Raw genomic sequence first — 60,948 nt, 5'->3', positions numbered from 1 at the left:
CAGAAGGTATTTGATAAGGTCCCACATAGAAGATTGGTGGGTAAAATCAAAGCTCAGGGCATCGGGGTGAAGGCATTGACATGGATAGAAAACTGGTTGGCAGATAGAAAGCAAAGGGTAGCGGTGAATGGGTGTTTCTCGGAATGGCAGGTGGTGACTAGTGGGGTGCCACAGGGCTCGGTATTGGGACTACAGCTGTTTACCATTTACGTTAATGATTTGGATGAAGGCATTGAAAATAACATCAGCAAATTTGCTGATGATACTAAGCTGGGTGGCAGTGTGACATGTAATGAGGATGTTAGGAGAATTCAGGGTGACTTGGATAGGCTGGGTGAGTGGGCAGATACTTGGCAGATGGCGTTTAATGTGAATAAGTGTGAGGTTATCCACTTTGGGAGTAAGAACAGGAAGGCAGATTGTTATCTGAACGGAGTCCTTGTTCATCAGTCACTGAAGGTGAATGAGCAAGTGCAGCAGGCAGTGAAGAAGGCTAATGGAATGTTGGCCTTTATTACAAAGGGAATTGAGTACAAGAGCAAGGAAAACCTCTTGCATTTGTACAGAGCCCTGGTGAGACCACACCTGGAGTATTGTGTACAGTTTTGGTCTCCAGGTTTAAGGAAGGACATCCTGGCTGTAGAGGAAGTGCAGCGTAGATTCACGAGGTTAATTCCTGGGATGTCTGGACTGACTTACGCAGAGAGGTTAGAGAGACTGGGCTTGTACACGCTGGAATTAAGGAGATTGAGAGGGGATCTGATTGAAACATATAAGATTATTAAGGGATTGGACAAGATAGAGGCAGGAAGTATGTTCCAGATGCTGGGAGAGTCCAGTACCAGAGGGCATGGTTTGAGAATAAGGGGTAGGTCATTTAGGACAGAGTTAAGGAAAAACTACTTCTCCCAGAGAGTTGTGGGGGTCTGGAATGCACTGCCTTGTAAGGTAGTGGAGGCCAATTCTCTGGATGCTTTCAAGAAGGAGCTAGATAGGTATCTTATGGATAGGGGAGTCAAGGGATATGGGGACAAGGCAGGAACCGGGTATTGATAGTAATTGATCAGCCATGATCTCAAAATGGTGGTGCAGGCTCGAAGGGCCGAATGGTCTACTTCTGCACCTATTGTCTATTGTCTATAATTCCAAATATGCAGATGGTACAAAATTAGGTGGGACTATGGATTGGCAGGAGGATGTAAAAAAGCTTCAAACGACATGGACAAGCTGATTGAGTGAGCGAGAACAAATGGAAAAACATCAAAAATTAGATTAGTTTAGATTAGATTCAACTTTATTGTCATTGTGCCGAGTACAGATACAAAGCCAATGAAATGCAACTAGCATCTAACCAGAAGTGGAAAAGAACAGTGTTGTTTACAAAATAATTACGAATAAAATGTGCTACAGCATACAAATATAAAAGTTCTGAGACAGAACAATATGGGTGCAATACTGCTTAGCGCTGTGATGTGAGGTTCAGCAGGGTTATATCCTCAGGGAAGAAGCGCTTCCTGAGCTTGCTGGTGCAGGAGCGGATGCCCCTGAAGTGCCTACCAGATGTGAGGAGAGTAAAAATTTAGGGTGAAAAGCATCCTTGATAATGTTTTTTGTCCTGCCAGGCAGCGTTTTTGATAAATGTTCTCAATGGTGGGCAATTAGGTGCCAATTAGGTGAGAGACTGTGTAATATTGATGTTGTGAGAATTGAAGCAAAAGGCTCCAAACTAAAAGCAAACAATATGAAGAAATAAATCTACAACTGTCACTGATTTGCAATACATAATTGCATCTGTACAGAAAATGAGACCCAAACCCAGATCCAAACCCTTGTTGACTCCATCACTGACAGACAACCAGTAGTTCTTTTATCAGCCACACCTGTGACAGATCCACACTCAAGACAATTAAAGTTCACATTAAGACTGCAGGAAATATGCATCATTGTCAGACTTTTGGGAGCATTATCTCAACAATTGCAGGTATGACAAACTCAACACCTTTGTTGTAGCAGAAAAGATGAACTAATGCCAGCATTCTTGTTCACAGGCCCAGCAGCAGCTCTCTAATGATGACTAGCTAGCTCCAGTGGAGAGAATCCTGTTTGCCTCTCTGACTCCTAAACAAACTCTCTTCGCCACCTCCCTCCACTTGGCCCTCACCCACCTAGACAAAAAAGACTCATATGTTCGAATGCTGTTCATAGACTTCAGTTCAGCATTCAACACAATCATTCCTCAGCACCTGATTGGAAAGCTGAAACTACTGGGCCTGAACATCTCCCTCTGCAACTGGATGCTAGACTTCCTGACTGGAAGACCTCAGTCAGTACGGATCAGAAGCAGCATCTCCAACACCATCACACTGAGCACAGGGGCCCCCCCAGGGCTGTGTGCTCAGTCCACTGCTGCTCACTCTGCTGACCCACGACTGTATTGCAACATACAGCTTGAATCACATCATCAAGTACGCCGATGACACGACCGTGGTGGGTCTCATCAGCAAGAACGATGAGTCAGCATACAGAGAGGAGGTGCAGCGGCTAATAGACTGGTGCAGAGCCAACAACCTGTCTCTGAATGTGAACAAAAGAGATGGTTGTTGACTTCAGGACAGTACGGAGCGACCACTCTCTGCCGAACAGTGACGGCTCCTCTGTTGAGATCATTAAGAGCACCAAATTTCTTTGTGTTCACCCAGCGGAGAATCTCACCTGGTCCCTCAACACCAGCTCCATAGCCAAGAAAGCCCAGCAGCGTCTCTACTTTCTGTGAAGGCTGAGAAATGTCCATCTCCCACGTCCCATCTTCACCACATTCTACAGAGGTTGTATCAAGAGCATCCTGAGCAGCTGCATCACTGCCTGGCTCGGGGATTGCACCATCTTGGATTGCAAGACCCTGCAGCGGATAGTGAAGTCAGCTGAGAACATCGGGGTCTCCCTTCCTGCTATTACAGACATTTACACCATACACTGCACCCGCAAAGCTAACAGTATTGTGAAAGACCCCCCCCCCCCCGCACCCCTCACACAAACTCTTGTTCCTCCTGCCATCTGGCAAAAGGTACTGAAGCATTTGGGCTCTCATGACCAGACTGTGTAACAGATTTTTCTCCCAAAGCCATCAGACTTCTCAATACTCAGAGTCTAGACTGACATCTACATAATTTATTATTATATTGTAATTTGTCCTCTACTGTGCCTATCATCTTGTTTATTAATTATTGTACTGCCCTACACTGTTTTGTACACTTTATGTAGCCCTGTGCAGGTCTGTGGTCTAGTGCAGTTTTTATGTTGTTTTATGTAGTCTAGTGTAGCCTTGTGCTGTCTCACATAGTCTAGTGTAGTTTTGTGTTGTTTCATGTAGCACCAGGGTCCTGGAGGAACATCGTTTCATTTTTACTGTGTACCAGCAGTTTATGGTCGAAATGACAATAAACTTGACTTGATTTTTCCTGCGTTCTGAAAAGACTTGAGATTTCATGGTGGACAAAGAAATCTTTACAGAATATATACGTCTCCTTGGAAAAAGTATAACATTCCTACCATTAAACAGAAAGGCCTGGCCCCTGATCACTAAGTGTAGAGAAGGTATTTCCAGGATGGCTGTGAGCATCTTGCATCACTACAAAGGGAATGAAGAAGGCCAAGGGATTGTCTCGCAGTTCATCGAGGAAGAGAATTTGCTCAGAAACCTCTGGTTTATGTGAAGTGTGGTTGAACTATTCCAGTGCCGGTCCACCACATCAAGTATTGCAAGTGGGAGGAAACTTTTGCAGGGATACCAGAACAGAGCTCCACTGAAGTTCAAGGATGATAATTACCATCTTCATCTGCTTCAAGTAGTTTATCTTGAGTTCCCTTCTGGTAAAAAGAGAAACATTACCACTGCGAGTGGTTATGACAAAATAGTTGAAGTATATTTTCTCAAATATACTCTCTTCAAGCTCTCTCATTTCTATACAGCTATTTCTCCATACTGTAATTTTTTCTGTACTTTTCACTGTTAGTTTTAAGCCCAATCCCTTGACTGCCATGTTTGGTATTGTTGAGGATAGTATTGCAAACTGAAGCCATCTAATTTGCGGGTATTGGCCTTTATGTCTCTTATGGCCAGGAGGGCGATCTTGCTCAAATGGAAGGAGGCTGCCCCGCCCACTCATGTTCAATAGCTATCCGAAATACAATGCCTATAAAATGTATTCACCCCCTCCCATGGACGTTTATAGGTTTTATTGTTTTACACATTAAATCACAGTAGATTTAATTTAGCATTTTTAACACTGATCAATAGAAAAAGACACTTTTGTGTCAAAAGAAATGGATCCATCAGGCAGACACAGCATGGATTCAGCAAAGGCAGGTCTTGTTGGACAAACTACTGGAGTTCCTTGAGGATATAACAAGCGCAGTGGATAGAGGAGTACAGATAGACGCTATTTACTGGGATTTCCAGAAGGCGTTCGTTAAAGTGCCACATAAAAGACTTATTCATAAGATAAGGATGCATAGAGTTAGGGGTGATGTACTGTATTAGCACGGATAGAGGATTTGTTAACAAATAGAAACAGAATTGGGACACATGGGTATTACTTTGGTTGGGAATGAGTGGTGAGTGGTGTGCCATTCGGGGTGGTGCTCAGCCTGCAACTGTTCACGATATACATTAACAATGTGAAAGAAGGGACCGAGTATAGTGTATCCAAGTTTGCTGATGACATTAAATTGAGTAGAAAAGCAAATTGTACAGAAGATGCAGAGAGATATAGATAGGTTAAGTGAATGGGCAAGGGTCTGGCAGGTGGAGGTGGCAGTTGGTAAATTCGACGTCATCATCTTAGGAAGGAAAAACGTAAGATCAGAATATTATTTGAACGATACAAATTGCAGCACACAGCTGTGCACAGGGACTTGGAAGTGCTTGTGTAGGAATCACAAAAGGTTGGTTTACAGATGTAGCAGGCGATCAAGAAAGCAAATGGAATGTTTGCCTTCATTGTTCGAGGGATTGAATTTAACAGCGGGGAGGTTGTACAGGGTACTGGTGAGGCTGCATCTGGAGTACTGCCTGCAGTTCTGGTCTCTTTACTTGGAAAAGGATATACTGGCTTTGGAGGCAGTGCAGTGGAGATTCACCAAGTTGATTCCAGAGATGAGGGGGTTAGACTAAGAGGAGAGATTGAATGTACTCACAGGAATTCAGAAAAATGAGTGGAGTTCTTAGAGAAACATAAGATTATGAAAGTGATAGACAAGGTAGAGACAGGAAAGTTGTTTCCACTGGTAGGTGGGACTAGAATTAGGGGACATAGCCTCAAGATTCAGGGGAGTAGATTTAGGACAGAGGTGAGGAAGAACTGCTTTTCCCAGAGTGGTGAATCTGTGGAACTATCTGTCCAGTGAAGCAGCAGAGGCTACTCAGTAAACATATTGAAGACAAGGTTGGATAGATTTTTGCAGAGTAGGGGAATTAATGGTTATGTGGAAAAGGCAAGTAGGTAGAGATGAGTCCATGGCCAGATCAGCCATGATCTTATTGAATGGTGGAGCAGGCTCAACAGACCAGGTGGCCTACTTTATGTTTATCCTATTTATGATGTTAGGTTCTCTCTCAAGTAAGTATTTATAATGGCCAAATTTTCATAGTATTTTGGACTGATCCATGCTCTGAAGTCTTCACCCTCACCCCCAAACATTCCTTGTATTAAAATACATACATCACAATCCATCCACAGGAGCTTCTACAGGACTGCTTTGAATCGGTGGACTGGACTGTTTTCTGGGATTCATCTGCGAACCTGGATGAGTTTGCTGCAGTTGTTCATTAAAACCTGTGTGGATGAGTGTGTGCCTACAAAGGCTTATTGTACATTCCCAAGCCAAAAGCTGTGGATGAACCAGGAAGGACATCATCTGGTAAAGGCTAGATCTGTGGCATTCAAGTCTGGCAACCCAGGCCTGTACCAGAAAACCAGGTATGATTTTCAGAGGGTTATTTCAAGGGCAAAGAGACAATTTCAAGTGAGGTTGCAGGCAACCTTCGATGTACGACAACTGGCAGGGTTTGCAAGACATTACTTCCTACAAAATGAAACCCAATGTGAATGGTAGTGATGATTCACTACTTAACACCTTCTATGACAGCTTTGAAGGGGAAAATATAACTACAGCTGTGAAGATCTCTGCTGCACCTGTGATCTCCATCTCAGAGGCCAATGTTAGGCTGTCTTTAAAGAGGGTGAACCCTTGCAAGGCATCAGGTCCCAATGGAGTACATGGTAAGGCTCTGAATACCTGTGCCAACCAACTGGCAGGAGTGTTCAAGGTCATTTTCAACCTCTCACTGCTACGGGCGGAAGTTCCCACTTACTTCAAAAAGGCAACAATTATACTAGTGCCCAAGAAGAATAATGTGAGCTGCCTTAATGACTATTGCCCAGTAGCACTCACATCTACAGTGATGAAATGCTCTGAGAGGTTGATTATGACTAGACTGAACTCCTGCCTCGGCAAAGACCTGGATGTATTGCATTTTCCCTATTGCCACAATAAGTCAATGGCAGATGCAATTTCAATGGCTCTTGACATGGCTTTAGACCACCTGGACAATATAAACACCTATGTTCATTGACTGTAGCTCACCATTTATTATCTTCATTCCCTCAATCCTGACTGAGAAGTTAGAGAACCTGGGCCTCTGTACCTCTCTCTGTAATTGGATCCTCGACTTCCTAACCAGAAGACCACAATCTGTATGGATTGGCGATAACTGTGTGGCAAGGCAAAGCTCAAATACCACCTATAAATTTGCTGGCGATACAATCATTGTTGGTAGAATCTCAGATGGTGATGAAAGGGCATACAGGAGCGAGATATGCCAATTAGTGGAGTAGTGTTGCAGCAACAACCTGGCACAACATCAGTGGGACAAAAGAGCTAATTGTGGATTTCAATAAGGATAAGATGAAGGAACACATACCAATCCTCATAGAGGGACCAGAAGTGGAGAGAGTGCTGCTGATTAAAGTCAAGTTCTTGGGATGTCAAGATCTCCGAGGATCTAACCTGGTCTCAACATATCAATGCAGTTATAAAGAAGGCAAGACAGCAGCTATACTTCATTCAGAGCTTAAAGAGATTTGTATGTCAACAAATACTCTCAAAAACTTCTATAGATATAGCGTGGAGACCATTCTGACAGGCTGCATCACTGTCTGGTATGTGGTGGGAGCAACTGCACAGGACAGAAAGAAGCTGCAGAGGGTTGTAGATTTAGTCGGCTCCATCGTGGGTATGAGCCTACAAAATACCCAGGACATCTTCAAGGAGTGGTGTCTCAGAAAGGCAGTGTCCTTTATTAAGGACCTCCAGCACCCGGGGCATGCCCGTTTCTCACTATTACCATCAGGTAGGAGGTACAGAAGCCTGAAGGCACACACTCAGTGATTCAGGAACAACTTCTTCCCCCTGCCGTCCAATTGCTAAATGGACATTGACATTGAACCCTTGGACACTACTACATCACTTTTTAAATATATATTATTTCTGTTTTTTGCATGATTTTTAATCTAGTCATTATACGTATACTGTAGTTTATTTACTTATTTATTAATTTTTTTTACTTCTATATGTACTGCATTGAACTGCTGCTGCTGCTAAGTCAACACATTTCACAACACACGGCTGTTATAATAAACCTGATTCCGATTATGAATAGACTATTCATCAAAATAAAAAGTGTTCAAAGAAAGCAAGAGTTTTTGCCTGGCTGAGGGTAGCAAGGAGCTTCAGAGTAATTTTCAGTTTGTGATGGTATTGGAACCTAAACGTTCAAGAATACTTTGGCTTTTGAAATTTTGAAGTTTAGAGTTCACAAGTCGGTAGGTGAGGTTCAATGCAGCTCATCACTGCTGCTGATTAAATTGTTATTTTACCCATTCATACAAATAGTAAAAATAAGAGTTACGAAAATTATTCTTTTTGTAGAGAATGGAGTTAATTTGAAATATAAATATATTTTTATTGCATATTCCCACTGGCTTCAATAAATGTGGTGCTGTCCCTGTGACGACTGTGTGTAAAGCATTGTTTCACTGTATATAAAATATCACATTTCCCATTATTTCATCATAATGATACAACTGGTTTAGAAAATCTGCAAAAGCCCAGCCACTGTGTGCGCCATCCTTGGCCATGAAAAGAGGTCACAGAGTTTCTTGTCCCAATTTGCATGGGAATTCACACAATGGTCATGTGGTTCAATTCTCAGCCGTCATCAGCGAGCGCATGCGCTACTTCGTTGTCCTGGTGAGAGGGGAAAAGACAAGGAGGAAGGAAGACCAGAGAGAGGCACACTGTGGAGTTGATGGAGAAGGTGGCTGGGCCTACCTCGTAGTCTGAGCAGCACAGCACCGTACGGAAGGTGCAATAAGCTGCGACTTCCCATCAGCAGCCTGGATGAGGAGTTCAGTTTCCCACACAAGAGAGGAGCTGCAGTACAGGGATTCCAAAGACCCTAAAGTGGCAGCAGCTGGCATCCAGGACCTTCCTTGGGGAAGGTCGCTACTGGTGGCATCATGCCAGGTGCTGAAGGCAGTGGCAGAGAGAATTGCGATGGCCATGACCACCAGTAAACAGAGTGGTCAGAGGAAGAACATCTCCTTTGTCAGGGCTGAATCACAGCCCCTACGTCAGCACAGACCAGCATCATCATCGGGTCTGCTTAGCACCGCATCAGACTGGCTATTTCCAAGTTTACCTGGAGAGGCAGTTGAAATTTCCCGACTAAATAGCAACAACTTTACTTGAGGCCGGATGTGGTCCTTTATTCAGTGTCCTCAAAGCAGGTTGTCCTCATCGAGTTTTCCCCTGGGAGGACCGCATTGAGGAGGCAAATGAGCGGAAGCGGGCCAAGTACCAGGAGCTGATGGAGCAGTGCTGGAGGCAAGGCTAGAAGGCTCACTGTGAGTCCATCAAAGTAGAGTGCAGGGGTTTTGCCGGCTGCTCACTTTTCAGAGTCTACACCCTACTTGGCATCAGTCTACATCCTACTTGGCAAGAGGAAAGCCATCAGGAGCATCACAGAGGCCGCTGAGAGAGACTCCAGATGGCTATGGATCAGGAGGGGTGATCCGTAGGCCAATGCCGCTGGGAAACAAACTGGGGTCTGATCAACCCAAGCTGGGCTGCCTGGGCGAGGATGTATAATGTTGAAAGACCCGAAACACCCGCGACCCCAGGTTACATCACTGATGATGTGTCCCAGAGCATCCACAGGATGTATCTCAGAATCAGAGCCATAATATCCTCCAATAATTACTTACAAGAGCTACTGAATGCAAGTTCTACTGGCCAGAGGACAGACATGTCAAACCTTGGTTCTCATTGCACAGAAACATGGAGCAAACTGTCAGCTTCAGGAATCTCAGATCGATCCTCACCATTCCAATACGCTGTCATAATAATAGAGGTGTAGTGTAATGAAAGTGCATTTAGTACAGCAACTCATTTTAGTGTGTAACTTCATCAAAAATACCCAATTCTGAATAAATTAATCTTTGTTGGAAATTGTACATAAGCAAATCCTAAATGTCTTATTTTGTCAAAATATGCTGTGATAATGCTCAACCACCAGTAACTAAATACATTGTATTGATAAATAGGTAAGGTTACCATTGCAATCAGTTTGTCTCTCAACACACCTCCTCTTTCACTTGGACCTTTTCAGGGCAGTGGTGATGCAATTGCTTGGTATCATGAACACGACAAAGATCTGAACTGGTAGCTCTCAAAGTCATGTTTGAGTATGTGCTTGTGTGTTAATGTAAGAGACTAAACTTTTAGTGGTAATTTGGTAAGGTGGGACCACCAGTTATGAAGGGTGATCTTTGAAGTATAGAGAGGAGAGTGGGGGTGTGTATATGCAATCCAGTTATGAAGGGTGATCTTTGAAGTACTGAGAGGAGAGTGGGGGTGTGTTTGTGCCTTAGTGTAAAAGCTACAGGCAAAGGAATACAGCAGGCATCATGAGTTTAGATGTACATAAGTGTCAGATTGTGGAGTAAGCACTTTGTGGTTTTAAGCATGTACTGTTTAACTTGTATCCATCATCTATGTTTTACATTCTGCAGGAATTAGAAAGGAGATATTTCAGTGAGAGGTTTTACAGAGATGTATCTGTCCGGAGAGTACTTGTTGAGGTCAGGCAAGGTCAGTTCGAGAACCTTGGAGACCCAAGTCAGTGCTCAACCGTGATCACAACCATTCATAAACCCTTCACCCCCAGGGAGAAACAGCGCATTTTGTCAGAGTTGCCCTCACTGAAAGTTGCAAGTGGCAATTCAGAATGAAGAAGCAACAGAAATTGCAAGTGTACAGACAGAAACCACAACTGCCAATTTAGTAAGGTTGCATGGAGATGTTAAGGACCAAGTAAAACAACAGCAGCACGTTGCTGATCAGACAGAGTCGGAGGGAAGGGAGATAATCCTCACATACACAGCCGGTGACAAACTTATGGTGAGGGTGCTGCCTGAAAAGACAGGGTTTGCTCACAGATTGATAGAACCTAAATGGTACTTTTAACAAATGTCACTTATATCTATGTGCAGACTTGGCGAGGCAGCCAGTGGAAACACTGGACTCAGTTTAAACTGCACAAATCACCCTCTTATTGCCCCCACAGATAGAGTGGGAGATCAAGTGTACCCAGTAACCGTGTCATTACAAAGAGCCTATGAGAAGAACACCAGCTGACCAGACCAGACCACAGTTAGTGGAAACAGACCTGGCGCAAACACGAAGAATACAATCAAATATATGTATTTTTAAAAGAGCATTGCTCATCTCCACAATACCACATCAGTCCCCCAACGCTGAAGACAACCTTATTGTCTAGTATAGGTTCTAGACAACTGGTCTTCGGAAAAAGTAACTTTGTTAAATAAACTGTGTTTGTTACCTTCCCATTATAATTTGGATGCAATGAATTTAAAAACTGCTTGTTTTTGTCGCTTCTAATCTCGTCAATATACTGTATTCCATGTTGGTTCTGGTTAATTTTGATTGTGTTTCTGAACTCTTATTGCCTGTAATTTCTGTATTGATGTGCTCAGTAAAGCTGGCTGATGCTCTATTTTGTTGATCACAAGATGATGTTTCTTTGTGTGGCATCTGGTTGGTGAAAGGCATTCTCGATTTGAGACAGCTGGCACTGTCATCTTTGGGGATACTTCTACTGTTTAGCTTATTGTTTTAATCGGAAGTCCATCTGAAAATGTTACTCTCAATCCTTCCCTGGATCGATTACAAACATTCTTCCCAACAGAACAGAAAGAGGATCGGGCTGGTGATTGAGAAGTTCTGTAATCATCTGAAAGGCAAATATGTTACAAAGTAGTTGTGTTGAAAATAAATACACTTTCTAATTAATAGTTGAATGTCTAACGCCTGAGAATGATGAAATATTTTAATTGGACAGTTATCTTTAATATTGTTACATATCTTTATAAATGTAACTAAAGTTGTAAAGGAATATTGTGTTTAACTATAAATTTCATCAGTTTTCCTGGTAAATGACTATCACAAACAATAACATGTAACTTCTGTTGTGTATTTAATATTTCAATATTTGAGTGACCTTTTATATATATTGTTTAATTAAGCATTGTCATTCATTTAAATAATTAATTTATATGAAAAAATATGCAGACCTCATCATGCTACATGATACACACATGCCACACTCAAAGTAAACTCGAAGTTACACCCATATTTTTGGTTTCTATGTTTTTCCTTGAATGAGTTTAATGTTTCAAAATTACCAAAGACAGCAACTTCCCTTTGGAGTTGGAGACATCTTAATGCAACAGAACTGAAGTGAGGTGAGGCAGTGGGCCAAACATTGAGGGCAAGGAAGAACTGAAGTTCGATCGATTTAAGCTCTGTGCAAATCGGAAAGGATGGGTACTGGCCTCATCAAGGCGGCTGGATATCAGATCCCGGATCCAGGTTTGGGAGCGTATCGAAGCAACAGAACCTGATGCTTGGATGATGATTTAGTCTCCGGGCCAGACTGAAAAGGTCGGGGTGTAGGACCGGAGACAAGGGAAGGGCCAGTTCAGCTCTCTGTTCTGCTCTGTGTTGAAGCAAGGCTTGATGGACAGGCTCTCGTTGTGGACTTCAGTTCAGAATGCTATTTGCTCACATTTACTGTTTGCATGATTTCCTTTTATCTCTCTACAGTCGGTGTTTGACAGTCTTTCAAAAAAAAAAATTGGGTTTCTTTACTCTCATGGCTGCCTGTTAAGAGATGAATCTCAAGGTTGAATAGTGTATATGTAGTTTGACAGTGCAAATATATCAAATGTCTCATTAGTGTCACATGGACATTCAATTAAAATCATTGGAAGTGATAATATTCCTGCACTATTTAATTAGACCCTTCATTACTTCCACATTTTTTGCTCATGGGGGCAGAGGGTAGATACTCAGTTATACGGGATCTTGTGCTTTACAGGCCTGAACGTTGGGACTCCAAGTATTACAGAGGTTATTTTTCATTTACGAGGTACTGTCTTCGACATTTATCGTTCCACATCCACTTATTTCTGTCAAAGAGGATAGCACTACGTTGTTTATACATTCACATTCAAAAAGAGATCATCTTGAATTCATATTTCTTGATGATGTATTTGGCAGATCATCAGTAGCCATGGACCCTTATCCAGTGAAGTGGAAAAAGTACTTGAGGTGCAGGAATTAAAAACACTTCCAAAGTAAGCATAAAGATCCTCGCTAGTACTTGCTTTGTACTTCACGTTTCTTCCTCTCCTCCCCCTCGTGTCTAACAAGCCTGATGGAGTTCTTTGAGGAGGTGACCAGGCATATAGATGAGGGTAGTGCAGTGGATGTGATCTACATGGATTTGATAAGGCATTTGATAAGGTTCCACACAGTAGGCTTATTCAGGAAGTCAGAAGGCATGGGATCCAGGGAAGTTTAGCCAGGTGGATTAAGAATTGGCTTGCCTGCAGAAAGCAAAGGGTCGTGGTGGAGGGTGTACATTCGGATTGGAGGGTTGTGACTAGTGGTGTCCCCACAAGGATTGGTTCTGGGATCTCTACTTTTCGTGATTTTTATTAATAACCTGGATGTGGGGATAGAAAGGTGGGTTGGCAAGTTTGCAGATGACACAAAGGTTGATGGTGTTGTGGATAGTGTTGAGGATTGTCGAAGATTGCAGAGAGACATTGATAGGATGCAGAAGTGGGCTGAGAAGTAGCAGATGGAGTTCAACCCGGAGAAGTGTGAGGTGGTACACTTTGGAAGGACAAACTCCAAGGCAGAGTACAAAGTAAATGGCAGGATACTTGGGAGTGTGGGGGAGCAGATGAATCTGGGGGTACATGTCCACAGATGTACCATAGAGGAAGGTTTTTTTTACTCAGAGAGTGGTTGGTGCATGGAATGCACTACCTGAGTCTGTGGTGGAGGCAGATACACTAGTGAAATTTAAGAGACTACTAGACAGGTATATGGAGGAATTTAAGGTGAGCGGGATATATGGGAGGTAGGGTTTAAGGATCGGCATAACATTGTGGGCCGAAGGGCCTGTACTGTACTGTGCTGTACTATTCTATGTTTCTATGTCCCTTTCCAGCAGATGTTGTACGGAGACGCTCCATGGAGTTTGCACTGGCTCTAGTGAAGAAACATCTGACAGCAGTTTGATGGTTGCTTCCAGAATTGCCGAGAGGCTTTGGTTCAAGTGTGTCCTTTACACTGTCAGAAACCTTTTCAGTAGAGAGGAGTTATGAATTCAGTGACAGCATTTGTCTACAAGGAGCCATAAGCTGCTTCAAGGTGGTTACTGAGATATGACAGCACACAACTATTTCTGAATGAATGAGTCTTGAAAACATGGTGCAAGGCTTTGTCAGGGAGGATACTTTGGTGGTAGTTATAAGCATATTTGCGACTGTTGGTGAAATGACATCAGCACTGGACTTTGAGGCGAATGATGCTGGATTTCAATCAGTCCATCCCTTTGCACGATTTCCATCCCTGTCGGGTTGAGTTTCAAGCTAGCGATTTGGCGTTGTAAAAAAAGACAAATGCTAAGGAAACAGCAAACAATGTCACCCAATGTGCCACAAGGTGTGTAAAGGAACAACAACATCAGCATATTTGCAAATGCAGGAGAACATTTTGGGAAATGTTAGGTATTATTTGTGGATGCAGAAATCGACAGCAGTTTTAGTAATTGAACAGCTCCTGGTTTACACATTCTCAGTGGCACACTCCAGATATAAGCATTTGACCTGTAACAGACAGGCAGATCACAGTGACTATTTCTTTATTGAAAATCCTTGTCTCCAGTGTGCTTTATATCTCGATTGAATGAAGAAAGGATCTTTGCTCCTGGTGTTCCTGCGGAGTTACTTTACTTTTACTTTAATTTGTCACCAAAAAATTGATACTAGAGCGTACAATCATCAAGAGTGATATTTGTTTCTGCACTTCACGCTCCCTGAAGTACAAATCGAAGTAAAAATAATAAAAATTTAAATTATAAATCATAATTAGAAAATAGAAAAGGGAAAGTAAGGTAGTGCAAGTCAGTTCCAGGTATTTGGAAGGTAACCCTCCAGCTGCGGATTAGAATTCAAGCTGTACCAATACATTAAGTGTATTACATGAAGTACATGAATTTTTAAATATAAATCAAGAAGGTTTTACCTTCACTGGGATGAATCTGATTTTGTCCACTTCTCAAATGTTCAATTTCCTGCAAGAAAAGATAATTTTATTATAAAGATACTGTTCCAGTATCACAAGTTAAGAAAGAACATCTGACAAATGTATGAAAGTTGAATAATGTTCATATTTTTAAATGCACTCAAATAGTCTAGGTTACACTGTATCTGTATGTTGGTTTGATTCACATAGCCCCAGACAGTAATTACTCAAAATTTAGTCTGCTTCAATACATTCATGTAATTTCTAATGAATATAATAGTCTCTAGGGGTGTGAACAAAGTCCACAGGGAAAGGGGGCAATCTAATTATAGATGGAACCCAGCTGGTGAGAGTGAAATGGAGTAGTGAAAGGGACAGTAGTTAGGGGCAGAGCTACAATGACAAGGAGTGTTGTATGCCCACTGTCTGAGTTAAGTCTGTTGAGTATAAAGTTGGGAAGCCCTGTTGCAGCTGTAGAAAACTTTGATGAAGTTACATTTGGTGTTTTGAGTGTAGATCATAGCATTTGGCAAGGTGATGGGAACCACAGTGATAGGGTTGAGGATGATCCAAACACGAGGAAATCTGCAGATGCTGGAAATTCAAGCAACACACACAAAATGCTGGTGGAACGCAGCAGGCCATGCAGCATCTATAGGAAGTAGTACAGTCGACGTTTCGGGCCAAGACCCTTCTTTTAGTTAGCCCTGACGAAGAGATAGTAAGAGATTTGAAAGTGGGAGGGGGAGGGGGAGATCCGAAATGATAGAAGACAGGAGGGGGAGGGATGAAGCTAAGAGCTGGGAAGTTGATTGGCAAAAGGGTTACACAGTGGAGAAGGGAAAGGATCATGGAACGGGAGGCCTATAGAGAAAGAAAGGGGGATGGGAGCAGCAGAGGGAGATGGAGAGCAGGTAAGGAGTGATTATGAGAGGCACAGAGAGAAAAAAGAGAGAAAAGAAGGAAAAAAGGGGGGAAATAAATAGATAGATAAATAAATAAACAAACAAGGCATGGGGTAAGAAGGGAGGGGGCATTAATGGAAGTTAGAGAAATCAATGTTTATGCCATCAGGTTGGAGGCTACCCAGACGGAATATGAAGTGTTGTTCCTCCAACCTGGGTGTTGACAGGTTGACAGGTGTCTATCTTGACAGTAGAGGAGGCCATGGATAGACATATCAGAATGAGAATGGGACATGGAATTAAAATATGTGGCCACTGAGAGAACCTGCTTTCTCTGGTGGATAGAGCGCAGGTGCTCAGCAAAATGGTCTCCCAGTCTGCGTCGGGTCTCACCAATGTATAGAAGGCCACAACAGAGGACCGGACGCAGGATATCAGACAGACAGACAGGCATACTTTATTGATCCCGAGGGAAATTGGGTTTCGTTACAGCCGCACCAACCAAGAATAGTGAAGAAATATAGCAATATAAACCCATAAATAATTAAATAATAAGTTAATCATGCCAAGTGGAAATAAGTACAGGACCAGCCTATTGGCACAGGGTGTCTGACACTCCGAGGGAGGAGTTGTAAAGTTTAATGGCCACAGGTAGGAATGACTTCCTACGATGCTCAGTGTTACATCTCGGTGGAATGAGTCTCTGGCTGAATGTACTCCTGAGCCTAACCAGTACATTATGGAGTGGATGGGAGTCATTGTCCAAGATGGCATGCAACTTGGACAGCATCCTCTTTTCAGACACCACCGTCAGAGAGTCCAGTTCCACCCCCACAACATCACTGGCCTTACGAATGAGTTTGTTGATTCTGTTGGTGTCTGCTACTCTCAGCCTGCTACCCCAGCACACAACAGCAAACATGATAGCACTGGCCACCACAGCCTCGTAGATCATCTCAGCATCGTCCAGCAGATGTTAAAGGACCTCAGTCTCCTCAGGAAATAGAGACGTTTCTGACCCTTCTTGTAGACAGCCTCAGTGTTCTTTGACCAGTCCAGTTTATTGTCCATTCATATCCCAGGTATTTGTAATCCTCCACCATGTCCACACTGACCCCTTGGATGGAAACAGGGGTCACCGGTGCCTTAGCCCTCCTCAGGTCCACCACCAGCTCCTTAGTCTCTAGCCAACTCACAGGTGAAGTGCCGCCTCACCTGGAAGGACTGTCTGGGGCCGTGAATGGTGGTGAGGGAGGAAATGTAAGGGCAGGTGTAGCACTTGTTCCACTTACAAGGGTAAGTGCCGGGAGGGAGATCGGTGGGAAGGGATGGGGGGGGGGGGGAGGGGTTGAGAATGGATAAGGGAGTTGCGTACAGCGAACCCTGCAGAAAGCGGGGGGGGGGGGGAGGGAAAGAGGTGCTTGGTGGTGGGATCCTGTTGGAGGTGGCGGAAGTTACAGAGAATTATATATTGGACCAGGAGGCTGGTGAGGTGGGAGGGACAAGGCTTATGGTAGATATCAGTAGATAAGCTGTCTCCAGAGATAGAGACAGTGAGATCAAGAAAGCAGAGGGAGGTGTCGGTAAATGGACCAGGTAAATTTGAGGGCAGGGTGGAAGCTGGAGGCAAAGTGGATGAAGTCAATGAGTTCAGCATGGAGTACAGGAAGCAGCACCAATGCTATCATTGATGTAGCAATGGAAAAGTGTAGATTTTGAGGGCAGAGTGGATGTTGGAGGTAAAGTAGATAGTTTTGAGGGCAGGGTGGATGTTGGAGGTAAAGTAGATAGTTTTGAGGGCAGGGTGGAGGTTGGAAGTAAAGTAGATAGTTTTGAGGGCAGGGTAGACATTGGATGCAAAGTGGAGGAATTTGAAAGTGCAATATTAAATTCAAAAATGTCAGTTGTTCCATGAATAACTGTATGCCTTTCATTGTGTAGGGTTTAGAGTGTTTATAATCACTGGTAAAATTAAGCTTGTACTTCAACAGCATTCCATCTTTGAAAGAAATTTCTAGCTTGCGCCATCTGACCAATTTAACGGAGCTAAATTTACGGCTAAATCCAGTTACCAGGAGTGAGGAGAATTAGACAGTATGTAATATGCCTGCTACCCAATGTGATGAAATTGGGTAAGCCTAAGTTATTTAACATCAAGTTGTCTGATAAAAGATGTGAACTTATAACACAATGTGCGTGCTCTTCAGTAATTACTGTTTGAAATTGTGTTTGCATTGATTGGTGTGAAACCAGCACACCTGAGTTTAGTTACAGTAAAACCCCAATAATCTGACGAGTGAAGAGTCCTGATGATTTGATATCTGACTCACCAGGTAACATTTGCCAGGTCCAGTGTATAGTTTCTGTGTTTGCATTCAATTCACCTCGATCCTATTTCCCACATTCTGCTTAAACTGTGCATGGTTCCATTTCCTACAGTCCCTGGGTGCCAGGTTTACCAGAAATTTATAATACTGTGCAATATGTTCAAAAAACTGAAGTTTTAAAAATGCTGCTATTAATTTAGTGAGTTTACTTTCACATGAACAAATAGGAAATACAGGTACAATGACTGTACTTTCTGCAACTATATAAAGCACAGGTGAGGTCAGGAAAAAGGTCTGTTCTTATAATAAGACATTTATCAGAGAACATAATAAGGTAATTTTATTAATGCCCTGTTTTTATTCCACATTTTAACTTCTATTTCTTAGAAAATTCTTATTTCAATGATAACTGACGATAACTGAATCAAACATTTTTAAAAGCACTGAGGCTGAAGGAGTAATTGTTTATTAAAATAAAAACAGAAAATTGTTGGAATTATTCATTAATTACTCACCTGCAGTATACCGTATACTCAAGAGTGTCAGGGAAGTGAAGTATGTGCAGTGAAAATTACAACTGAGAGGGTGCTCAGGAAGCTTCATGATAGGAGGGTGGATAAGTCTCCTGGAGCTGATGGAATGCATCCTCAGGTTCTGAAGGAAGTAGCTGGAGAGATCGTGGAGGCATTAAGAATGATCTTTCAAATATCGATAGATTCTGGCATTGTACGATGACTGGAAAAATAGTAAATGTTAATCCACTATTTAAAAAAGGTGGGAGACAGCAGAAAGGAAACAACAGACCTGTTAGCCTGACATCAGTGATTTGGAAGTTGTTGGAATTGATTGTTAGGGATGAGATTACAGAATATCTGGAGGCACATGACAAGATAGGCCAAAGCCAGCATGCTTTCCCGAAAGGAAAATCCTGCCCGACTAACCTATTGCAATTTTTTGAAGAAATTACATGCAGGGGAGACAAAGGATATGCAGTACATGTGGTGTACTTGGATTTTCAGATGGCCTTTGACAAGGGCTGCAATGAAGCTGTTTGCAAGATAAGGGTCTGTGGAATTATAAGGAAGTTACTAGCATGGCTGATCAGGAGAAAACAGAGAGTGAAAAAAACGGGATCCTATTCTGGAAATCCACAGGGTCGGTGCTGGGACCATTGCTTTTTACAATGAATTTGGACTAAGGGGTTAGTGGATTTGTGGCTAAATTTGCTGATGATACAAAGATAGGTGGAGGAGCAAGTAGTGTTAAGGAAACAGAGAACCTGCAGAGAGATTTAGATAGTTTAGTGCAAAGTAGCAGCAAATGAAATACAATGTTGGAAAGTGTATGGTCATGCACTTTGGTGGAAGAATTAAACGGGCAGACTATAACTTAGATGGGAAGAGTATTCAAAATGTAGAGATGCAAAGGGACTTGGGAGTCCTTGTGCAGGATACCCTAAAAGTTAACCTCCAGGTTGAGTCATTTGTGAAGAAGGTGAATGCAATGTTGGCATTCATTTCTAGAGGTATAGATTAGGGATGTGATGTTGAGGCTCTATAAGGCACTCGTGAGACCACACTTGGAGTATTGTGTGTAGTTTTGGGCTCCTTATTTTAGAAAGGATATACTGACATTGGAGAGGGTTCAGAGAAGATTCACAAGAATGATTCCATCAATGAAAGGGTTACCATTTGTGGAATGTCTAGCAGCTCTTGGGCTGAATTCCCTGGAGTTCAGGAGAATGATGGGGGGGGGGGGGATCTCATAGAAACATTCTGAATGTTAAAAAACCTGAACAGATTAGATATAGCAAAGTTATTTCCTATGATAGGGGAGTTCAGGACGAGACAGCACGATTTCAGGACTGAAGGACGTCCATTTGGAACAGAGATGTGGAGAAATTACTTTAGTCAGAGGGTGGTAAATCTGTGGAACTTGTTGCCATGAGCGGCTGTGCAGGCCAAGTCATTGGGTATATTTAAGGCAGAAATTGATAGGTTCATTAGCCAGGGCATCAAACAGTATGGGAAAAAGGCAGGGGATTCGGGATGACTGGAAAGATTGGATCAGCCCATGATTGAATAGTGGGGCAGTCTTGATGGGTTGAAGGGCCTACTTCTATTCCTAAATCTTTTGGTCTTATTATGATCATGCAGAATCTGTACAGAAATGTGAAGCTAGCGATCCTCTGTAAATGCTGTCTTACCTGTTTAGTTCCAGAATTATCTATTTTTGACTTTCAGGGCACTATCCTTTGCATTTTCTTGTTGTAAGACTGTTTATTATTTTGAGATTATAATAAAAATGATTTAGCTTCCTGTCTTGCTATTAATTTCAATCACCACATAAAGAACTTCAGTTATGACACAGATGAACAGGATTCCATGAATCCAGCAAAGCAGTACAAGTGGGATGCTACATCAAATAATAAAAGTAGTAAGAGAATATTTGACCATCACCCTAACTGCCTCTGGTCTTGATGTATAACTGATTCACTTTTTGTGACTTACTTCGGCGAATTTGTTGAGAAATAAGCGCAGATTCTTACTGTCACTTCCCAGTATAAAAACCAACTCACAAATGTGGAAGTCCAAAACACGTTTACTAATTTCCACGAGACAGTGGTACAGGAATTGCTAGAAATTCTGGGCAACCTACCTGCAGATCTGTGCCAGTGTTAAACTAGCACAGGGTATCAAATGGAAAGTCTTTGGCTGCAAATATAAAGGGGAAGCTCAAGGTGAATTGTATATTTGTTAACAATTTGTATTTGTGGAATTTTTGGTAATTATGTAAATATGTTCATTTTTATGGGAATTTAATAAATCGATTTTTTAACAGTTATAATCTTTTATGGGACACATTGCAATTTCTCAGTGTTTCAAAACATCAGGGTCAGTTGTAACTAAAGTGGTGGAATTTGTGGAATATGGAATTATGAAAGGAACATCATCTTTAACTGGAGTATACTGGCAGTAGAATTAATAAGGGAGAACCAGCAAATGCAGTGTTTAAGAATATTCAGAAGAGTTTCTACAAGTCTTCTCTAACAGAAGAATTTCTATTTCCACAGAGGATGTTGGTGTACAAGGTTTCAGCATGCAGAATTAAATATCATATCTTGACAGGAACAGAAAATTGCTAACCTGGTAGAAGACAAGAACAAAAAATAGCCAAACTTTCTCAGGCTGGAAATGACTGATAAGATACTGCACACACCACTACTTTAGTCTTCGCTTATCACAATTGTTTGAATGGACCAGATGTCATATTTCCAAATTTGCTGAAGGTACAAAATTAGGTGGGACAATGTAGATGTAGGACAATGTGGGACAATGCAGGAGGATGTAGAGAAGCTTCATGTGAAATAGACTGGCTGACTGAGTGAGCAAGAACAAATGGAAAAGCATCAAAAATGTGAAGTTACCCATAATGGTGAGAGATTGTGTAATGTTGATGGTATGAGATATCTGGAGCCCATGTACAAAACGCAATGAAATCCCATGTGCAGAAACAGCAAGCAACTGAGACAAAAGATGTTAACATTTATCGTGAAAGGATTTCAGTACAGGGGTAATTATAACTGGCCGAACTTATATAGGACATTGTTAGAATATAATGTACATCTTTAGTCTCCTTACTGAAAAATAAATATACTTGCCCTTGAAGGATGATATGATTCACTAGACTGCTTGCAAGGATGATTTTGTTTATCAGTATATGGAGTAATTGTATCGACTGTATTCGGTAAAGTGGCCTAGATAAAGCAGACAACATAATCAAAGGCCCAGCCACCCAAGACATTCTCTCTTCTATCCCCTCCCATTGGAGAGAAGATACAAAAGCCTGAAGACACAGTCACCAGGCTCAAGGACAGTTTCTGTTGAATGGTTCTCTGCATAATAAGATGGATTAGTGACCTCAGAATCCATTTCATTTTGGCCAAATCAAGAAAGCGGGCAACAAATCATACTTGTGAGATTCTGAGCTAGTCACTGTAAAAGAAAAATAGTACTCAAAGTATAACATGATTGTCATCACAATCTGTGGGGCAAGTTGTTCATTTGAGTTTAATTCAGCAGCATTTATTGTGATGCAGCAATTTTTCATCACAAACTGTAATTTGGCATTAAACAGCTTATAACGAGGTATTTATTCTAATTTTCTATCAACACTATTTCAGGGAGCTGCTCAATATAGAATCCAATAGATAATAAATGCACCATTCTACTACAACAACAATTACACATCATTTTGATGATTTTATAGCAATATGTTATTCAATTCTCACTTGTTCACCAATTCCCAATTCATTTTTAAAAATAACTGCCATATTTCCTTCAAAACTGATGCACATAATCCTTCAATTTTTTAAAAAACGTGGGATACTTAAAAAGTGAGGAGATACAATATAGCAAAAATCTGTGGAAGTAGGATTGGAAAGCTTTTTAAAGCCAAATGACAATTAAACTAACCATAAAGGAGAAAATTGATGAAATAGGAAGGTAGTAGTAGGCAACTGTGGATCCCAGGGGGTCATGGGTTTAGGCCTCTGGTGCACTTTGTCCTCTCCAGGGTGCAAGCCTGGGCGGGAAGATTTGAAGAACCAGCTGTTGCCCATGCAGCAGGTTTCGCATCTCCACGTCACTGATGTAGTCCAAGGGAAGGGCAAGCGCCGATACAGAGGTTGCCAGAGTGAAGTTATAAACAACATTGAACTGCTTTAGGGAACCGGCACCAGATCTCTTCCTTGGGGGTCACTCCTGAAGCCTTTCCCTAGGGTGGGTATGGCTGCAAGGCAGCGGATGTTTAAAATCTCGAGTTTCCTTCTCCCAGGCGGGCTGCCATCCAAGGCTGATGAGCCCCACCTGCCCGAAGTATGAAGGTAAGCTAGTCAATAATCTGAAAGAGAATAACAGAAGTTTTTTTTTCCAGATGTATGAAGAATGAAAAAGATTTAATACTGCTTATTGGACAACTGGAAAAGAAATGCTGGTGTGGTACTTTTCTGCTTCACTGTCAGGGAGCAGAAGTGACTGTAGATGCCATTATTAAGGATAAGGTGCTTGGGGTGCTGAAAGGTCTGAAGATACCTCAGGGTTCTGAAAGATGCAGTTAAACAGATTGTGGATTTGTTAATAATGATCTTTCAAGAATTACATAATTCTGGAGGACTAGAAAATTGCAAATATCACTGCACTCTCCAAGAAGGGTCAGAGGCAGAAAAAGAGAAATTATGGACCAGTTAGACTGAATTCAGTGATTAGATAGGTGTTGGAGTCTATTATCATGGATGAAATTTCCATGTACTATCATATTTTTTACTGAGTTAAGTATTGTATGTTATTAGTTTTGCTACAACAAGTGTATGGGACATTGGAAAAAAAGTTGAATTTCCCCATGGGGATGAATAAAGTATCTATCTATCTATCTATCTATCTATGTACTTAAAGGTGAATGACAAAATAGACCAAACTTAACATGGTATCCTCAAGTGGAAATTTTGCTTGACAATTTTTTTTGAATTGTTTTAGGAAATAACAAGCAGGATAGAGAAAGGAGTGAATTTTCTTTACTTGGATTTTCAAAAAGCCTTTGACAAGGTGTCACACAAGAGGCAGCATAACAAGTTCAGAGCCCACGATATGTCAAGAAAGGTATGAGCATGGATAGAGGATCCGCTGAATGGCAGGCGGCAAAGAGTTGGTAAAAAGGAGAGAAGTTTGGTTATCTGCCCCTGACTAGTGGTGATCCACAAGGCTTGGTATTGGGACTGCTTCTTCTCATGTTATATCCCAATGAAGAAATTGCTGGCTTTATGTCCAAGTTTGGCGATGATGTGAGGATAGGTGGAGGTACAGTTCGTGTTGAGGAAGCATGGAGTCAACTGAAGGATTTAGACAGATTTAGAGAATGGGCAAAGAAGGGGAGATAGAATACAATGTCGGGAAGTGTATGGTCATACACTTTAGTCAAAGGGCAAAAGGTGCAGACTATTTTCTCAGTGGGGAGAAAATTGAAAATTTAGACTTGCAAAGGGATTTTCAAGTTCTTGTGCAGGAATTTCTACAGGTTAACTTACAGGTTTAATCAGTAATGAAGGCAGGGAATTGCAATGTTAGCATTCATTTTGAGGAGAATATTAGAATAAGGTTTTAATGGGAAGCTTTATAAGGTATTGGAGACTTTGGAGAGGGTTTGGAGGAGGTTCACTGGAATGATCCCAGGAAGGAAAGAGTTAATGTATGAGGAGAGTTTGGTGGCTCTGGGCCTGTACTCACTCAAGTTTAGAAGGATGAGGGGAGATCTCATTGAAACCTGTTGAATATTAAAAGGCCTGCAGTAGACAGTGGATGTTTCCTATAGTTTAGGACCAGAGGACATAGCCTCAGGATATTGGGCCATTACGAGGAGGAATTTCTTTAGAATAGTTTAGGATAGGTTAGGGAATAGGTTATTCCCTGGAGTGTAGAAGAATGAGGGGAGACTTAATAGAGGTATATAAAATTATGCTGGATATAGATAGAGTGAATGCAAGCAGGCTTTTTCCACTGAGGCTAGGGGAGAAAAAAGCCAGAGGACATGGGTTAAGGGTGAAGGGGGAAATGTTTGAAGGGAACATGGGGGGGGGGGCTTCTTCACACAGAGAGTGGTGTGAGTGTGGAATGAGCTGCCAGATGAAGTTGTAAATGCAGGCTTACTTTTAACATTTAAGAAAAACTTGGACAGGTACATTGATGAGAGGTGTATGGAGGGATATGGGCCAGGTGCTGGTCAGTGAGACAAGGCAGAAAAATGGTTCGGCACAGCCAAGGGCCAAAAGGCCTGTTTCTGTGCTGTAATGTTCTATGGCTCTATGATTCTATCATTTTGTAATTTTCTTTTAATACCCTCAAATTTGAAGGAGTGGTTTACATCTCGTGACTGTCAGTTGATGAATGACTATACAGAATCTGCTTGCACTCATCTTCCAATATCTGCTCCTTGTTTTTGTCAGGATATGAAGGAGAACAAATGATGAGTTGAGCAAGATGTGCTCAGACGCTACAGTATGGTCATTCATTAATTAAACCTGCCTTTTCAGCATTTACCAGTAGTTCTTATAGAATGGTTTCAACAAAGTAAGACAGCAACCAGTGAAGTAAATGTGATCTCATCAAGCATCTAGAACTTTAGTACCTTTGTCACTTTCAAAATTGAGTGAAGGAATTTTCATGGATATCCATCACTGTCCACTTCGACAAATACATTGAGAAAGGCAAGGTCAAGTCCAAGACGGACTGGGTAGTGTTTGAGTATGACTGAAACCAGCCCTGTCTCACAAACCCCTGAAGAAGAACAGGGACAAGGCTTCCGCTGATGAAACCCAAAGCCCTCTGCAATTTCATTTGCTTCACAATCCTGTTCCGTATTCATGAGGCAATTACCCGTGGGGTCATCAAACTCGGTCCGATGTAGACAGACATTTCCGATAGTTTAACGATTACTATCAGCCGGTACTCACTCTTTCTGAAACCTGAATTCTCCCGTTTTGTGAGTTTAACAAAGTTTCCGAAGACCGTCTCTGCAACTGCTGGGCTGCGCTAACTGTTTTATTAACTTCCAACTTCTCGCTCCACTTTTACAGGTCGGCAGCCGTCTCGGCTTCATTTTAAAACATTTTTTTAAAATCCGGAGCGAACTTCGCCTTTGAATTTTAATGAACCAGGGGTCACGTGGTAGTGCGATTACGTCAAGTTAACGGTTTTTTAAACACTTTACCCCAAGTCAATTATGTAACAGAACAAGAATGCTTAATCAACGGCATATTTACAAGATATCTCACAAATTATTGAAATAGCCAGTTCCAAATTTCCAAAGAGGACATAGGTTACTAACAGTCGCGCTGACGTCACGCGCTTGCGCAGTCTTGTTTCTCTCTTCCCCGAGTTGCCGAATGCCTTCGCCCGGAAATCCTTAGTCGTTCACTCACAGCCTTCTTGCTCCGAATCCGTATTATAAATTTCAGTTCCCACTGTTTTAAGAACATCTGAGGTAATTTATTAAAGTTTTTTAGTCAGACCCAAAAAGGTGGCGCCGAACGGAGTGTTCAAATGCCGGATGTCTGGCCTCCCTATGGCTGAGGGGAGTGAATAGCTTCAGAGTGATTTTCAGATCCTAGAATACTCTGGCTTTTGAAATTGTGAAGTTCAGTGCTCACAAGGGGGTGGCTGAGGTTCAATGCAGCTCATCACTACTACTGATTAAGGTCATTATTTTCACCCAGTCATACAAATAGAAAAAAAATAAAAGTTACCGGAATAATTCTATTCGCAGACAACATAGTAAATTTGAAATATATATTTATTGTTACGTACCCCGTAACCGGGTGTCTGACCAGCAGAGAAAGAAGAATCCGTTGGAGTCTGGTGGTACTGTATTCAAAGGTGTTTATTAGTAAAATAAGCAAAACAATACCAATAATGAAAAAATATATATAACACAAGTTAGCAATAATAAACCTAAAAGTGTAGGAATAATAATAAGCAATAATAAACAAGCTCTACCGATGTCTAGGGGTAAATGAATTGTCATAGAAAAGTATAAAGTTCAGTTCATGAGTGCTGAGGTTGTTGTGTTGTAATCGTTGGAGAGAGAGAGCGAGCGAGATGTAACAGCAACAGCTGCGGCAGGCAAACCTTTTACTCCTTTCTTAATCCGTCTTGTCGTAGTGGCCATTCAGTTATGACCCCTCTGTCATCCAGCTAGACCGTTCTTCTGTGGTGGACTCGTCACTCTGGCATGAGTGGACACACACACAAGTTCCCACCAGCCCTGCTGTAACACTGTGAGCTTTAACTGACCGATCTCCTGGTTCGGTCTCCATGCCCCCACCGTTCCTGTGGGTTCCAACACTCAATCAGTGTCCACTGGTGTGTCTGAAGGGTGTCTCTCCAGACCTGTCTTTTATCCCTACTCATGGGGTCTCAGCTATCAATCAATTCTGAATGACTGTGTCCATCAAACCAGCCCACTGAGGAATGTTAATGAGCAAAATAGTAGAAGATAAATAACCCTTGCAGAAGTCATAATACAGTAAATCAACAGTTTTTCTCCCCTCTCTTATCTGTAACAGATGTTCTTGCATGTTTTCCATCTCTCTCATGAGCAGCATAGCAACAGTAATGGTTCGTGGTTCTCAGGGAGGTAGCACAGAGCCCTCCCTCCCTGGCGAGGAGATAATCAAGTGCATAGCGGTTTTGCATGGAGAAGAGCCGCAGTTGGTTAAGGCTGTCAGACATGAGTCTTAATGCTCCCCTGGTGGCGTTCCCGAGGCTCATGAGACCACAGGCCAGATAGTTACGATTGTGGGCCGCCATAGCGGCTCCTGATGCCCCCAAAGAGAAAAAGCCAGCTGCCCCGTATCCGGCCACCTGACCTGCGGTTAGGGTAGTCAGGATTCGGTAATCTGCACAGAATTCCTGGGAGACCTCTCTCTTGTACCTCCTAGGCGGGCGGCGTGAGGGCAAGTTCCAGGGCAAGGGACCGCTATAGGGAGGAGGGTGCCATAGGCCACCGAGGAAGGGTAAAGGTACTTCAGAAAGTTGGTGGCAATGCCGTTGTAGAAGAAAAAAATACCCCGGGAGGGTATACATGGTCTCAGTGCAACCCTCACCCTTTAGGTGTACGGTATCACTCCATTCTGCTATACCGGCAGGGGCGTACACTCGTTTGGCGCCCCTGCGATACTTAGGTCGAAGTTAACCTGATCGTTGACTCGGAGGTGGGTGCGGTTCCCCTCCCCACAAAGAACTTGCACCCCCCTTGGCCAGGGACTGGCACTTTGTCTCATGGCAAGAGCAAGAGATCCCTAAGGGGTCCTTGGTGGGGTGACACTCCCTTTTCCTACAGGGCTTGGAGAGGCAGGCGACGTTTTTTGAGACATACAGGTCTGAACAACCCAAACCTTGTTCCGAAGAAGCAGTTCTCATATACTCAGTCACCTTTCGGGGGCTTGGGATTCCCCTCCCACCAGAGATCTTTTCTCATCCACCTGTTGGACGGGGGGAATAAACAGTCCGTGACCGGGGCCGTGGAAGAGTCATAGGTGAGTTCCACCCTCTTTCCCTCAGGCAATGTTTTGCTGGCGGGGGCACATTGGAAAGGCTGATCAACACGGTCCCAGTGGGGGAAAACGGTAAAGAGCGAGGAGACACTGGCGGGGTGGGGATAGCAAACGATGGTTATAGTGCCATACAGTTGTTTGTGCACGTTGTGGAAATAGTTGCCACTTATAAACTCCGAGGAGGGTCTTTCAAGGGTGGGGCCTTTGGGGAAGCCCCAATCCCTTTTCTGCCTTGAAATGTCCCCCTTCGATCCTTTTAGGGGTTTTGGTTCCTCGTCCAGTTGTCCCTCAACCTCTGTCCTATACCCCACTATCCCTAAAAGAATATAGATAACCAAGAGCATCCTACCTCCCATTGCCAGAGCACGATGTGACACCATAAGGAAAAATGAATTTAAACACACAACAGTTCAATCAAGTCCGTTTATCAGTTCCTTCATTTTTCTAGCGAGTCGGAGGTCCAGCGCTTGCAATCGCTCAGATGAATCCAACGTTCTTGTCCCTTCACTTTGACAGCAGAGGGGGTCTGCAGGAGGACCTGGTACGGTCCTTTCCACCGGGGTCCCAGCTTGGGTCGATCCCAGTTCCTTATTAACACCCAACCTCCTGGTTCTGCTCCCTGCCACTCGCCTTCTCTGTCAGCAACAGGTCTTGAGGCTTCCTTCACCTGAGTGTGTAGGGACTTAAGAGACAAAGTTAAATGCTTGAGGTAACACTGCAGTTCCTCGCCCATCATTTGTAGATCTACTTGTATTGGCGGGGGTTTGTGGTCACTGCCCCATGGGGTTCTGTTTGGGCGCCCATAAACTATTTCAGCAGCAGTTAGCCCGGTACCGGTTTGAGGTGTAATGCGCATATGATACAGTGCCAGGGGAAGGACTTTAAGCCAATTTAGTCCTGTTTCAAGGGTCAATTTAGTTAGTTTGTCCTTCAGGGTGCCGTTTGCACGTTCTACGATTCCTGCGGCTCGGGGGTGGTAGGCACAGTGGAATTGTTGTTCAATCTTTAGTATTTCGCAGAGTTCTTTGTTTACTTTCCCAATGAAGTGCGGGCCGTTATCAGATGATAGTCTTTGTGGGATACCAAAACGAGGAATAACTTCTTTCAGTAGCATCCGCACTACCGTGGAAGCCTTGTTGTTCGTTGTGGGGAAGGCTTCAATCCATTTACTAAAGACGTCGATTATAACCAAACAGTACTTATAACAATTTACCTTAGGTAACTCCATAAAGTCCATTTGTAATGTGTCAAACGGTCCTGCTGGGGTTGGGGTGCACCCTTTATCACATCCAATAGATTTACCCGGGTTTACTTTTTGGCAAATTAAGCAACCCTTTGCCCGTCTCTCCACTGCCTCATTCAAACTGGGGGACCACCATGCTTTTAACAACAACATACACATTCCCTCCTGGTCGAGGTGAGTGTCAGAGTGGAGGCGGTCGACCGGGACATGCAGGAGAGTATCAGGAATATAAATCTGACCTGCTGGGGTCTGCCAGAGGCCCGTTGCGTTATTAATAATACAACCATGTTTTTTTTCCCAACATCAATTTCTGCTGCAGGGGCGTCCCCCTGTAATCGCGCGATGTCGGATATGCCTGGGCTATCAACCGGCTGCCTGGCAGGCAGAAGGCGTGGGGTCGAATCCACAGTTATTGCTTTAGAGGAGGAGGCTTGCTTGGCTGCCAGGTCTGCCCTGGCATTGCCTTTACTAACGGGAGAGTCATCGGATAAGTGGGAGATAGTTTGTGTTCTTCTCACAGGCGTACTGAGTGTCGCTAGCCAAAAGCAGGTCATCAACGTACTGGATGAGCGCTGAGTTTTTAGGGAAGGTGAGGTCCTTCAGTTGGCCACAAAGGGTCTGTGCGAAAATAGTGGGGGAGTCCCTAAAGCCCTGGGGAAGTCGGGTCCAGGTGTATTGGCGATCCTGGAAAGTGAAGGCGAATAAGTAGTGTGAATCCTTAGGTAAGGGTATGGAGAAGAAAGCGTGTTGTAAATCTATAATGGTGAACCATCGTGCAGTGGCGGGTATCTGGCCCAGAATGGTTGCGGGGTTGGGGACGGCGGCATGTAGGGGAGGGATTATGTCATTAATTGCCCTTAAATCTTGTACAAGGCGCCACTCAGGGCGTCCGGGCTTTGACACCGCTAAGATCGGGGTATTACAGGGCGAAAGGCAGGGGACCAAGACGCCCTGTTCTAAGAAGGAGGTAATAAGCGGGTGGACGCCCTGAACGGCTTCCGCTTTGAGAGGGTACTGCGGGATCCGGGGCAATCGTGAGTTGGGCTTTACCTGTATCTGGACGGGGGCTACAGGGGTAAGGCCTACGTCGGTCTTGGAAGTTGCCCATATCTGAGGGGGGGGGGGGTTCACAGCAGGGGTCAGTCGGAGGCTGATGGTGGTGCAGGGTTCCTGAGGTGTCACATTGCTTGTTGAAGAATGCTACCACTTTCCACTTCCTGCGGGTTTCCTGTCAGGGAAGGGTCTGCCTGCTGCAGCACCCTAAAGACGGCAGGGCCTAATTCCTTAGCTGCATGACCCTCATTTACGCGGAGGGTTATATGAGGGCTTATTCCAGGGGACTGCTGCCACAGGAAGTCGGGGACATGGGCGGCTAAGGCTACGCCTGCCTCCGCAGTCACAATGGTAAAGACTGAAATTGGGAATTCAGTTCCCAAGTGTGGGGCGAATAAGGCTGACAAGACCTCTGAGCGTCCTTAAGGGTCGTAAGCAAGGGTCACATGGGGAGTGTATGGGGACTCAAGGGCGACTGGCGAGCAGGAGGGGAGGTGGGCAGGTCCAACGCCCACCATTGCGGGGGAACGTGAAGCCAGAACGCCCAATGGGTAGGAGGTTCGGTCAGAGTGAGACCATCATTGGTGCAGGTGACAGTGAGATGGAAACGACAGAGTATGTCCCTTCCTGCCAGGTTGACGCCCAAATTGGGGGTTACCGCAAATCTGATAAGGGACTCATGGTGGTTATAGCGAGTAGGGAGTTCTTCGGTCATCTGGAACTCCTGCACCGGAGCTGACAATCCCAAAAAGGGAAGTCGGGAGTGCATAAGGGGGGGGGGGGGCGATCATGGGTCAAGGGCACAGGGGGGCGGAAGGCTCCGAAGGTACAGGCGGGGCGGGATTCGCAGCCCTCACCAACGAAGGGACCTGCTGCTCCTCCTCCTCCTCAGTGTCCTCATTAGGGTCAAATAGGGTCTGCAGCCCAGTTATATCCGGTGCCGGCCTTTTATCACCAAATTGTACATTACGATCATCAATCCTACGCTGTTCATTATAGATTTCACATAAGGCCTTCAGTACCGGCCAGCCCCTGGGTTTTCCATTACTATCATTGATGGGTATCTTTCTATTTCTTGCATTCACCTCCCAGGAGGTCTGGCGGGAGCGCTCATTAAGTCTGCTGGTCACGGTATACCACGCGTAATTAGATCTTTCCATTTCTGTGAGACATTCTGTCGCCACACCTGTCTCTCTGCTCGTTTACACTTCTCAAGATCCCAAGTTCCCCCTAATGGCCAAAATTCATTTCCCAACTTCTTATTCATCCGCGCGCTCAGTCTTCGTAAATCTGTCTCGTTTTCAGGGAATTCTTTACACATTTTCCATAATGGCGTATTTGGTCCCGATTTATCTAGAGTCTGGCCCATTTTGATAACTTACTCTCGCATCCACTTCAGTGTCCTGACCTTCGCGTGGCAGATTTCTGCTCTTAACAACCAGTCTAAGGCAGGATGCGGTTTCAGTTAGATGTTGGGCCCAGACCTTAATCAAATTAAATATGTATTGCTCCGGAGCTTCCAACCCCAACCCCATGCAGGGACTCTAACCCCGCTTCCTATACCAGGGGACTCGAACCCCATACTTTTCTTTTTTATTTTATTTTTTTCTTCTTTTTACCAGGGGACTCGAACCCCAAACTATTTTAACCAGGGGACTCGGACCCCAAACTATTTTATGTGGTTCTCACCTGTTATCCGTGTCTCCCAACTGAGGTTCTCTTTTTGGTCCGTGGAGGCCGTAGGATGGTCAGCCGGAGCCGAAGGGGTCGGAACGGGGAGTCAGAGATGGAGAGAGAGACCGAGAAAAATCTCTCGGAGGGCCCTTCCGTCTCAACCCGCTCGTACTTGCCCGCCGACCGCTTACGCCGGATCCTGGACTGCCAACCGTTCAGCTCCTGGCTGGCTCGCCAAATTGTCATCCTGTAACTGTTACCTGCTCAGTTGAGGAAAAACACCAGAGACACAAAATTACCTCTGAAACGGTTTTTATTCAGAGAGGAGTTCGCAGCCCCACGCACTTCGGGCATAAGGTAGCCAACTCCCCAATTTGTCGGTTTACAAAGGTCATACTTATACCCAAAAGCAGGGTACTACATTCGCAAATATGGTTACCGATTCGAATTCATCAATTGATTGGCTATTGCATAGCTAAGCATGCAGAATACTCAGAATTAGCAAAGGTTAAAGCGTAATACCTAGAATTAATACTGGCGCACTTCAAAACACTTGAAATAGGTATCCTCAAAATACTTTGCCAAGCACATTGTCTTGTGGTCGTAGGTTCCCTTTTCCTTGTGGTCTCCACGTCTGGCCTGGCACCTTATTTTAGCTACCTCTCCTTACTTCCCCAATGACGTACCTCTCTCTTGTCCTGTCTACATATTTTGCTACACTTACCCCTCGCCCACCCCCTCTACACGTACCCCTTACCCTCTTCACATTCTTGGGGGGGATGGTTAACTCTGCACCCCATTTTCCATCAGAACTGTTCATCACTCATAACATTATTAATGCACAAAAATACAACTGCAGATGCTGTGGATCAAAGAATACGTACACAACGCTGGAAGAACTCAGCAGGTCAGGCAGCATCCGTGAGAAAAGAGTAGCCAACGTTTCGGGCCGAGACCCTTCATCAGGAATGGCGGGGAAGAGAGGGTCGCCACCTTCAACAGGACCCCATAACCAAGCACATCTTTCCCTCCCTACCCCTCTCAGCTTTTAGCAGGGATCGTTCCCTCCGCGACTAACTGGTCCACACGTCCCTCTCCACAGAACTCCCACCTGGCACTTATCCCTGCAAGCCCAAATGCTACACTTGTCCCCACACCTCCCCCCTTACCACCATTCCGGGCCCCAGACAGTCCTTCCAGGTGAGGCAACACTTCACCTGCGAGTCTGCTGGAGTCGTCTATTGCATCCGGTGCTCCCGGTGAGGCCTCCTTTACATCGGCGAGACCCGACGCAGATTGGAGGACCGCTTCATCGAGCACCGTCACAATAGACAGGACCTCCCGGTTGCCACCCACTTCAACTCTGCCTCTCATTCCCATCTAGTTATATCCATACATGGCCTCCTCTACCGCCATGATGAGGCCAAACTCAGGCTGGAGGAGCAACACCTCATCTACCGTCTGGGTAGCCTCCAGCCTGGTGGTATGAACATTGAATTCTCCAATTTCCGGTCATTCCCTCCCCCTTCCCCTATCCCAGGTCTCTCTCTGCCTCTCTCCCCTTTCAACTTTCTACAGTTGTTTCATGCTTATCCTCCCCCCTTTATCTTTCCTCTGATTGGTTTTCCACCTGGCGCCTCTAGGCCCTACCCCCTCCCCTATATTACTGGGCTTCGGCCCTCTCTTCCCCCCCATTCCTGATGAAGGGTCTCGGCCCAAAACGTTGGCTACTCTTTTCTCACGGATGCTGCCTGACCTGCTGAGTTCTTCCAGCGTTGTGTACGTATATTTATTAATGCACGCCCTCACTGGTTGCCTTCAACGCGGGGCTGTTCCTGCCACAACTACGTGTAAACATTGTTTCGCTGTTTATGAAATATCACGTTTTCCATTAATGGCGTCATAACTATACAAGCGGTTTGCAAATTTGCAAAAGCCTGGCCACTGAGTGCGTCGTCCTTTCCCGAGGAAAGAGGTCGCGGATTTCCTTGCCCCAATTTGCGCGGGAATGCACACGGTGGTCACGTGGTTCTGTTCTCCGCCATCGTCAGCGAGCGCATGCGCAACTTCGTTGTCCCGGTGAGAGAGGCAAAGTGTTTGGAGACCAGGAGGAAGGAGGAGGATCAGTGAAAGAGGAAGGGCGTTCAGAGACAGGAGAATGACGGCAGAGCAGGTGGTAGCAACTGAAGAATGGCTCAGGGACAAGGCACAGCTGAGTAACGTCAGATCAGGTGAGAGGCTGGGGGGCTGTGGGTGCGGGTCTCAGCCTGGGCTCCAATGCTGGGGTGGCTAGTGGCCTAGATAAGACAGCAGCTATCACATCTTCATGAGCAGTTAGTGTTATACTTGTGATGGAGAGCGCTCAGTAATCTCTCTTCCCCCCCCCCCCCCTTCCCCTCTCCCCTCCCTCCCTTGACATTCTGCTTTCATTGGGCTGACTGTGGGCACTTCAGTAACTCCCCCCCCCCCCAGTATATTCTTGTAATCGGTAGGTTTTTTGGTGACTTCCCGACATACACTGGATAATGTTCCATTTCTTTAGTAATTGGGATGTGTAAACGTGTATATATTGTATCTATACGGTTTATAATGAAGATACTTGAGTTGATTTTTAATATGCTTGTAAGTACATTGTGGAGTGTATCATATTCTGAATCGTGTTGTCTTAAGGTTACTGCGGGGAATTAGAGATGGGATGTGCTGATGCCCAGAGGAACATGGTGGATCACTGTCGGTAGCAGATGGACAGGGAGTGTGAGAGAGAGAGCCAGGAGGTAACACTGGACCAAGTATTGAGCTGTTGTCACTGGGAAGAGGGGTGAAGTAAGGAGCTGGGAAGATGAGAGGTGAAAAAGATAAAGGAGAAGGAGGAATCTGACAGGAGAGGGTAGAAGACCATGGAAGAAATTTAAGAGTGATAGGCAGGGAAGGAGGTGAAGTGAGAGGAAGAAACAGGAATGGGAATGGTGAAGGGGGTAATTAGCAGAAGTTCTGTGGGAAGAGAATCAGAGCTGATGTTTTAGTTTGGTGACCTGATGTCAGATTGTGCATTTCAAGTGTAAACAGTTTCTGCTTCCATTGATGCTGCCTGGCCTGATCTTTTCAGTCCTTCGGGTACTTTATGGTTTTAGTTCAGACAAGCACCTGCAGTTTTTGAGAATTTGCATCACGAGCTTTTATCTATTGTTGAGTCGTGAGGTTCAAGTGAACCTGGAATTTCATTGCACTTTGGTGTATATGACAGTAATGTAACTTAATGTTTTAAATTTTTACATCTTACACCTGATATTTGCTGCAGTGTTTTATCTCCAATGTCTAAAAGAAAATGAGTTTTGAGCCTCTCACATTTCTACCTTTGGAGTCCACACACTTTTCACTTCACAAAAATGCTTTTATTTTGTTGATAAAATATGACTATACGAATGTTTATGTATAAAGAAATCACTTAACATGACAATTGATTTCTTTACTGACTTTGGATGTCATTTGTGTTGGTCCAAACATAGGCAATCAGGTTGAGAGAGAACTTAAACAGAATAACTTTATTAAAGATGATATTTCTGTACAGAACATAATATTGCAGTTAATGTATCAGAATCATGCCAGGTACCAAGGTCAGTCCTTGGGAGTATATTGTATCTGTATACTCTGCACTGTATTCCTCTGAAATGGAAGTAAGCCCATATAATCTATTCCACTGAACTTTTATACACTTAACAGACACAAAGTACTGGAGGAACTCAGCAGGTCAGGCAGCACTTATTTATTTGGGGGTACACAATACAGTATATTGTTATACATACAACAAGGAACCCTTTGGAAGGGGAAGCTAGCTACCTGCATGTTTACAACGGAACAGTAGATAACTGTCCTGTAACAGAGGGAAGGTAAATTTGGACAAAGAAAGAGAGGAGAATCTGTTTCTTTGCCAGGATAAATTAGTCTTATTAAAATAATGCAGTTTATTTAAAAGAATATTCCAATTTGTTGGTCAAAAATTGAAGATGGGCAGTGCCATGTTGATATTTATGTTATCCATATATAAACTGGTGTTCATTAATTGCTTTGACTACAAGATCACAGTGTGTCTTTCTACGTTCATGATTCATTCATTATTTATTCACTAGGAATTGGACTTTCAAACCAATAGCCTTTGGATAGATATGATAAATAGCTGCTCCTCCCCTCCATCATCCTCAACATGAGTGCCCCCCAGGGCTGTGTATTGTGGCCACACTGTATATTCGGCACGTGAAAACGCACGAGTAATTACACTTTCAAGTTTGCCGACATCATGACTGTGCTGAGGCTCATCCCAACAATGATAATATGGCTAAGAGAGGGGAGGTGAAAGAAGCTGAGGCTGGATGACTGGCAAATAACCTCTTCCTCAATGTCCACAAGAGAAAGTAGATAGTTAAGTGGAAAGCCAGACGTGCAACATAGAGACTCACAGGGAAATTAAGGGTACAGCTCATATTTTATAATACTGCCAGTGGAGTGTCGCCAATCATCGCAGTACCTGCCATCATTTTCTGTACAAGAGATATTTTGTCCTTGACTGTTGATTGGCAGTTAATTTGCAAATTCATGGGTGCCTTTTATTTTTCCAAAAATTTCTGCGTTATATTTTCTTAAGACAATCTTTGGAAATACATTTAATGATCTTCTTCAATGTTGTAAGAAAATAAATTGCAATTGTGATGTTTACACTGACATGGAAGAAACAAATACAGATTGCATTTCAGAAATATGTCATTGGTGAAGGAGTGAAGGAGCATTTAAATTATTTGCCTTCTCCTTAGATGAGGTGGAGACCCTGTCACTGCATGGATCCTACCATGAGAAAATTGTCACTCTTGGTGATTCATTGTTGAATTTCAAAAGACTGAAGTCATTAGACTTGTCAAGAAATGCAATTGTCAGTCTGGAGGTAAGTGTCCTCTTCTCCTTGGTAAGTAATGTCTTCCAACTTTGCATCTGAACATGGGTTCTTCAGTCTTTATTATCTTAATTTAAATGATTTGTGTTCAGATGAAACATGGGTGAGGTGCAGTTTTATATGGATTTGCAATCATTTCTGCTCAATAGCATCATATTAATGCCCAAAACATTCAGAAAATAATGTAAGGAAATTATTTTCACTGAAATCTCTGAACCTTTGATGGACTGTATCATGTTGATAGCTAACCAACAGTTCCATAAGAGAACTGTACTTGAGAAGGTTGCAGGCTTCTATGCATTGAGTCCAGGAATGATGTATACTCTGCTGAGAAGCCAGTCACTCTTTGTGGCATATGGATCAGTTTTACATGAGCCACACTGGTGTAGCCATTGTTCCCATTTACCTAAATAAAGTTGTCAATCATCATTAACTGAACAGGTTATTCTTTATTGGTATTTATTGCTGTTTTGTTGTGTTCTATATTTTCCAATTTGTTTTTGGAGAGAAACTCCTGCAATCCATCAGCATCATTTTTCTTTTAAGAAAGAAGGTTCAGGGTGTTATTTTGAGTTGAGGTTAAAAATGGAAGTGCAGCTTTAAAGATCTAGAATGCTGATGCGAACTAGGTGGTAAATATTTGTATTAAAGCTAACCAGTGCCTTTGCATAATAATACAACTCACAAGTCAATTTCGCTTTGATGATTGGATCCAATGGGTCAAGACTTGATGGGAAATGGAACCAAGCTGATGCTGAATTGCTACAATTGTACCGTGCAGAGCATTCTAACAGGCTGCTTCACTGTCCAGTGAAGTGTTGTCTACTGCTCAGGATTAAAGAAGCTTCAGAGAGTTATAAATAGCTGCCTTAAGGGTACTAGCCTCTCTGCTATCCAAGATGTCTTCAAAAGATGGTGTCTCAGAAAGACACCATCCATTATTAATGACCTCCCATCAGCCAGGACATGCCTTCTTCTGATTATTACCATCAGGAAGGTGGTACAGAAGCCTAAATGCATACACTCAGTGATTCAGGAACAGCTTCTTCTGCCACTACCCAAGTTCTGAATGTGTATTGAACCCATGAACACTACCTCACTTTATTTATTTTCTTTTGCACCATTTTTAATTTACCTATTTAAGAGGCTTGATTACTGATTGTAATCAATTTATTTGTTTTTTATTTGTATTGCTTTCCACTGCTGCCGCTAAGTTCACAAATTTCACGACATTTGCCGCTAATATTAAACCTACTTCTGATTCACTATTTCTCAGTACATGTGTCTTTCTCATGAAAGTTACTGTACTTGAAGACACATTTTTCCCTGGATTTTCCCAAGCTGACATTGGTGGATGCAATGATCAGGTAGGTACCATGGAATAAATTGCAATCAGTGACTCCATTCATTTAAATGGAAATGAAAGACTGTAAGAAGACCTTGATGAGTGCGCTTAAATACCCTAATATAATTTTAAGCATTTCCTCTGTTTTATTTAATTTTCTTTCATAATTTGAAACCTTTTTGAGGTATTTTAATCCCTCAATGAATCTTCACAGTATTTTGAAATCTTTGCGATATCACAAATATTCATCTGTTTTCAAAATCCTGAAACACATGAATATTGGATAAGTTGGTTCAGTTTGTGTGCCTGATAGACAACTGTTGTATACATTTTGCTTTCTCAGGCAGAACCTATTGTAACAGTTCTTACAATTAAAGTTGATTGAATCTCCAGTTTCAGTCTATTGATGCTGACAGATTTGTAACATAATTTGTTGTCACATTTGGTTTTAAAATGTTTCCTGGGGAAAAATTAGACAGTGCAGTATTAAGTTCATAAGTGTCAGTTGTTTCATGAATAACTAACTGTAAGTCTTTCCTTGTGTAGGGTTTGGAGTGTTTACAGGAACTGGAAGAATTAAGCCTGTATTTTAATAACATTCAGACTTTGAAAGAAATTTCCAGCTTGCGCCATCTGATCCATTTAACTGAACTAGATTTACGGCTAAATCCAGTTACACGCACTGAGGAGAATTATAGACAGTATGTAATTCGCCTCTTACCAAATTTGCAGAAATTGGGTAAGCATGAGTTATTTAACATCAAGTTGTCTGATAAAAGATTTGAACTTGTAACATATTGTGCATGTTCTTCAGTAATTACTGTTTGAAATTGTGCTGGTATTGTTTGGTGTGAAACCAGCAGACCCGAGTTTAATTACATGAAAACGCCAATAATCTGACAAGTGAAGAGTCCTGATGATTTGACATCTGGCTCACCAAGTAAAGTTTGCCAGAAAATTTTTATTACTGGAAGGAGAAATCAATATTTATGATACATTTTGGAGGCTACCCAAACAGAATATAAAGTGTTAGTCCACCACCCAGAAGGTGGCCTCACCTTCGTACAAGAGGCAGCCATGGAGCAACATGTTGGAATAGAATATAAGTCAGAATTAAAATGCTTTGCCACTGTGGAACACCACTTTCCATGACAAAACAGTCACCCAGTTTCCGATGGGACTCAACAATATAGAGGAGGCCATATTGAGAGTACCAGCATATTCACTGGTTAAATATTGCCACACCTGGAAGTACTGTTTGGCACCCTGAATTGAGAGGAAGGGAGTACATGAACAGAGAGTTGCAGCACTGTGGGGAGGGATGAATAGACAAGGAAAGAGCGGAGTATGTGATCGTTGTGAAAGATCGGGAGTGGGAAGTTGGTAAAATACCTTTACTGGTTGCATGCTTTTGGAGAGGTGGTAGTTGTGGAGGGTGACTTGTTAGATCTGGAGGATCATCAGGTGGTAAGTGGGGACAAGAGGAACTCTGTCACTGTTAAGGTTGAGTTTAAAGAGAATTGTGTGAAAAAACAAAAAATATCCAGTGAGCAAGAATTCAGTACGCAAAAATGTCTTGTAGATGAGAGGGGTCAGACTAGGATTGCCCAATAAATTCAAGCTGACAGAAATGCAACGGAAACTCAAGTAACAACACGTTACAAGAGTGGTATGCAGAAGAGCTTCTCTGAATGCACAATAAGTTGAAACTTGAAGTGGATGTGCTACAGCAGCAAAAGGCCATGGACAGACATTCAGTAGTGACTGAGTGTAATTTATTCAGATAGTGAAGAAAATGACTGTGATTTATTTTACGTGTCCTGTTTTACACAATCAGACTCACATCAATAGATTGTCAATTGTTCAATTGCTGAGTTAGGATTTGGGTATTGCACGATACTTCAAGCAGCTAATGGTTGTAGCTGTTCCTGAACCTTGGGATGTGGGATTTCAGGTTTCTGCATTTCCAGCAGGAAGAAGAGAGCGTTATCTGCATGGTGGCCACACTTGAGAGAAGATGCACAGAAATTCAGTTAGCCTGGCACCACCAATGGGCCGAGTGTGGTGGACAACTGGAGTTTTACTGGAAGTGCTTTCTTTTTCAGTTTGTTAATATGATAATTTGCTGATGTACTAATTTTTACTTTAGTAGATCTATATATTGCATCGCTGATAATTCATCAGAATATTTCATTTGATGGACAAATTAGCGGTCAGTCCTTTCAAGTGCTGATGTGTTATGTTGCATTTTTATTAATTGCAATATCTCAATAATGGTTTGTTATCAACAGATCTCAGACCTGTCCGTGCAGCAGAGAGAAATCCTGCCAAATTTGACTTCATTTCACAAGAAAAATATGAGACATTAGAAGTAGATAAAAGGGAGGAGAGGTCAGGAAATAGTTCTGTTCTGATAATAGATATTTATCAAAGAATATAGCTGGACGAATAGGATATTGTTATTAATGTTCTCTGTTTTTATTTAACATTTTAACCTTTATGAATCAGAGAAGTTGTATTTCAATTTACTGATAGTTGTTTGATAATGACATTGGTGAAGGATTAATTGTAGAGAAGTGTGAAGCAAGCAATCCTCTACCAATGCTATTCAAACTGTGTTGTTGCGGAGTTTTCTATTTTTTATTTCATCCCTTGTATTTTGCTTTTGTATGAATGTTCATTACATTTGATATTATAATGAAGCCTATTTAGCTTCCTGTCTCACTATTAATTTCAGTCAGCAGATGAAGAAGGTCTTCAGTTATGACACAGATCAGCAGAATTACGTGAATCGAGAACAGATGTGCAAGTGGGATGGAGCATCTAATAATCAAAGTGGTAAGTGATGTGATTCACATTTGACCATCAAACCTGACTGCCTCAGATCTTGCTGTATAATGAATCCACTTTTTGTGAATTACTTGGGCAAATTTGTTGAGAAGTAATGGGCAGTTCCCATATTGAGGTTACCCAGACAGTGGTGGTGTTAGTCCACCACCCTGAGGGTGGCCTCATCTTGGCACAAGAGGAAGCCATGGAGCAACAGATTGGAATGGGATATGAATCAGAATTAAAATGCATTGCTACTGTGAAATACCACTCTCAGCAGATGAAGCAGAGATGCATGATGAAGCTGTCCCCAGTTTCCGACGAGTCTCACCAATATAGAGGAGGCTGCATCAGGAGTACTAGGCACAATAGAGGACTCCAGCATATACACTGGTTAAATATTACCTCATCTGTAAGGACTGTTTGAGACCCTGAATGGAGGAGAAGGGAGTACGTGAACAGGGGAGGTGTAGAACTTTGGAGGTCAATGGGGAGGGATGAATTAAAATCAAAATCACGGAGTACGTGATCCCTGTGAAAAATCCCAGGTGGGAAGTTGGTAAAATACTGTTCGTGGTACCATGATTTTGGTCAGGCGTTAGTTGTGGATTGTGACGTGTTGGTTACAGAGGATCATTGTGTGGTATGTGAGGACAAGAGAAATTTCATCACTATTAAGGGGGAGAGATGTTGAGAGTTTACAGAGAATTGTGTGGAAAAACAAAAACTATTTGGTGAGCAAGAATTCAGTGTGCAATATCATCTTGTAAATGAGAGAGTTCCGAGGAGAATTGTGCAACTAGTTCAAGTGGACAGAGGCACAACAGAAACTCAAGTGACAACACATTACAATAATGGTATGCAGAAGAGCATCTCTGAATGCACAATAATTTGAACCTGATAATTTAAATTTGATGTGGATGTGCTACAGCAGCAAAAGGCCATGAACAGACATTCAGTGCCAAATGAGTGTAATTTATACAGATAATGAAGAAAGTGACTGTGATTTATTGTACATGTTCTGTTTCACACTATCAGACATACGTCAATGGTAGTGCAAGAGGTTGTCAATTGCTCAATTCCTGAGGTAGGATTAGGGTATTGCAGGTCAGTTCAAGCAACTAATGTAAAATGAAACTAACGAAAGTAGCTGTTCCTGAATCTTGGGATGTGAGATTTCAGCTTTTTGTACTTCCTGCATTAAGAAGGGGGCATGATCTGCATGGTGATGAAACTTGATAATATACATCCTGAAGTTCAGTTAGTCTGGCACCACCAAAGGGTTAGGGTTAGGGTTAGTGGTGGACAACTGGAGTTTTACTGGAAGTGCTTTCTTTTTGAGTTTGTTAATATGGAACAATGGAGTAACCATGACTGTGACCTGTAGAAGAATCTAGATAGAGTCTGAAGCTACGGAGATTCCATCTGTACAGTGTGTACAGTATTTACCAATGTGCCAGGTTTTCATCCATGTATTTATGTAGCCATAATTGTTTGTATCCTTTTGGATATGCAAAACGTTTAAAACAACTGATGCACAGTCTGCACAATGTTTGTTTCTTAAGATTTATTTTCTAAATCTTCCTCCAAATGACTTTTAAATGCATGGTCTGTTTTTATGTGGATATACAATAGATAAAGTTGCATTGGAGAATGGGGTGGGAATGGGTAGGAAGAAGTCATTTGAAGCTATGGAAATCTGTTCAATATATTGTTTGATGTGCTTAACCAACTTCAGCTCTGCATTGTCTTTTTAAATCAGGGAGTCACCCTTAAACTTGTTTCCTTGTATTCCAAAAGATGCATGCCTGTGTAAAATTATCCTGAGCCATTTTACTCTCAGGTTTTATACAGTATCTACCTGATATGCTGAATGAGGAGTGGGAGAAACTTTACGAAACTTTCTACAATATATTTAAATTATTCTTCCACAGTTTAGCCAGTAAATCATATGTTGATAAGTGATCTCGTTCATTCTGTATAACCATATAACAATTACAGCATGGAAACAGGCCATCTAGGCCCTTCTAGTCTGTGCCGAATGCTTACTCTCACCTAGTCCCACCCACCTGTACTCAGCCCATAACCCTGCATTCCTTTCCTGTCCATCTACCTATCCAATTGTTTTTAAATGGCAAAATTGAACCTGCCTCTACCACTTCTACTGGAAGTTCGTTCAACACAGCTACCACACTTTGAGTAAAGAAGTTCCCCCTCGTGTTACCCCTAAACTTTTACCCCTTAACTCTCAACTCATGTCCTCTTGTTTGAATCTCCCCTACTCTCAATTGAAAAAGCCTAGCCACATCAACTCTATCTATTCCCCTCTTAATTTTAAATACCTCTATCAAGTCCCCCCTCAACCTTCTACGTGCCAAAGAATAAAGACCTAACTTGTTCAACCTTTCTCTGTAACTTAGGTGCTGAAACCCAGGTAACATTCTAGTAAATCTCCTCTGTACTCTCTCTATTTTGTTGACATCTTTCCTATAATTTGGTGACCAGAACTGTACACAATACTCCAAAATTGGCATCGCCAATGCCTTGTACAATCTTAACATTACATTCCAACTCCTATACTCAATGCTCTGATTTATAAAGGCCAGCATACCAAAAACTTTCTTCACCACCCTATCCATGTGAGATTTCACCTTCAGGGAACCTATGCACCATTATTCCTAGATCACTCTGTTCTACTGCATTCCTCACTGCCCTACCATTTCACATGTATGTCCTATTTTGATTATTCCTACCAAAATGTAGCACCTCACACTTAAACTCCATCTGCCATCTTTCAGCCCACTCTTCTAACTGGCCTAAGTCTCTCTGCAAGCTTTGAAAACCTCCTTCATTATCCACACTGCCACCTATGTTAGTATCATTTGCATACTTACTAATCCAATTTGCCACCCCATCATCCAGATCATTAATGTATGTGACAAACAACATTGGACCCAGTACAGATCCCTGAGGCACACCACTAGTCACTGGCCTCCAACCTGACAGTTATCCACCACTATTTTCTGACATCTCCCATCCAGCCACTATTGAATCCATTTTACTACTTCAATATTAATACCTAACTAACCTTCCGTGTGGAATCTTGTCAAAGGCCTTACTGAAATCCGTATAGACAACATTCACTGCTTTACCCTCGTCAACTTTCCTAGTAACCTTAGAACCATAGAACACTACAGCACAGTACAGGCCCTTCAGCCCTCCATGTTGTGCTAACCCATATAATCCTTTAAAAAGGTACTAAATCCACACTACCCCATCACCCTCCATTTTTCTTTCATCCGTGTGCCTGACCAAGAGGCTCTTAAATACCCCTAATGTTTTAGCTTCCACCATTCCAGGCACTCACAACCCTCTGTGTAAAAAACTTACCCCTGATGTCTCCCCTAAACTTCCCTTCCTTAATTTTGTACATATGCCCTCTGGTGTTTGCTATTGGTGCCCTGGGAAACAGGTACTGACTATCCACCCTATCTATGCCTCTCATAATCTTGTAGACCTCTATCAAGTCCCCTCTCATACTTCTATGCTCCAAAGAGAAAAGTCCCAGCTCTGCTAACTAACCTTGCTTTATATGACTTGTTCTCCAATCCAGGCAACATCATGGTAAATCTCCTCTGCACCCTCTCCATAGCTTCCACATCCTTCCTATATTGAGGTGGCCAAAATTGAACACAATACTCTAAGTGCAGTCTCACCAGAGATTTGTAGAGTTGCAACATGACCTCTCTACTCTTGAACTCAATCCCCCTGTTAATGAAACCTAGCATCCCATAGGCCTTCTTAACTACCCTATCAACCTCTACAAAAAATTCAATAAGATTTGTCAAACATGACCTTCCACACACAAATCCATGTTGACTGCTCCTAATCAGACCCTGTCTATCGAGATAATTATATATACCATCTCTAAGAATACTTTCCATTAATTTACCCACCACTGACGTTGAACTTACAGGTGATAATTGCTAGGTTTACTCTTAGAACCTTTTTAAACAATGGCACCACATGAGCAATACGCCAATCCTCCAGCACCATCCCCGTTTCTAATGACATTTGAAATATTTCTGTCAGAGCCCCTGCTATTTCTGCTATTTCTTTAAGGTCAAAGTTAAATACCTGCTGAATTAACCTGTGCAGCTCTTGCATATTGCCAAATCATACACAGCTGATAATTTTCTGATGTACTAATTGTTCTTCTAGTAAGTCTATATGTTGCATTGCTGATAATTGCTCAGAATATTTTAATTGATGGACTAAGTCCTTTCAAATGCTGATGTGTGATGTTGCATTTTTATTAATTGCAATATCTCAATAACGATTTGTCATCAATAGATCTCAGACCTGTCCGTGCAACTGAGAAAAATCCTACCGAATTTGACTTCATTTCACAAGTACAATATGAGACATCAGAAGCAGATAAAAGGGAGGAGAGGTCAGGAAATAGTTCTGTTCTTATGATATACATTTATCAAATAATTTAGCTGGATGAATAGGATATTTTTATTAATGTTCGCTGTTTATATTTCATATTTTAACCTTTATGAATCAGAGAAGTTGTATTTCAATCCACTGATAGTTGTTTGATAATGACATTGGTGAAGGATTAATTGTAGAGAAGTGTGAAGCAAGCAATCCTCTACCAATGCTATCTAAATTGTGCTGTTTGCAGAATTTTCTATTTTTTATTTCATCCCTTGTATTTTGCTTTTGTATGAACATTTATTACATTTGATATTATAATGAAGCCTATTTAGCTTCCTGTCTCGCTATTAATTTTAGTCAACAGATAAAGAAGGTCTTCAGTTTTGACACTGATGAGCAGAATTACGTGAATCGAGCACAGATGTGCAAGTGGGATGGAGCAGCTAATAATCAAAGTGGTAAGTGATGTGATTCACATTTGACCATCAAACCTGACTGCCTCAGATCTTGCTGTATAATGAATTCACTTTTTGTGAATTAGTTGGCAAATTTGTTGAGAAATATGGGCAGTTCACACATGGAGGTTACCCAGATGAAATATAAGGTGTTAGTCCACTATCCTGTGGGTGGCCTCATCTTGGCACAAGAGGAAGCCATGGAGCAACACGTTGGAATGGGATATGAATCAGAATTAAAATGCATTGCTACTGTGAAATACCACTCTCAGCAGATGAAGCAGAGGTGCATGATGAAGCTGTCCCCAGTTTCCAATGAGTCTCACCAATATAGAGGAGGCTGCCTCAGGAGTACCAGACACAATAGACACACCATGACTCCGGCATATTCACTGGTTAAATATTGCCTCATCTGGAAGGACTGTTTGGGACCCTGAATGGAGGGGAGGCGTATGTGAAAGGGGAGGTGTAGCACTTAGGAGATCAGTGGGGACGGATGAATGGACAAGGAAATCGCAGAGTATGTGATCCTAGTGAAAAATTGGTGTGTGAAGTTGTTAAAATACCTTTTGTGGTAGCATGCTTTTGGAGAGGTGTTAGTTGTGGAGTTTGACATGTTGGATACATTGGATCATTGAGTGGTAGGTGAGGAAAAGAGAAACTCTATCACTGTTAAGGTGGGAGGGGAGAGATTTTGAGAGTTTACAGAGAATTGTGTGGAAAAGCAAAAACTATCCAGTGAGCAGTAGTTTAGAGCTCAAAAACATCTTGTCAATGAGAGAGGTCAGAGGAGAATTGCCCAACTAGTTCAAACTGACAAAAGTGCAACACAAACTCAAGGAATAACACGTTACAATCATGGTATGCGGAAGAGCATCTCAATGCACAATAAGTTGAACATTGAAGTGGATGTGATGCAGCAGCAGAAGGCCGTGAACAGACATTCAGTGGCAACTGAGTGTAATTTATACAGATAGTGAAGAAAATGTCTGTGATTTATTTTACATGTCATATTTCGCACAATCAGAAACAAATCAATGGTAGCGCAAGAGATTGTCAATTGTTGAATTGCTGAGGTAGGATTAGGGTATTGCAGGACAGTTCAAGGAGCTAATGGTTGTAGGAAAGTAGCTGCTCCTGAACATTGGGATATGGGATTTTAGGTTTCTGTACTTCCTGCATCATTCAGAGGGCATGATCTGCATGGTGGCGATGCTTGATAATTGATGTCCATCAGTTCAGTTAATCTGGCATCAACAAAGGGCCGAGTATGGTGGACAATTGGAGTTTTACAGGAAGTGCTTGGTTTCTGAGTTTGTTAATATTGAAGAATGGAGTAACTATGACTGTGACCTTTGGAAGAATCTATAGGCAGATTCTCTAGCTACTGAGATTCCATTTGTACAGAGTATCCAGTTTATACCAGTGTGCCAAGTCTTCTTCAGTGTAGTTATGCAGCCATAATTGTTTGTATCCTTTTGGACATGCAAAACGTTTAAAACAACTGATGCACAGTCTGCATAATATTTGTTTCTTAAGATTTATTTTCTGAATCTCCCTCCAAATGACATTTAAATGTATTGACTGTTCATATGTGGATATGCAATAGATAAAGTTGCATTAGAAAATGGGGTGGGAATATGTAGGAAGAAGTATTTTAAAGCTTTGGAAATCTGTTCAATGTATTGTTAAATCAGCTTAAGGAACTTCATCTCTGCATTTTCTTTTCAAATCAGGGAGTGACCCTTGAAATTGTTTCTTTATATTCCAAAAGAAGCATGCCCATGTAAAATTATCTTGAGTCATTTTTCTCTCATGTTTTATATAGTATCTGTCTGATATGCTGAATGAGGAGTGGGAGAAACTTTATGAAACTTTGTACAATATATTTATATTATTCTTCCACAGTTTAGCAGCTCGTTCATTCTTTAAAGTCAAAGTTAAATAACTGCCCAACATTCTGCTGAATTAACTGAAGCAGCTCTTGCATATTGCCAAATCATACAGAGCTGATAATTTACCGATGTACTGATTGTTAGTTTAGTAGGTCTGTATGTTGCATCGCTGATTATTCCTCAAAATACTTTATTTGATGGACTTTATTTGATAATTGCTCGGAATATTTTATTTGATGGACTAATTAACAGTCAGTCCTTTCAAATACTGATGTACTGTATTTCATTAATTGCAATATCTCAACACTGATTTGTCATCAACAGATCTCAGACCTGTCCGTGCAACTGAGAAAAATCCTGCCAAATTTGACTGCATTTCACAAGAACAATATGAGATATCAGAAGTAGATAAAAAGGGGGAGAGGTCAGGAAATAGTTCTGTTCTTATAATCATTTATTGAAGAACGTTACTGAATGAATAAGGTATTTTTATTAATGTTCTCTGTTTTTATTTCATATTTTAACCTTTATGAATGAGAGAAGTTATGTTTCAATCCACTGATAGTTCTTTGATAATGACATTGGTGAAGGATTAATTGTACAGGAGCAGTGTGAAACAAGGAATCCTCTGCATAGCCATCTAAGCTATGTTGTTCCAGAATTATCTATTTTTTGTTTCATCCCTTGTATTTTGCTTTGGTATGAATGTTTATTACATTTGATACTATAATGATGCTGATTTAGCTTCCTGTCTCGCTATTAATTTCAGTCAACAGATGAAGAAGGTCTTCAGTTATGACACAGATGGGCAGGATTACGTGAATCGAGCACAGATGTATAAGTGGGATGGAGCATCTAATAATCAAAGTGGTAAGAGATGTGATTCATATTTGACCATTAAACCTGACTGCCTCAGATCTTTCTGTACACTTTTGTGATTTACTTGGGCGAATTTGTTGAGAAATATGGGCAGTTCCTTACTGCTACTTCCCAGGATGAATGCCAACTTACAAATGTGGACGTCCAAAACATATTGACTAATTTCCACTGGAAACTTGCTGGTAATTCTGGACAATCATTCAGGAGCCCTATGCCAGTGTTAAACAAGCACAGGGTGTCAAATGAAAGTTTTATAGCTGCCAGGAAGAATGGAAAGCTCAGGTTGAATTGCACATTACATTCATAATTTGATTTGAGGAAATCAATTTATTTATTTAATTATGTTAATTTTGTTCAGAACTTCATTTTCTTACATATTTAATTGTTTATGGGATATACAAAATTTTTTGAATGTCTCTGTATTATCAGTCTCACTTCTAAGGAATGAAGTGCAATTAGTGATGAAGAATGCAGGAACAATATTTTGAAAAGAATAATACACATGGAATTATGAGAAGAAAATCATCTTTGACTGGACTATATTGCCAGAAGAATAGCCTAGAGAGAACTAGAAGATTGAGTGTATAAGAATTTTCAGAAGACTTTCAATAAGAAAAATATTTTATGTTAGTATGGTGTTAGTCACTTTAACCATAAATAAATGAGCTTGCTCTTGTGGGAATGAGGTATATGATTCACTGGACTGCTACCAGGGATGGTGAGTTTGCTGTATGCAGAGATTGAGTCAGCTGTAGTCGGTAAAGATGCCTGGATAAAGCAGAGAACATAAGATGGTGGCATGTTTGGAAAGTGACAGCCTCTCGGGAGCAACCAACCAAAACTGATTTGATTTGATCAAAGGCCCCACCCACCATGGACATTTTCTCTATTACTTCCTCCAATGGGACAGAGGATACAGAAGTCTGAAAGCATGTACTCACCAGGGTTGAAGGACAGCTTCTATCCCACTGCTGACTGGCCCTGTAGTTCAATATGATAGGTCTAGACCTCACAATCTACTTCATTTTTGGCCTTGTACCTTATTGTCACCCTGCACTACACTGTCACTGTAACTGTAATACTTTATTTGGTATTCCATTATTGTTTAATTCCTTATTTTATTTAAATTTGTCACGGGGATGGTTACTGGAATGAGAGTGCTGACGATGAGGTACAGGTTTCCCCCGCTATTTGAAGGTAGAGCGTTCCTATGAAATGGTTCGTAAGCCAGAATGTTGTAAAGTGAAGAAGCAATTACCATTTATTTATAGGGGAAAAATTTGTGAGCGTACGCAGACCCAAAAAATAACCTACCAAATCATGCCAAATAACACATAAAATCTAAAATAACAGAAACATATAGTAAAAGCAGGAATGATTTGATAAATACACAGCCTATATAATGTAGGAATACTTTTCTGCAATTATTGCAGCACTGTCCACTGCAGCAAAAATCTCACGCGAGCACTCGCGGCAAAAACACGGCGCAAGCGCTCCCGGCAGAAGCACTCTTTCCAGTAACCTTTAAGCTATGAAGCTACCAAATAACACATAAAAATACACAGCCTATATAAAGTAGAAATAATGTACGCTCAGTGTAGTTTCACTTACCAGAATCGGGAAGACAGTGAGCACACTGATGATGGTGCATTAGGCTGAGTCGTCGGAGGTTGGGGTATGGGAGGTAGAGGAGACTGGGGTGTCATCTCATTGTCGTCTGTTTCCTTCAGGGCAGGCAGGTCACCTTTTATGTCTGCCTGCCTCGATGTCGAAGGTCAAGGTTCGTCGTCTGCTGTGGCTGATGTGGAAGGCTTGAAAAATGACAGTAGGCTTGACTGCTTAACCTTGCGTATTTTTCTATCATACTCTTCTTTGTAAGCACTCAAACCATCTTGCAAACATGCCCTAAACCTACAGACCCTTTCAAAATTAAAATCATACATTTCTGCAAACATTGCAGCATTGTCGATCACAGCGAAAATCTTACGCAATTGCTTCACTTTCACTTCCTGGACGACTTCACTTTTGCTACTGTGTTCGGTTTCAGTTGTTATCCTTTCCCCTTCATCAGCTCTTCATCTCTCAGTTCTTGGTCGTGGGATGCCAAAACCTCTTCAGCATCATCTTCATCAACTTCCACAAATACTTAGCCAAACTCACTGTATCCTTATGTCGTTCACCACAATCGAAACGCTTAATTATGTCTAGTTTTCCGATACCTTAGAACTCATCTTGCTAACGGATGCACAAAATAAATCGACATAAAGCACAGATGCTCACAGGCACATGTTTAAGCAATGATGGCTAGAATGCAGTTCTGGGGGAGGAACTTGGCTGCTCGGCGCACGCTGCCTTTTTTCTTAACAATGAAAACACCTGTTAGCGAAAACAGGTAACTAATGTAGGTCTTTCGTAACAGCGAGTTGTCGTAAAGCGAACATTCAAAAATTGGGGGACACCTGTAGTTGGTTCACAAACAGAGGCAGTGTGTAGTGAGACTCCTTGCTCGAAGGAACTCATGATAGGACAAAATTGCTGTCAACAGGATGAGGTGCAGTGTAAAAGGTCACCAAAATTGAAAAGTGTGATGAATACAGGTCTGAAGATGTGAATGCACACAGTATGTGAAATAAGGTAGATGAACTTGTAGCATTGTCACAGGTTGGCATGTGTGACATTGTGGACATCACTGAGTTCTGGCTGAAAGAAGATTACAGTTGGGAGCTTAACATCCAAGAATACACATTGTATCGAAACAACAGGCAGGAAGGCAGAGGCTGTGGCATGGCTCTGTTGATAAAACTGAAATCAGGTCATTCAAAAGAGGTGACAACAGGTTAAAAAGTGTTGAACTGTTGGGGAAGGAGCGAAGGAACTGCAAGGGTGAAAAGGCATGATAGTAGTTAAATACAGGCCTCCAACTAGTAGTAAGGATATAGCCTATAAATTAAAATGGGAAATAGAAAAATGCATGCCAAAAGGACAATTTACAATAGTCATGTGATATTGCAATATGGAGGCAGACTGGGAAAATCATGCTGGTGCAGGATCCCAAGAGTGGGATTCTCTAAGAATGTCTTGGAGATGGCTTTTCATAGTAGTTCATGTTTGAGCCCTCTAGAAATCAGCTGTTCTGGACTGTTGTGCAGAGAACCAGAATTGATTAGAGAGCTGAAGGTAAAAGAACCCTGAGGGAAAGTGATAATAACGTAATCAAATTCGCCATGAAATGTGAGAAGGAGAAGCTAAGGTCAAATATTTCAGTTTTACAGTGGAGAAAAGGGGCATGAGAAAGGAGTTGGTCAAAATTAACGAGAAAGAACACTGGCAGGGATGATGGTAGAGCAGCAATGGCTGTAATTTCTGGAAGCAATTTGGAAAGCACAGGATATGCAGATCCCAGAGAGGAAGAAGTATTCTAAAGGCAACATGATACAACAATGGCTTACAAGAGATGTCAAAGCCAAAATGACAGCCAAGGAGGGGGCATATCATATATCAAAAATTAGTGGGAAGTTAGATGATTGGGAATCTTTTAAAAACCAACAGAAGGTAACAAAAAAGTCATTGAGATGTTAAAGATGAAATACGAAAGTAAGCTAAGCTATGGAAAAGGATACCAGAAACTTCTTCAGATACATAAAGTGTAAAGGGGAGGTGAGAGTGGATATCGGACAACAGGAAACGATGCTAGAGAGGTAGTAATGTGGAGCAAGGAAATGGCAGATGAACTGTATAAGTATTTTGCATCAGTCTTCACTGTGGAAGACATTCATAGTATGGTGGAAGTTGGAGAGTGTCAGCGATCAGAAGTGTGTGATGTTGCCATTACTAGGACGAAGGTGTTGGGAAACTGAAAAGTCTGAAGGTAAATACTGTGTCACCTGGACCTGATGCTGTACACCCCAGTCTTTTGAAAGAACTGGCTGAAGAGACTGTGGAGGCTTAGTAATGATATTTCAAGAATTACTAGATCCCGGAATAGTTCTGGAAGACTGGAAAATGGTGGAGCGAGGAAAAAGAGAGGAAATTATAAGACAGTTCATCTGACCTCAGTGCTTGGGAAGATGTTTGAGTTGATTGTGTTTTCAGGATACTTGGAGGTACATGATCAAGTCAGCCATATTCAGAATGTCTCCCTCAAGGGTAAATCTTTCCTGACAAATCTGTTGGAATTCTTCGAAGAAATAACAAACAGGACAAAGGAGAATCAGTTAATGTTGTCTACTTGGATTTTTAGAAGGTCTGACAAGATATCACACATATGGCTGCTTAGCAAGTTCAGAGCCGTGGTATTACAGGAAAGATACGCCACTGCTTTATTTACACCAGGTATTGGCAAGAGGCAAAGTGGGAACAAAAGGGAGCCTTTTCTGGGTGGCTGCTGGTGACTCGTGGTGTTCCACAGGGGCTGTGTTGCTATGGCTTTAATTAGCACTCTGATCCTCTTTACCTTCTGCTGGGAAGTATGTTTGCAATTATTCCAGTGTAAGTTTGAGAGTAGCATTTTCAGACAAAAACTTAGATGAAAAACAATGAACTAAATCTGAATTCTCCCAGGTTTTGTTATGGCAGAGGAAATTTCAATATCCAGCAAATAAAAGCAAATCTTCTCACTCTTGGTATATATTTAAGGAAGGGTAACTGAAAGCTGCAATGTTTATTAACATAAACTGAATATTCTATTGTAAATGTAGAATGATAAAATTACCTGGTTAAGCAAAAATACTGATCTTTTCCCATTTTTCATGTTCTTAATCTGTCCAGATGTGAAATCAAATACCAAATCCAGGAGCTGTAAAAGTATCGATGAGGATAACAGTATCAGCATTCACAGATCAAGAATGCTTTCTACCAGCCAAATGTTGCATTATGGAACATCATCTGCTCACCGCCTTGTTGATCAACAACAGTTATTATCACCCAGCAACTCTTTAACATCCCTTCGTACAACTTGTTCAAAGAGAAGCTTTACTGACAGAAAGGTAACAAACACGGTTCATTTAACTAAGTTAATTTTTTCCACTGTTCAGTTGTCTCTTGTATTAGGGGACTGATGCAGTATTGTGTATATGGGAAATATTTTACAACTATTCATTGATTGTATTCTTAATCATACCCCACCCCCTTGATTGAACCTACATGAGGCACTACATTTCTCACCATGAATTTACAACAACTTGGAGGTTTTGCCTCTAGAAGATAACATCATAGAACAGAAGCCCCAGGTAAAACTGATTTGAGTGGTTTACGTTTTCAGCTAAACTTCAAAGGTGAGCTTAGGCAAAAAATTGATTGTCATTGGCACATTGTAACATCATGACAATTTCCGTTAACTCCCTTTTGTGAAAACGGGAAATATTAAAAGTTCACAGAAGAGCCAGAGAAGAGTACAGGTTTCCCCCGCTATTCGAAGGTAGAGCATTCCTGTGAAATGGTTCACAAGCTGGAATGTCGTAAAGTGAAGAAGCAATTACCATTTATTTATATGGGAAAAATTTGTGAGCATTTGCAGACGCAAAAAATAACCTACCCAATCATGTAAAATAACACATAAAACCTAAAATAACAGTAACATATAGTAAAAGCAGGAATGATCTGATAAATACACAGACTATATAATGTAGGAATACTTTTCTGCAATTATTGCAGCACTGTCCACCGCAGCGAAAATCTCACACAAAATCAGCACTCGTGGCAGAAACACACAAAGTCACCAGCAGAAGTCACACGGCACCAGCGCTACTAGCAGAAACACTCTTTCCAGCAACCTTTAAGCTATGAAGCTTCCAAATAACACATAAAAATACACAGCCTATATAAAGTAGAAATAATGTACGCCCAGTGTAGCTTCACTTACCAGAATCAGGAAGACAGTGAGCACACTGATGATGGTGCATTAGGCTGAGTCGTCGGAAGTTGGGGTATGGGAGGTAGAGGAGACTGGGGTGTCATCTCATCGTCATCTGTTTCCATCAGGGCAGACAGGTCACCTTCTTTGATGTCTGCCTGCCTCGATGTCAAAGGTCGAGTTTCGTCATCTGATGTGGATGGCTTGAAAAACAACAGTATGCTTGACTGCTTAGCCTCGCGCATTTTTCTATCATACAGTTCTTTGTAAGCACTCAAAACACCCTGCAAATATGCCCTAAACCTACAGACCCTTTCAAAATTGAAGTCATACTTTTCTGCAATCATTGCAGCATTGTCAATCGCAGCGAAAATCTCACACAATTGCTTCCCGTTCAGCTCCTGGACGTCTTCACTTTCGGGCCGTTTGCTACTGCATTTGGTTTCAGTTGTTATCCTTTCCTCTTCATCAGTTCTTGGTCATGGGATGCTAAAACCTCTTCAACATCATCTTTGTCAACTTCCACAAGCCCTTAGCCAAACTCACTATGTCCTTACTTCGTTCACCATGATCGAAACGGTTAATTATATCTAGTTTTACGCTAAGTGTAACACCCTTACGCACTCTTTTAGGCTTTTCCGATACCTTAGAACTCATCTTGCTAATGGATGCACAAAATAAATCGACATAAAGCACAGATGCTCATAGGCACGTGTTTAAGCAGTGACGGCTAGAATGCAGTTCTGGGGGAGGAACTTGGCTGCTCGGCACACGCTGCCTTTTTTTGTAACAGTGGAAACACCTTCTGTTAGTGAAAACAGGTAACTAATGTAGGTCTTTCGTAACAGCGAGTTGATGTAAAGCGAATGTTCAAAAAACGGGCGACACCTGTACATGTTATCATTTTGTTTTCAGTTCTTCAGAACCCATAACTAAGCTTGATCAGTTTTCAGTCATGAATTTTATGTATCAGTTTGTTACTTTATGTTGATATCGAATGTACTGTACTTTACTTAAAATGTTTGTTGGGTAAAATTTGTATTTTGTGAGCATGTAAGCAGAGTCAAAATTATGTTTGGTGTTGGAACTAGGGAAAGGGGGTGTTTTAGTATCTTAAAGTGAGAAGTTATTCTGGTTACTGTGTACAGCAGGTTCATTAATTTTTTGAATGAACCATAGATGCAATGTTTTAACAGGAAATGACCAAGATATCCTTCTGCCAGTGATTTAAGGAGTTCTTGATTACGAAATGAGAATATGTTAGATGGATGGAAATTTTCATTACTGATTAAAATAACTGATTACTGAAGTTAGACATATCAACACTATAGGCCAACTGGTTTTAAAGATAAATATGTTATAAGCTTTTTATTTTTTCCATTGCTTCAATTTTCTTGCTTCTACTCTTTGCTCAATATGATTTTTTCCCTCTGTTACTCAGCGCAGTGGTTTTTGGTCTTTCTTATTGGGTTATTCAAGTTTCTTGCTTTGCGGCTGCCTATCAATTTCAAGTTGTATAATTTATACATTCTTTCATAATGACTGTGCTTTGAATCTCTAAAACCTTTTCCTCACATATAGGTTAGTACCTTCTAGTTTGTGTAGTTGGTAACATGATGAAAATATGCAAAGTTGTTCAATTAAAGAGATTTAATCAAACTTTTATTTTAATAGACTTTTATCATCTTTTCAGACAGTATATTCCAGATCACAGAAATCCGCTTGAATTAAAAACTACTCTCAGTGACCACGTTATTAGGTGAACTGTACAGCTGCTCGCTAAACCAAATATATTATCAGCCAATCACATAGTTGCAATCTCTATGCATAAAATCATGCAAACATGGTCTAGAGGTTCAGTTGTTGTTTAGCTAAACATCAGCATGGGCAAGAAATGTGATTTATGTGAAATGTGATTGTTGTTGCCAGACATAATGGTTTAAATATCTTAGAAACTGCTGATCTCCTGGGATTTTCATGCACAATATTCTCTAGAGTGTACAGTGAAAGGGGTGATCAGTATAAGATTTATTTAATCTCATCCCTTTGATAGCTTTTGGCCACCTATGGTGAGCAGCAGTTCTGTGTTCAAAAATGAGAGAGATCAGAGGAGTAGGGCCTGACTGCTTCAGGCTGACAGGAGGGTGACAGGAACTCAAATAACCACACATTAGAACAGTGGGATGCAGAAGGGCACTCTGCATGCACAAGATGCACCTTGAAGTGGACAGGCTACAACAGCACAAGACCACAAACGTACACTCAGTGGCCATTTCTTCAGTACAGGTATACCTAATGAAGCAGCCACTGTGCATATACGTGCATGCGAGAATACCTTGGATTTTTATCACATTTTTAACTGAGTAAAAGGTGATTTAATGGAATACAATAAGTAGAAAGGAGTAAAAAGGTGAATGAAAGCCTGAGTAAGGAGATGCGATTAAAGGAGTTTAATATAGAAACACAGGAGGAGGAAATGGCCATTCAGTCTGACAGTGTTCCTCCAGCATTTTTAGACTATAAGACATCGGACACAGTTTAATGATATTTTAGCTGACCTGTGAACTATCTCTACTGTATATACATGCTCTTGACCACTATCCCTTATTAACTCTGGTTAACTAATATGTCTTTGACCCGAAAAAGTCTTCCTTGTGGAAATCTTTCTCACTGAGAAATATTTCCTTATCTTGGTCTGAAAGCATAAATTATAAGTTTCAGTCCCTGAACAACAGAGATAAGGTTTTTGAGGAGGATGCAAAGAATATCATGGACGAAACGAATATCTAACAAGGATGTCATGAACAGAGCAAATACAAAAGAAGAAATAATGGAGATCATGAAAAGGCAATGTAACTTCATTGGACATGTTATTAGGAAAGAGGAGTTAGAATGCATAGTAGTTATGGGAAAGATTGAAGGGAAGAAAGTAAGAGGAAGACAAAGACAAAAGATGATGGAGACAGCAGCCAGAGAATTGGAAATGAATACCAATGAATTGATCCATTTGACCCGAAACAGGAGTGTGTGGGCCATGGCAGTCAAAGCTCAAACTCAGCACAGTACCTGATCATGACGATGATGTCCTGAGTGGAAATAGTTTCTTAATAAACCTTGTTGATTAGATTATCTTAATATCTTGAAAACCTCAATCAAATCACAAGACCATCAGATATAGGAGCAGAATTAAGGCCATTTGACCCATCGAGTCTGCTCCACCATTTCGTCACGGCTGATTCAATTCCTTCTCAGCACCAATCTCATGTCCTCTCTCCATATCCTTTTAACATCTATCAACACTCACTGTAAATATACCCAATGACTTGACCTCCACAGTCTCTGTGGCAAAGAATTCCACTGATTCACCACTCTCTGGAAAAAGTAATTCCTCATCATCTCTTTTCTAAATGGACAGCCTTCTATTCTGAGGTTGTGTCCTCTCTCTGATCTTAAATTCTCCCAGCATGGGAAACATCCTCTTCACATCCGCTCTATCAAGGCCCCAAAAATTTGACAGTTTTCAATGAGATCCCCCCTCGTTTCTTCTGAATTCCAATGAGTACAGTCCCAGACAACATCAACACTCCTGATTTGATAACCATTTCAATCCCAGAACCATTGTTGTGAACCTTCTTTGAACTCTCGCCAATGTCAGCAAAACCGAACACAGTTCACCGTACTCCAAGTGAGACGTCACCAGTGTCTTGTAAAGCCTCAAGATTACATCCTTGCTTTTATATTCCAGTACTCTCGAACAGAATGTTAACATCACATTTGCCTTCCTCATAACCTGCTCAACCTGAAAGTGAACCTACAGGAAATCCTATGAAAGGACTCTCAAGTCCCAATGAACCAAAGGTGTTTGAATTTTATGTCCATTTTAAATTTTATCTTCTCAATGACTTGTATCAGATGAACTGTCGTATAATTTACTTTCATCTTTCTCTCTCCCTTTTTGAAGAGTGGAATGACATTAGCAGTTTTCCATTCCTCTGGAACTATGCCAGAATACATTACTTTTGAAAGATCATCAGTAATGCCTCCACAGTCTCTCCAACCACCTCTTTCAGAACTCTGGGGTGCAGATCCTTTCTCCAGGTGACTTGTCCTCCTTCAGATCTTTCAGTTTCTCAAGCACCTTCTCCTTAGTAATGGCAACTTCACATACTTCTGCCACTTGACAATCTCTAAGTTCTGGCAGACTACTGATATCTTCTACAGTGAAGCCTAATGCAAAATACTTAATTAGATCATCTGCCATTTCCTTGCATCCCATTACCACCTCTCCAGCATCACTTTCCAGTGATCCAATATCTTCTGTTGCCTGTTCTACACTTCAAATATCTGAAAGAACTTTGTTTAGTCCTTTTTAATGTTATTGGATAGCTTACTTTTGTATGCCATCTTTTCTTTCTTTATTACTTTTTTAGTTGCTTTCTGCTGGTTTTAAAAAGCCTTTGCAGTTTTTTCACTCTACCCATGATTCTACAAAGTGATCCTTTGTCACTTCTTTCTCCTGATTTGGTTTCATTTTTTATCAACCTAGCCCCCTCTACTCCCTCAACCTACATGCCTGTCCTCTCAATACAAAGTGTATCCTTGGACATTAAGCTCCTAGCTATGATCATATTTCAGCCACAAATCAGTGATGCCTATAATGTCATATAAGTGATTGTATCTTATTATCCAAGGTACCCATATGATTCTAAGTTGCATTCTTATCCCTCTGCCCAAATTCCTTCCTAGAATGTTCCAGTTTCATGGATGTATCTCAGTGAGTTCCCTTTCCCCTGCAGAGCACCCCTGTAGCCATTCCCCTGAATAATAAGTTTACCATCCTGGATACTGTTGGCAAGGACAACCAACCAGGTGTGAGCCACGGTGGCAGGGCCTCTGGCACTGAGTCTGACCCTGTGGTGCAGAAGGATGGGACGGAGAAGAGGAGAGCTGTCATCATTGGAGACTGTATAGTCGGGAGTACACAGGAGATTTTGTGGATGTGAGAAGGACACCCGTATGGTTTGTTGCCAGGGTCCAGGATGTCTCTGACCGGGTGCATGACATCCTGGTACGAGAGGGAAAGCAACCAGAAGTCGTGATACATGTTGGTACCAATGACATAGACAGGAAGAGGGATAAGGTCCTGAAGTGTGAGTTTCGGGAACTAGGCAGAAGGCTAAAGAACAGGACCTCAAGGGTGGTGTTCTCAGGATTGCTGCCAGTGCTACGTGATAGTGATGGTAAGAATCGGAGGAGATGGCAGTTGAATGCGTGGCTGAGGAGTTGGTGCAGGGGGCAGAGTTTTAGATTTTTGGACCATTGGGATCTCTTCTGGGGAAGGTGGGACCTGTACAGATTGGATGGGTTGCACCTGAACTTGAGGGGGAGCAATATCCTTGCAGATAGGTTTGCTAGCATGGTTCGGGAAGGTTTAAACTAATTTACAAGGGGGATGGGACCTGGAACGATAGAGCAGTGAAAGAAGTGCATGGAGTAAAGCCAGATCTAACATATAGAGAGGCTTTGAGGAAAGAGAAGCAGAATAAAGGGTGTAAAGGTAGTAAGGTAGAAGGGCTAAAGTGTGTGTACTTCAATGCAAGAAGCATCAGGAACAAAGGTGATGAACTGGGAGCTTGGATACATAAATGTAATTATGATGTAGTGGCCATTATGGAGACTTGGCTGGCACCAGGGCAGGAATGGATTCTCAATATTCCTGGATTTCAGTGCTTTAAAAGGGATAGAGAGGGGGGAAAAGGGGTGGCATTACTGGTCAGGGATACTATTACAGCTGCAGAAAGGGTGGGTAATGTAGCAGGATCCTCTTTTGAGTCAGTATGGGTGGAAGTCAGGATCAGGAAGGGAGCAGTTACTCTACTGGGGGTATTCTATAGGTCCCCTGGTAGCAACAGAGATACCGAGGAGCAGATTGGGAGGCAGATTTTGGAAAGGTGCAAAAATAACTGTTGTTATCATGGGTGACTTTAACTTCCCTAATATTGATTGGCACTTGATTAGTTCCAAGGGTTTAGATGGGGCAAAGTTTGTTAAGTTTGTCCAGGATGGATTCCTGTCACAGTATGTTGACAGGCTGACTAGGGGGAATGCCATACTAGATCTAGTATTAGGTAACGAACTGGGTTAGGTCACAAATCTGTCAGTGGGTGAGCATCTGGGGGACAGTGATCACCGCTCCCTGGCCTTTAGCATTATCATGGAAAAGGATAGAATCAGAGAGGACAGGAAAGTTTTTCATTGGG

General features: G+C 42.0%; 1 long non-coding RNA gene across 3 annotated transcripts; it reads right to left on the bottom strand.

The window, feature by feature from the left end:
* Positions 1-10,808: 10,808 nt before the first annotated feature.
* LOC140717078 (uncharacterized) lies at positions 10,809-25,677 on the bottom strand. Of its 3 annotated transcripts, none has more exons than XR_012096439.1 (6): positions 25,479-25,677; positions 22,450-22,876; positions 21,636-21,731; positions 18,490-18,709; positions 14,743-14,791; positions 10,809-11,374 (listed from the first exon to the last, which is right to left on the bottom strand). It is a non-coding gene; the product is annotated as an uncharacterized lncRNA (long non-coding RNA). The 3 variants fall into 3 exon arrangements; XR_012096438.1 differs by lacking the exon at positions 25,479-25,677 and adding an exon at positions 25,154-25,451; XR_012096437.1 differs by lacking the exon at positions 22,450-22,876.
* Positions 25,678-60,948: the final 35,271 nt, after the last annotated feature.

The sequence above is a fragment of the Hemitrygon akajei genome, chromosome 27 (assembly GCF_048418815.1).
Source record: "Hemitrygon akajei chromosome 27, sHemAka1.3, whole genome shotgun sequence".
Lineage (NCBI taxonomy): Eukaryota > Metazoa > Chordata > Chondrichthyes > Myliobatiformes > Dasyatidae > Hemitrygon > Hemitrygon akajei.
The sequence above is the reverse complement of the archived record's forward strand: the minus strand, read 5'-3'. Positions and strand labels throughout refer to the sequence as shown.